The sequence below is a fragment of the Lynx canadensis genome, chromosome X (genome assembly GCF_007474595.2).
Source record: "Lynx canadensis isolate LIC74 chromosome X, mLynCan4.pri.v2, whole genome shotgun sequence".
NCBI classification, from domain to species: domain Eukaryota; kingdom Metazoa; phylum Chordata; class Mammalia; order Carnivora; family Felidae; genus Lynx; species Lynx canadensis.
This window is the reverse complement of record NC_044321.2, coordinates 41,863,947-41,926,240: the sequence shown is the minus strand read 5'-3', so window position 1 is coordinate 41,926,240 and position 62,294 is coordinate 41,863,947. Positions and strand designations below refer to the sequence as shown.

Sequence of the window (62,294 nt, the reverse complement as noted above, 5' to 3'; positions counted from 1 at the left end):
GGCTTTGGCCTGAAGGCTATAGTTTTCTGGTCCTACTGTAGAGTGTCAGTCTTTGATTTCCTTTATCTGGCTGGGATTCTTTTACAGGAGGAGTGCAGAGTTTCCATGCATCCTGAGGAGAGGTACTCCTTTTGTGTGAGGACTGGGATTCATGGACAGGATCAGGTCCCTTCTGGTGTTCTACTGGGTCAGCCTGGACATAGTGTTCCTGGACATAGTGAAGACAGGGATTCCTGTAGTTTCTATAGTTTTGTTCCTCTACTGAACCAAGGAGGGGTTTCTCTTTTTCATTTTTTTTATGTTTATTTTTGAGAGAGAGAGAGAGAGGGAGAGTGCAATCAGGGGAGTGGCAGACAGAGAGGGAGACACAGAATCTGAAGCAGGCTGCAGGCTCTGAGCTGTCAGCACAGAGCCTGATGTGAGGCTTGAACCTACGAACTGTGAGATCATGACTGAGCCGAAGTTGGATGCTTAACTGAGCCACCCAGGCGCCCCCAAGCAGGGGTTTCTACAGGACAAGACAGTTGTTTCTGGAGAGCTCCAGACTGGAGGATCCCGTACAAGTTCAGGATGGTACTCCTTAAACTGCATTATGACAGTGTGCTACAAAGAGACCAGGTGGTCCAGATCAGGGTCAGCACAGGTGTTTCTGTACAGGTTCAGAGCTGTGTTAATGTAGACCATAGGAACAGGTGTTCGTGTCTAGATTCAATCAAGAAATTGTTATCAATAGTGCTAAATTATGCTAGCTCCTGTAACAAACCCAGAATTTTAGAGGATTAACAAATAAATGTTTATTTTTTGCTCGTACAAAGTCCAATGTGAATATTTGTTACTGGTCATTCAGGGACTCAGGTAGCTTCCATTTTGTGGCTCTGCTCTCCTCTGAGTCCTTGGGGTTCTCACTATTCAACTGGTATATGGGGAAGGAGAGAGAGTGGGGGATTCCATGAGAGGTTTTTATGGGCCAGGCCTGGAAGAGGTGTATATCATTGCCCATATGCCATTGATCAGAACTCTGTCACATGTCCACATCTAACCATAAAGGAGGTCAGAAAAGTGAATGAGGTTAGGAAAACAGGTTTGATGAGCCAATAGCAGTGCCTGCTACAGGATTCTATAAACCCCAAAGAGCTGCAATGTCCAGTGTAGTAGACAGTCAGAGTAGTGGTTCCTGTATTGGGTGAGGGTGGGACTTCCAGGGCAAGGCCAGGGCCAAGGCTGTCAGGGTCACATCAGGGCTTCCTGTTCGGGGTCAAGAGAGTATTTCCAGAAAGCAAGGTTAGAGGTTCCTGTGAGTCGAGTTATGGGTTTCTATTGATAGGAAAAGGTTTTCTATAGAGTCCAGTCAGAGGGTTCCAGTATAGTTGTAGGCAAGGCTTCCTGTAGAGGGTCAGGGCTGTGGAGCTAACACATGGTAAGGATAGGAAGCCCTGTACGGTGTGTGTGTGTGTTGGGGGGGGGGGGGGTCCTGTGCCAGGTGAGGCTATAGGTACCTGTAGAAGATGAGGTCTGGGCTTGAAGTAGAGGGTCAGGAAAGGATTTTTTTTTTTTAAGGAAGGGGATTTCTATGTAAGTTCAAGACTAAAGTTCATGTTAAGAGTAGGAACATGGGTTCTTGTGAGATCAGGAATTGTGTAGAGTGACATGGGGGTGGGGGCGCTCATTGTCAACAATGGAAGCAAGAGATCGTATATTCAGTCAGTTCCTGGAGAGGTTGAAGATGGAATTTCTGCAAAGAGAGCCAGGTAGGGGTTCAGAACCAGATTTTATTGGGGCGCCTTTTATTACTAAGCCTAGGTGGCTTAGTCGGTGAAGTGTCCAACTTTGGCTCGGGTCATGATCTCATGGTTTGTGAGTTTGAGCCCGGCATCGGGCTCTCTGCTGTCAGTACAGAGCCTGCTTTGGATCCTCTGTCCCCCTCTCTCTGTTCCCCTTTCCTACTCATCCTCTTTCTCTCTCAAGAATAAAAATTAAAAAAAAAAAACCTTTTCAGAACTAGATTTTATTGTGATTGAAGCGTTTCTAAAATGTTATCTGGAGGGCTAGGCTCCAATACAGTGTGAAGACAGAGGTGTCCTGTGCAAGGTCAAGGCAGGATTCCTATAGAGAGGTCGAGGCTAGTGAAGAGGGTCAGGACAGGTGTTTCTAAAGAGATGGTAAAAGGGCTTCCTTACAGTAGGAGTTCACAGATTCTTAACTAGGGTTAAGTCAGAGGTTCCTGTGCCATGGGAGGACGGGGTTTCCTCCTATTCAAGGTGAGGGCTGATATTCCTATCCAGGGTCAGGATGGGTTTCCTGTTGCTAAATAGAGAAAGTTCCTTTAGAGTATCAGACTAGGGCAGCCATTCTTCTAGGAGGTGAGGACTGGGGCTCCTGAACAAGGTGGGAGCAGGCACATTTCCAGCACAGGTTCTGAAAGGGGTTTCCGTTCAAGACGAGGACAGGGGCTCCTACAAGCTGACAGGGCTGAGGTTCTATGGGGTGACCAGGCAGGCAGGAGGCTTTTATAAGGCCAGGGCAGTTCGGACAGCCCCTGTAATGAGCATAGCCTGCTGTGATTCCGCAGTGGGCTGGCATGGTGACTAGCTAAATAAGTGCTGTTCTAAGGACAACTGCTTACTCCCTACTGTGTTTAGGACATGTGCCCCCCCCCCCGCCCCCGCTCCTTGCAGCCCTTTTCTCTGGGGCTCTAGGAGAAAGCCATAAAGAGAAGCAGCCCAAAAGCAAATTCAGCTGAGTATATTGAGGAGTGAGTGATGAGAGGGAGAGAGAAGCCAGTTAAGTGTGAGCAAGACTCACATCAGGGGAAGCGGCCCCATCCAAAATCCACTCCTTAAACTCAGTGTGGTCAGGGGGAGTTACTCCAGTTCTGAGCCTTACTTTTTCATTAGTAAAATGAAAATGTAAAATAAGTATCCTTTCTTTGGAGCATTTTTTTGCAGGCGTTCATGAACTAAAGCAACTGAAGCCTCCCAGCCATTGCCCGACCCACACAAACACTCAGCAAGTGGTGCTGCTTGCTGTCAGGAGCTGCTGGGGAGTATGGACACTAAGGCTCAGAGCCTGGCTTTGGCCCCGTGTCACCAGTTGTGTGGCCTCAAACGAGCCACTTAACCTCTCTGGCTTAGGATGCCACCCAACTCAGCGCATGTTCCCATGTAAGGGTTTCCTTTTTGGAAGAACAGATCCCACTCTGGGCAGAGCCATTCACCCAGGTGAGTAGGTGTGTTAGAGAGGGAGTTGGCACTACGGGGAGCTCCCCCACCTATGGGGTCTAAATATTCACCCCCAGATGCTATTTTGTTCTCCTAATCTTCCCTTCTCCTTCTCTTCCATTTCCCACAGAGCTGCAGGCCGAGCTGGGCCGAGAGAGATAAGAGATGAATGACAGGGAAGGCCCACGGACAACCCCATGGTCCTGCACTGGCCATCTGACCTTCTTGCCAGCTACCATTCCAGCCCCAGCCCTCCCCCTTTCCTGTCCTGCACATGCCTTTTGTTCTCTGGAAGGGGGTCCATCATTTAGACCAACTGAAACCATACATGCCGATACTTCCGTGAACAAGTATACACAGAGCTGCTTACATCGTCAGGCACTCAGAGACACTGTGACATGGCACATACCACATGATATATGCTCACACACACAGAGACTTGCATAGGAATACTTACCAGCCCCACAGAGATACCCTGCCCTGTGGACCTTCATCATCACATTGTTATGCCACCACACCCCACCACACAGTCTTTGTTCAACATTCCAAAAGTGTTTATCAATCAAGTTCTCTTTTTTAAGTTTATTTATTTATTTTTGAGAGAGAGAGAGAGAGAACAAGCTTTGGAGGGGCAGAGAGAGAAGGAGAAAGAGAATCCCTTACTGTCAGCGCAGAGCCTGATTCTGCTGGAACTCACGAACTGTGAGATCATGACCCGAGCCAAAATCAGGAGTCAGACACTTAACTGACTGAGCCACCCAGGCGCCTCTCAATCACGTTCTATGCCCCCTACGTGTGCCATCACACTGTCTCAAAGATCACAGCGGTGCACAGTCACACCAGCACAACACCACATGTTTCTTCTACATTTGCCATCACACATGCACTTCCACATCCTCTCATGCAGTCACCTGTGCCCTGCCTCTCTCTGTCACCTGGTGTCATGCACACCATATTGCAAAGCCTCACCCCCTTGGTCACACACTGCATCTCATGCCGTGGTGTGTGACCGTCTCACAACCCAGAAGCTGTCACATAAAGTTTCCTATACACTATTTACAACTGCACATCATAACGCACCGTCATGAAGTGTCACATATGTTGCCTCAGCCTCACATGGCCATACATTGTAGCCCTACACTGTCATCAAAGACTCCCAGACAGTGCCATGCACCCTATCTACCATTGCCCTTTATTCAGTCCCACACAGACTCACATCTCCAGTTTTAGGACTCCAGTGGTTTTATTTTACAAAAGCTTTGAAGGTCCAGGCTGGGGGATGTCTTGGGGCCCAGAGGGTTGGGTTGTACAGACTGCTGGCTACATAGGAGAGGGACACCACCTCTGCCCCAAGCCCATGATCTGTGTCCTCATGAGCTGAGTGGGGCCACCACAGTGGTGGTGGTGGTAGGAGGGACAGGGCCTGTGGGGAAGGAGCCTGTGGGCGAACCCAGCAGTGGTCCCGGGAAAGGCATGAGGTGGCTGACAGGCCCTGACAGCACCACGGGGCCCAGGCCCTGGTAGAGATGGGCAGTACTGGGTGGGCCCAGTGTCAAGCCTGAGGCCACCTCCCCACAATTCCCACTACCGCTGCCCCCAGCCACCACCATGAAGCCACCAGCTGGTCCTTCAGCTGCTCCAGTACCTCCCAGACTTGACCCTCGTTTCTTTTTCCCTTTTCCAGATGCCTTGCGGTTTCGAGTCTGAATACCATCCTTCCGCATGGTCAGTGGTCGGTTCACCTGCCAAAAGGGAGGCCATGGATGTTTCCCAACTCCACATCTTTGCCTCTGTGTCTTGACAAGGGAGGCCATCTCTACCGCACTTCTTTAAGGATAGAGAATTGGTTCAAGGACTAGGGAAGCATGACCCTGGTGTGGTGCAGGTATTGTCCTAAGAAACCCCAAGGTTGTGAAGCCCTGGGCTTGGGGAAGCCTCTGGGGTTGATGGAGCTACAAGGCAGGGGAGTGGCAGCTGATGGCTGGGGAGGAGGAAGAGGGAGATAGAGGAGGGACAGGAGGGAGTGGAAGGGAGTGAGGAGATGAAGAAATGGAGCAGGGAGGGATGAGGACCAAGGAGGAGGGGAATAGAGAAGGAAGGAGGGGGGAGAAAAGAAAAGAGAGAAGGTTATGAGGGGAAGCAAAGGTGGGGGCGGAACAGGAGCAGGGAGGAGGGAGGCTCTGAGGGGCAGGGCAGGGCAGGGCAAACCTGGTGTAGCTTGTAGTAGAGGCCGCAAGCATTGCACACAGGGTCCCCACTGGCATTTCTTCGCCACAGTGTTGTGGTGGTTGTCTGGCAGTTGGTGCACTGGGTACCTGCCCGTTTGCTGACAATCTAGGGGAGAGAGAATATGAGGATCAACCCACTGCGGGGTGGAGGACCCAAGAGGTAAGGGTCAGGTTGAAGGCCGGGCTTCCTGTGCAGGGCGAGAACAGATGTACTTGCAGGGTGATGACTGTGGGTTCTGAATGGGGCAAGAGCGGGGCCTCCCGACCAGAATAGGGGATTTTGGTATTGGGGGTGAGACTCCATCAGTGATGGCCAACTTTGGCCATACATTGGAATCACTCGGGGAGTTGAAAACCTGATGCCCAGGCAGCACCCCTGACCAATGAAATAGATACGTCTAGGGGAGTGCCCAGGCCCCTGTGGTTCAGAGCATCCTAAGGTGATTCCAGTGTGAAGCCAAGGATGAAAACACTGCCGTGCAGGGAGAGGAGAGGGTTCCTGCTTGTAGCCTATGAAGGTAGGTTGAGGATAGGCATTCCTATGCAAAGCTGGGTTCCTGTATGGATGGGGAAGGGATGGGGGCTATGGATTCTCATAGAGCATGAGGACAGGGATCCCTGCACAGGGTGAGAACAACAGTTCCTAGGTGGAGGCAGACAGGCCTGGGGTCTTACCAGGCGCTTCTTGGGCCGGATGAGGGGCCTGTTCTGTCCATTCATCTTGTGATAGAGGCCACAGGCATTGCATAGGTAGTGGCCCGTCCTGTCCCGCCGCCACAGTGGAGTGGCTGTTGCTCCGCAGTTCACACACTCCCTGGCCTCTGATGGGGTGAACAAAGGGGATGGGGGATCCCAGGCTCAGCCCAACTTTGCTTTGCATGCCGCCCTACCTCATCCTCCCTCTCCCTTTTTGGAGATCTCACCACAGGGGGGCAAGGGCAGCGTTCCGCGAAGCTTGGGAGAGGAATAGGCCGCTGAATTGAGGGGGCTCCCGGTGGGAGAGAAGAAGGTACTGGAAAAGTCAGGACCCCCATAGGCACTGCTGGGGACAGGGATTGATGAAGGCAGTGCAGGCCCCAGCGTCAAGAGGTCTGGACTTAGCCGCTCTGTCTTTAAGGTCTCCAGGAAGCTGCTGCCACCTTTGCCTTCTGGGTCTTCTGTGGCCTGGGGAGGGGAGTCCTCGCGGGTGGGGCACACAGTTGAGGCAGGGTAGAGCCCAGTCTTGCCATAGGTCCAGCCAGCATATGGTGAGCCGCCTGGGATCCCCTCCATACAGTTGAGCAGTGGGTACACCTGAAAGACTGTCGTGGAAGGTGGGTATGGGAAGGAAGGAGGGATCAGTCTGAAGCCATCCTGCTGTCAGGATGCCGTGGTGCCCAAGAACCCCAACATAGTGGCCAAGTTTCCAATCTTCCCACAGGCAACCAGAACAGCTGCTGGCCATTGGGTAACTCCTGGGTCCTGAGCCCCCCTGGTCACTTTGACAGCTGCAGTAGCCTCCACCTATTTCCAAATGGGCTTTGAGGGTGACTGTTGGGATTTGGAGCCCCGGGGATCACTTGACAACTAGGGCTACCACAGCCTGCTTCTAGCATTGCTTTCCAACATGGCTACCCCAAGACAGGAGATGGGGAGCATTGGCATTCCCTGGCCTGGACCTAGCTGGGGGAAGTGGTTAGCTCATCCATGTGAAGGTTTCCAGCTATTTTCAAGATGACCTCCTAGTGGGATTCTGCCCCAGCTAAGGGTCACCATGGCAGCCCAGACAGCATGGAGCCAGTGCTAAGACAGCCACCCAAAGGAGTTACCTGGGGAGTGCCGGTAGGCCTCAGCATCCCTGTAGTAGGCCAGTGCTGCAGCCGCAGGGGTGGCGGTGCTGGGGGCAGTGGAGGAGGCCGCTGCATCCAAGCCCTCAGGCCCAGAGGGGAAGAAGACCCCCGACTCTGGTGGCGAGGATACCAAGGCAGGGTCCACAAATTGGGGCAGGGACTCGGAGGTCCCCAGGGCCCCTAGGCCAGGGAACTCCATGGGGCCTCGGGTTTGTCCTGTGAGAACAGGAGGGGCTCTTCAGACTGCAAAATTCTCCCTCCCTTCCCACTCCTCCTTACCTCCTTTCTCCCCTTCCTGTTCGATTCCCTCAATCTTCATAGCCCTCCTGTCTTCCTCTCTGGCCCACATCTGTCTCCGTCCTTCCCTCCATCATCTCCTCCTTCCTTCTTCCCTTCTGTCTTCCCTCCTTCCTCTTCCCTTTCTTCTCTCTCCTTCGTCCCATCTCTTCTTTTCCCTTTTCCCACAATTTCCCTTCTTTCTCCTCTCCTCTTCCCCCTCTTCCTTCTTTTCCCACTCCTGCCTCCCCCTCCTTTCCCTTCCCCTCACCCCCTCTCCCTGGTCCCACTTCTCTTCTCTACTTCTGTCTCTTCCCCCTCCTCCTCTCCTTCCTCCTTCCTCCTTCCTCAGCCCCCACCTCCTCCTCTTCCCCTTTCTACCTCTCCACCCCTCCTTATTTTCTCTTTCCCTCCTGCCTCTCTCCTTCCTCCTCTCTCTTTTCCTCCTTTTCCTTCATCCTTCTTCTCTTCCTCTCTGTTCCTCTCTTTCTCCTTGCCTCATTTTCTCCCCTCCTACTCCTCTTTCCCCCCTGCCGCCATCCTCTCTGTCTCCTTCCCCTCTAGAAGAGTCTGGGTGGGGTGGACTGGGTTGCAGGACCAGAGTCCCTTGAACAGCTTGTCACCCCTAGGACCTTGGGGTTCACCCTTCTGTGCTCCCCAACTTCATCCCTATCTGTTGCATCTTCTGACTTTCTCAGAAACCCATGGTTTCCGGCTTGACTCCTCCCTCCCTAACCTCCGTTGGGTCTGCAGACAGAGGGCCCCCTCAGTTCCTCCCTGCCATGGGGGGGGTCAGTACCCCCCACTGCTTATCTCTGCCATCCCCGCCCAACTTTTGAAATCACCCCAAGGCCACTGGCTTCCTCTGAGGAGGGGGACAGGTGGGAGGTGTTCCCCCTACTCGTACCCTCTGCCCTGGGGAGGTCTGCCATAGTTCTGCTTTCGGGTTCTTTCAGTCCCCACCAGCCCCAGTGCTCAGTTTCCCCATCTGCCAGATAGGAGGTGGTGACAGGGGCCCAGCTAAGACCTGTGAGATGGCGGCTTGGTCTCTGTCCTTCCCTGTGTGCATATCTATGTCCCTGTGTCTCTTTCCTGGTGACGCTCTCTCTTGTCCAGCCTGGCCCTCTAGATTTCTCTCCCATCTTTCTATGCTACCATGATGTATCTTGCCCTCTCTCTTTCTGTGCTTTTGTAAACATATGATGTTTTCCTTCCCTCTCTCTCTATTTCCATGTCTCTGTTTCTGGTTGCTTCTCTCCATCTTTATCTCTGTGTCTTTTATCTTCTTCTGTTTCTCTTTTCCTTCCCTCTCTAGTCAGTCTCTGAATGTCTCTGCTTCTCTCCCACTCTGTCTCTTTCTGCTTGTCTCCTTCCTCTTTCCCTTTCTTGATCTCACTCTTGCTTTCACTCTCTCAGCCCTCTGGCCTTATTTCCACGTCTGTCTTACTAGTCCCACATCTTTGCCCATACCCCACTCCACACAGCCCAGGTGAGGAGCCAGAAAACCTACCCCTGCCCCTGACTTGCCCCCATGGTTCTGAAAGCCTCAGTTTCCCTGTCCTTGGGGTGGAATGACGGAGATAGAGTAGAAGGCCATCTTCAGACACCCAGCCTATGTAACCTGCTGTGTGAACATGCTAAAGGTTGGGCTCAGCAGTGGGGGTTGTGCTGGCAAATAGATTAGCCTGTAGTTCTGTCTACCACTAACTAGGCGCCAGGATTCCCGCTGACTGTGCCTGAAGAAGGTATCTTGCCTCTTCTTCTCAGTTGCCATCTCTTTCCTCTCTGACTCTCTGTGGTTCTTTCTGTCTGTGAGTATCTTTCCTTCTCCGTTCCTGTCTTGCTCTTTTTCTTCCCCTGGGTCTCCTTTGTTTTCCTTCCATCTCTGTCTCTTCCTTTGAGTATCTCTTTCTCTGTTTCTCCTTTCTTTTTCTTCATGTCTGTCTCTTGCTCTTTTTCTTTGTCTCTTTTTATCCCCATGTCTCTCTCTTTCTCCCTTCCTTCTCTGTCTACCTGTCTCTTGCTCTTTTCACCTCTGTCACCACTGTTCCTTTATCCCCCCTCATCCTCACCTCACCCCCCAGCCCTATGACCTCCTCCCAGCCCCACTGTGCCACATCACTGCACCTAGCACCTTGGCGGGTCCAGGGCTGCCCACCCCTCCTGTGGCAGGGGCCCAGCCCGCCCTCCCCCCCCCCCCCAGTTATCACTCTCCGGACAGAGATAAAGTTTATCTCGAGGCTGGGGGATATGAAAGCTCCTTATCAGCTGCCCCACTAGAGTAAGTGCTGCCCCAACGGGCAGCAGGCAGCAGGCTGGCACCCTCACCTCTCCCTTGGCCCAGCCCCTCACCCCAGGTAACATCCCTATCCGAGCCCTCAAAGGAGGGTCTTTTGGGACTGAAGGGAACAGAGATGGGGTCTGGGGGCAGATGAGTCTTGGGAGGCTTTCCGGTAGAATTTGAGAGTCAGATAGGGGGTTGAGTCAGGGAGAGGTTGGGGGTATAGCTATAGAGTTTGGGGAAAGCAGATATGGGGTTTGAGGAGGAGAGACAAATTGGAAAGGTCACATTGTGGGATCAGAAATTGGTTAGAAAAGCAGAGACAAGATTGGGAATCTGAGGTGAAGCTTGAGAGTCAGATAAAGTTGAGAAGTTAGGATGTAGTTTGGGGGTCAAAGATGGATTCTGAGGGTCATGGACAAGTTTGGGAATTCTGTGGGTTTCGCTGGAGCAGAGATGGAGTTTAGTGGTCAGAGATGGGCTTGGACAGGCAGAATATGTCTGATAGAGATGGGTTATGGAAGCAGAGGAGGAGTTTAAGAGCCAGGATGGAATTGTAGTGAAGAAACATTTGGGGCCAGAGGAGATCTGGGAGGGCCAGAGACATATTTTGGGGTTGGGATTGGGGTTTAGGGAAGCTAGGCATGAGGATTCATCTGGCAGAAAAGACTTAGGGGAGTAGACTTGGTGTTTGGAGTGACAGACATTTTGGTGTGCAGGCCAGGGGTTGGCGGAGAGTAGTGGTTTGGGGGAATCAGAGAAGTCACACAGAACAAATACGGGGTTTGAGAGGCACAGATGGGGATAAGAGGATGGAGTTAGGGTTCAGGGGACTGGAGAATTTGGAGCAGAAAACAGGATGGGGAGTGGACAAGGGCATGGGGAGCAGAGACAGACATGGGGGAGCACAAGTGAGCTTTGGGGGAGAACTCAGAGATAGAAACAACCCCAGATGAGTGAAAAGCAGATTCAGGGCAGAGATAGGATTTGGGGGATAAGAGATGGGGTATGGGGAGCAGAATTAAGGCATCAGGGGAACAGATATCTTGGAAGGAGAGGATGGGAGTCAGGGCAGAAGGAGGTGGGTGTTGGGGAGTGGGTTCAGGGTAGAGATGGGGGGTTGGAAAGACAGAGGTGGTTTAAGGAGCTGTGAAGGGTTTCAGGGGTGGTAGACACTTTGGGGACCAGCGGTAGATTGGGGAGCCTAGAGTAGGCTGGAGGAATAGCCTTGAGGTGAGGGATAGCAGGCCTGGGGTTTGCCTTGCTGGGGGCTCTTGGGGGGGTTGCTGAGACTGACCTGGGCTGGTTGGTGCAGAGGGTTCAGCCGCTTTGGGGATGTGGCGAGTTCAGTGTGATCCCGGGGGGTGTCCTGGCTAGCCTTGGCCTTTGAGGCTCCCTTCCTCCTTCCCTCCCTCCCTCCCTCCCTCCCCTCTCCCTCCTCCCTCCTCCCCAGGGAGTGGCTGGTGCCCCAGTGGGTGGAGCGGACGAGGGGAGGGGGCGGGTTCCTTGCTGGTGGGGCACCTCTTGGGCAGTGGGGCCATCTTGTGCCCCATCTGCCCACCCTGTGGATTCTTGGACCCTGTTCAACTTGGGCTCCCATGGACTACAGTGTCCAGCCAAACAAAGGCGGGCTGAAGCCAAGATAAAGTGACAATAGCAGATACAGTTTTATGACTGTACTAAGCCTATGACTGTACAGTTTTATGACTGTACAAACTTCCTACTGTGTGCTAGGTCAGGTTCAGGTTTGGCCCTTATGTATGTGAATCTTCCTGGCCACAGGGAGAGGAGGGATGTGATTGTACCCATTTTGCAGGCAAGAAGAATGAGGCTCAGAGATGTTCGGTGGGGTTTGAACCAGAGGCCATGGGACATCTTGACAACCCAGGCTCAGCCTGGGGGCCAGCTCAGGCCAGGACTGGCAGGAGGCAGGGGCACACTCAGTGCCCCACTGGGGCTTACGCCAGCTCCGGCCTGCCCTGGGGCAGCAGATAAGTCTTATCAGATGGAGGAGACTGTGGCTGTTGGCTCCGCGGTAACAGGCTGTCTTGGGATGGGGGGTTGGGCTCAGGGGGCCACCCAGGGACAGTGGCCTCAACTTATTGCCCGCCATGCTGCTTTGGAGGTGGGAAACAAGTGGGACCCAGGGTTGGTTTCTCTGCAGGTTCTTGAGGAGTGGGATAGGGTGGGGGAAGGGAAGAACTGAAGGGATAGAGAAGGGAGAGGGGCAGAGAGCAAGAGACAGAGAGAGACAGAAAGAGATGGAAATGGGAAGACACAGAAAAAGTGACAGAGCTGGAAGGAGGCAGAGAGGGGCACAGAAAGAAAGGCAAGAGAGAGAGGAGAGAGAGAGACACCAAGAGAGCCAAAACAGTGAGGGAGACGCAAAGAGAAGGAGACATAGAGAAGGACAGAAGGCAAAAGATATGGCCTGAAAGCAACAGAGGCCAAGGACACAGGTGGAGAAACTGAGAAGGGAGACAAAGATGATATTGTAGAGAGGGAGACAGAGACAGGTATGCACAGAGTCTGAGAGGAAGTCCATGAGACCAGGTGTCAGGCTGGGGTATGCCCTGGGCAGGTGGTGCTGGTGTGGGTGGGACAGGGTTGACGTGATCCCTGTGATCTGTGGCTCTACCCTCAACTTGCTGAGAGGGACCTCCGGAACTTCCGCACCTCAGTCCCTACCTTTCTGCCCTTCCTCCCTCCCCCAAATAGTAACAACAGTGACAACAACCAGTGTCTCATGCTGACATAGACCCCAGGCCAGTCCTGTTCTGAGCACTTTCTCCATGTAAAATCAATGGATGCACGTGCACACAGTAGGTGTCCAACTTGGGACCCACAGCTTGGGTAAGTTGTGTCCAACTTACCCCATAGAGCAGGGGTGAGACTACCCAGTTGTGGCCCCAGGACTCCACAGGACAGAGCACTCTCCTGACCATCCATTCTACAGATGGGGAGACTGAGACCTGCCAAGGGCACAGGGCAGTGATGCATCCCTGGGCCCGTGGGGCCTGCTCACCCGCTGGCTACCCCACAAGGAGCTTGCCATCCCCATCCTGCCTCCACGGGCTTCATTGTCCTTATAAGCAAAATTGGAGGTTAGAGGAGGAAAGAGAGCAGGGCTATGACTTTGCATTTATTGAGCTCCCACTGTGTGCCACGTCCTGTGCTGAGCCTTCATGAGTAAGAAGGGGTATGAAGACCCCTGGGACTTAAGTGGCAATGCTTTCAGGACTTCCACTCTGGAGCCAACTTGCCCTCATTTATAGACTGCCCTAACCACCGACTGGCCATGTGGCCTTGGACGAGTTACTGGCCCCTCTGGACCTCAGTTCCTCATCTGTAGAGATGGGGTAATAATAGTGGCTACTCCATATGGTGATTGGGAGAGCTACATGAGATTTAATCCGTTAAGTGATTTTAACTCACTTGAATCTGAAATCTCAATAAATGTTAGGTATTCTTATTTACTGAGTGCCTACTGTATACAAGGGATAGTACTTGAACCTTTTTTACTAGCACTACTAATTCTAGTAATAATGCTGATAATATGCAACACCAATATCAATTTTAATTGATTGATATTTAATCCTAATTCTGATATTGATGTTAGCACTAATGCTAATCTTAATAGTGGTAGTAATACTAATTTTAAATCTAATAATTATTCCGATTCTAGCCACAGCCATACGAATACTAATTCTGATACAAATACTTCTCTTAGCACTAATACAGTAATAACAACAGCAGTATTGTTGGCTGAGCCTCCCCAGGCACTGTGCGAAATGCTCTCCATGCCTAATTTTATCCCATTCTCACCAGGTCCTGGTGGTATAAGTGCATATAATTGCCTGCATCTTCCAGATTAGGAGTAGGCTCAGAGAATGAAGATGTTTGTCCGAGGCCCTGTGTTCTTGTCTCAACTCTGACACTGATTTGCTGTGTGATTCCTGGGCTGACCACCCTCTGAGCCTCAGTTTCTTTGCCTGGATAATGGGTACAATCATAGAACCCACAGCGAATGTTGTCGAAGGGCCACTCAACACAGGTCCTGCCTGGCACACCATAAGTGACAAACTCTGTAATGGTAGTTCTTCTCATTGTTATTTTCATTAGAAACAGCAGTTGCAGTATTGGGAGCAAGGTAGGGAAATCTGTCCTCCTCAGGAAGGACAGGCTGGAGGCACATCTCAGACAAGAGTTTGGCCACTGGACGCAGCCTATTTCTTCATAACTGGAGCAGAGAAAGGGCTTAGGAAGGGAAGTAAAGGGTGGGGAGTGGGGGCCTCAGAGCCCTGCCTCCATCAAGAGCCAGAAACCCTGAGGCTCTGAGGCCAACCTTCACCCCATTCCCTCCCCCATCCCCGTGGAGGGGGCACAGGCCCAGAAGTCTGTGGGCGACAGTTCAGCCAGCAGGGAGGCAGCTGGGAGTGGGCAGATAAGGGAATCGGCAGGGCCAGGCCAGGCTTTGGGAGAGACCCACAAGGGTGGGGGTGGGGGTGGGGTGTCCAGGCCAAGCGTCCTCTCTGTCAGGCCTCCACTTAAGACTCAGCTCCAACATCCTCTCTTCCTAAAAGGCTTCCTTGACTGATTCCCTTCTTCCTGGCATCTTCTAGAGCTTTCTCTGTGCCCATAGCATGTGGACTATTTGTGCCTCTTCCAGACTGGAATCCACCAAGGCAGGGGCAGAACCTAAGTCTCCTTGGTGTCAGTAGTGCAGAGAGGAAACATCAAAGCCTGGCTGAGGAGTCAAATGTTTGTCTCAGAACCGAACTGTTGGTTTTTCTTTTTCATTTTTCAAAAATGTTTGTTTTTTTTTTTTATTTTTTTTTTATTTAAAAAATTTTTTTTTCAACATTTTTATTTATTTTTGGGACAGAGAGAGACAGAGCATGAACAAGGGAGGGGCAGAGAGAGAGGGAGACACAGAATCGGAAACAGGCTCCAGGCTCTGAGCCATCAGCCCAGAGCCCGACGCGGGGCTCGAACTCACGGACCGCGAGATCGTGACCTGGCTGAAGTCGGACGCTTAACCAACTGCACCACCCAGGCGCCCCAAAAATGTTTGTTTTTTGAGAGAGCACATGCAAGCTGGGGAGAGACAGAGAGAGAGACAAAAGGTCCGAAGCGGGCTCTGCGCTGATAGTAGAGAGCCTAACATGGGGCTCAAACTTATGAACATGCGAGATCATGACCTGAGCCAAAGTCAGGCACTCAACCAACTAAGCAACCCAGATGCCCGTTTCATTTTTTTAAGAGAAAAGTATAAAGGATACTTTAACAACCATTCACCCTTGTCAGACATTAGTATTCTGCTTCATTTGTTTCAGATACTTTTAAAAGAAATATGTTATTACAGATACAGTTAAAGTTCTTACACAAATTCTATTTTCCTTTCTCCTTCCACTACCTTGAGTTTGGTGTTTATCTTCCTCATGTATATTTTTATTCTATTACTCCATACGTATGTATCCATAAACAGCATACAATAGTGGGGTTTTCGGCTTGCTTTTGAACTTCATATAAATGGAACCATATAGTTATGTTTCTTTTGTTCTACTTAATGTTTGTGACATTCATCCACATTGTTGTATGTATTAATAGTTAATTCTTTTTTATTGAGATGTAATTCACATACCACAAAATTCACCCTTTTACTTATTTATGTACTTATTTTTAAGTATTTATTTTGAGAGAGAGAGTGCATGTGCACGTGTGAGCAGGGGAGGGGCAGAGAGAAGGAGAGAGAGAAATCTCAAGCAGACTCTGTGCTGTCAGCATGGAGCCTGACGTGGGGCTTGATGCCATGAACCATGAGATCATGACCTGAGCTGAAATCAAGAGTTGGACGCTCAACCAACTGAGCCACCCAGGTACCCCAAAAGTCACCCTTTTAAAGGGTGCATTTCAGTGGTTAGTACAGTCACAAGGTTATACAACTACTACCACTGTCTAATTCCAGAACATTTTCATCATCCCAAAAAGAATCCTGTACCTATCAGCAGGCATTCCTCATAATATTTTCTGTCTCCCCTCAATCCCTGGAAACCGCTAATCTACTTTCTGTCTCATAGATTTGCCTGTAATGGACTTTTCATATGAATGGAATCATATAATATGTGGCTTTTTGTGACTGACTTCTTTCACTTTGCATAAAGTGTCCAAGGTTCATTCATGTTGTAGCATAGATCAAAACTTCATTCCTTTTTATGGCTGAATAATATTTCATTGTATGAACATTCTACATTTTGCTTGTCCATTCGTCTAATAAGTTGACAATTTTGGGGATCATGAGTAATGCTGCTATAAACATTCATGTTAAAGTTTTTACGTGGGCGTATATTTTCAGTTCTCTTGGGTATATATCTAGGAATGGAGTTGTGGGGCCATACGGCAGTTCTGTGTTTAACTTTTTGAGAAATTGCAGAAGGATTCTCCACAGCAGTTGTATGAGGATTCTAATTTATCGACATCTTCTCCAACACTTGGTATTGTTTCTCTTTTTTTACATTTTTAATTTTTTTTTGGAGAGAGGGTGCAAATGATCGAGGAGCAGAGAGAGAGAGAGAGAAAATCCCACGAGGGGCAGAGAGTGGGAAAGAGAGAGAAGTGAGGCTCACCTGAAGTGGGGCTCAAGCTCACCCAAAGCAGGGCTCATTCTCACCCAAATCAGGGCATGAGCTCACCTGAAGCAGAGAACAAGCTCACCCAAAGGGGGGCTCAAGCTCCCCTGATGCAGGACTTGAACTCACGAACCATGAGATCATGACCTGAGCCAAAGCCAGATGCTTATCTGACCAGGTGCCCCCTCTTTTTTTTTTAAGTTTATTTATCCTGAGAGAAAGAGAAAGAGAGAGCAGGGGGAGGAACAGAGAGAGAGGGAGAGAGAATTCCAAGTGGGCTCTGCGCTATGGGGCTCAAACTTACCAACTGCAAGATCATGACTTGAGCCCAAATCAAGAGTTTGACACTTAACCAACTGAGCCACCCAAGCGCCCCACATATTGTTTCTCTTTTTGATTCTGGTCATCCCAGTTGGTGTGATGTGACATCTCATTGTGTTTTTGGTTTGATGTCCCTAATGACTAATGATGTTGAGCATCTTCTCATGTACTTGAACATCTGTAGGTCTTCCATAGAGAAATATCTATTTAGATCCTTTGCCCATTTTTAATTGGGTTATCTTTTTGTCGAGTAGTATGAGTTCTTTATATATTCTAGATGCTAGTCCCTTATCAGATATGTGATTTGAAAATATTTTCTCCAATTGTTGGGTTGCTCTTTTACTTTCTTTTGCCCCTTGAAGTGCAAAAGCTTTTAGTTTTTATGAAGTCCAATTTATCTAGTTTTTCTTTGGTTGCTTATGTGTTAGGTGTCATATCTAAGAAACCATTGCCTAGTCCAAGGTCACAAAGATTTATGCATGTTTTCTTCTAAAAGTTTTATAGTTTTAGCTCTTACATTCATGTCTTCTCTTTATTTTGGTTAATTTTTATATATGGTGTGAAATAGAGGTCCAGTTTCATTCTTTTGCATGTGGATATCCAGTTGTCCCAACACCATTTGTGGAAAAGATTGTTCTTTCCCCATTGAATTGTCTAGGCACGCTTGTCAGAAATCAGTTGCCCATAATGTATGAGTTTATTTCTGGACTCTCAATTCTATTCCATTGACTTATATATCTTTTTGTTTTTAAGATTATTTATTTTGAGAGAGACTGAGACAGCATGAGTAGGGGAGGGACAGAGAGAGAAGGAGAGAGAGAATCCCAAGCAGACTCCACGCTGCCAGCACAGAGCCTGACACGGGGCTGAAGCCCATGAAACCATGAGATCATGACCTGAGCCAAAACCAAGAGTTGGATGCTCAACCAACTGAGCAACCCAGGTGCCCCATTTATTTATCTGTTTTTATGCCAGTACCACATCACTTTGATCACTACAGCCGTGTAGTACATTTTTAAATCGGAAAGTGTGAGTCCTCCAAATGTGTTTTTCTTTTATGAGATTGTTGTAGCCATTCTCGGTCCATGCCATTTTCATATGAATTTTAGGATCAGTTTGTCACAAGCTTGGATTCTGATATGAATGGCACTAAACCTGTAGATCAGTTTGGTGAGTATCGCCATATTAATGCTATAAAGTCTACAATCCATGAATTTATGATATCTTTTCATTTATTTAAGTCTTATTTAATTTTTTAATGTTTATTTGTTTTTGAGAGAGAGAGAGAGCAAGCAGGGGAGGGGCAGAGAGAGAGGATCTGAAGCAGGCTCCGCACTGACAGCAGAGAGTCCAATGTAGGGGTCGAATCCACAAACTGTGAGATCATGACCTGAGCCAAAGCTGGTCACTTAACTGATTGAACCACCCAGGCACCTCAGTGTTATTTAATTTCTTTCAACAGTGTTTTATGGTTTTTAAGTATACAAGTCTTACCCATCTTTTGTTAAATTTATTACTAAGTAGTTTATTCTTTTTTATGCTATTGTAAATGGAATTGTTTTCTTCATTTTTGGATTGTTCGTTGCAAGTATATAGAAATATGATTAAATCTTGTATGATCTAGTATCCTGCAACCTTGCTGGGCTCATATATACATAAAACGTGGTCTCACATATATATGTAATGGTTTTGTTGTGGGTTCCTTAAGATTTTCTCTGTATAAGATCATGTCACCTGCAAATACTGATAGTTTTACTTCTTTTTTTTCCCCAATCTGGATGCTTTTTATTTCTTTTTCTTGCCTAATTGCCCTGACTAGGACCTCCAGTATGTTGTTGAATAGAAGTGGTGAGAAGGGACATCTTTGTCTTGTTCCTGATCTCTAAGAGAAAGTTTTTAGTCTTTCATCATGAAGTATGATATTAGCTATAGGTTTTTTGTAGATGCACTTTTTAAAAATTTCAGTGTAGTTTTTTTTTTTTTAAGTAATCTCTATATCCAACATGGGGCTTGAACTCACAACCCTGAGATCAAGAGTTGCATGCTCTACTGAGCCAGCCAGGCACCCCATTTTGTATATTCACTTTATCAGGTTGAGGAAGTTCTCATTTGTTCCTAGTTTGTTGAGTACTTTTATAAATGAAACGGTATTGAATTTTGTCAGATGCTTTTTCTGTATCTGTTGAGAAGATCATGTGGTTTTTGTCCTTTATTAATATGGTATGTTACATTGGTTTTCTTATGTTGAGCAAACCTTGCATTTCTTGGATCAATCCCACTTGGTTATGGTGTATAATCCTTCTTATATATTGCTGAATTCTATTTACTAGTATTTTGTTGAAGATTTTTGCATCTATATTCATAAGAGATACAGGTCTATAGTCTTCTTGTTGTGTTTGTGTCTGGTTTTGGTATTAGGTTAGTGCTGACCTCATAAGTTTATTCCCTTTTATGGCTGAGTAGTATTCCATGGAATGGATGTATCATGGTTTGTTTAACCATTCATCTGTTGATGGACATTTGGGTTGTTTCCAGACTTTTCTATGTTACAGCACACCTGCAATTTACAAACTCATACTTCTCTGTCTGTGCACACACATGTGAAAGAGTTTCTCCGGGGGCAGAGGATATTAGTCCATCTTTCCATTCATTCACCCACCCACCCATCTATCCATCCATTCATCTATGTACATATTCATTCATTTACCCACCTGCTGCCCACTCTCCCTCCCTTCCTCCCTCCTTTTCTCCTTCTTTCCCTCATTTCTATTTCCTTTCTTCCTTTCATAAATCATCTATCTCCAGGCATATGACATCTGGGTCCAAGGCAAGCTGTCTTTTTTTTTTTAAGTTTATTTATTTATTTTAAGAGAGAGAGCAAGAGAGCACGCAAGTGAGAGCAGGGGAGGGAGAGAGAGAGAATCCCAAGCAGACTCCTCTCTGTCAGTGCGGAGCCTTATGTGGGGCTCAAAACCACAAAATGAGATCATGACCTGAGCCAAAACCAAGAGCTGGACGCTTAACCAACTGAGCCACCCAGGCACCCCTCCCCCCGCTTTTAAGTTTATTTATGCAAGCTGTCTTTTAAAAATAGGAAGCGTGGCCCAGGTGGCCCTGGGTGCCTAGCTGCTGGGTAGCCTCTGGGTCTGGGTGGCCTCTGTAGCCTGGGGGTGGTAGTGCTGGAGGTGGCAACCAGCAGTGCCCCAGGGACCCTGTACCCTTGCCAGGCACCACAGCAGTAGGAGGGCCACTAGTTTCTGTACTACAGAGCAGCAGGTACAGTAGCCATGCCCTGCTCTCCTATGATGGGATCAACCATTAGAAGGTGCTAATCCCCTGCAAGAGATTATTTGAAAAATTTTGTTCTATAAGGACGGAGTGATGTTTCAGATTGAATAAGCCACCAAGCAGTGCGCCAGGATCACCCTGATGGACCCCTGGGACCCTCTAGACATTCCTCAGAATGCCACCTTTGAGGACTAGTTGACGACTAGTTCTCCATAGGGGGCCCCAGGAGCAGATCAAGGTCCAGAAGTGGTCTGACAAAAAGTCAGCTAGATCATATGAAATCTGGGTTGGCATTTATACAGTTAAAAATGGTTATCCTGTCCAGAAAGCCTTCACCAAAACTGTGACACTGTGCATGCAGTTTTTCAACATGCAGCTGGGCATTAAAGACCCCTGGGTGTTTACCCCGCTAAGCACCTGCCAGGTGGCCCAGCCAGAGAGGATGAGTGTGAACTGCACCTGGTAAGCCCATGAATGCAGAAGTGGCAGCATTGGGCATCATCCCCAGCTCAAGAGGGATTTGAGACTTGAGAAATGAGAAACGTCATTGGCGATAAATATCATAATTGAAGGAAGATAAACATTGATGTGGGTTTTTTTTTGTATGTATGATTTTGACTACTCAAGCTACGTATACAGAATGGGGTGGAATGGAGAATGTGTAGTAATATGAACAGAAGAGATAGCTAAGATGGAGATTGCAGACGTTTGTATAGTTTGTGTGGGTGCTGTGCTTTCTGCATATGCAGGTGTATCTAAGTGTGGTGGCACACGTGGGGTGAGCATCAGCACGAGCAGTTTGCCTTGGCAGGGAGGAGGGTCTCATTACTGACATTGCTGAGAATTGCTGAATTGCTGCCCTGTGGTGATGATAAAATGCAGAATGATTTTAATCAGTTTTATTAATTTTTGAGTTCTCTGCAGATAATGGCCCCTTTATTGCCTGTGCCAGGGTGGTGACTGTTTCCCCTGCCCTGTCTCCTGCTCCCTTGGCCACCGACAAAGTGATTCCTCAAAAATCTCTTCCAGACTTAAGAGCTTTGTGACATGATCTGATTGATGTAAGTTTGGGGACGAAATGAAAGGCTATAATACAGAGTAATTATTCCTCAAATAGAAACTTAAAAGTGTTTATTTATTTTGAGAGTGAGAGAGTGCATGTGGGAGGGACAGAGAGAGGGAGAGAGAGAATCCCAAGCAGGCTCTGTCTGTGCTGTCAGTAGAGAACTCCATGCAGGGCTCCATCCCATGAACTGTGACATCATGACCTGAGCCGAAATCAAGAGTCAGATGCTTAATCAACAGAGCCACCCAGGTGCCCCTCAAAGAGACATTTTATTTTATTAAATTTTTTTAATGTTTATTTATTTAAATTTTTTATGTTTTTATTTTATTTTTGAGAGAGAGGAGAGAACATGAGCAGGGGAGGGGCAGAGAGAGAGGGAGACACAGGATCTGAAGCAGGCTCCAGGATCTGAGCTGTTGGCACAGAGCCCAATGCAGGGCTTGAACCCACGGATTGTGACATCATGACCTGAGCCAAAGTCAGACATTTAACAGACTGAGCCACCCAGGCGCCCCTCACAGAGACATCTTAAACAAGAGGGTTTGAAAATCTTAATGTCTCTACGTAGGTAAGCATGAGCCACGTATGCTTCCTTTTTTCTATGCAAGAATGTTGATATATGTACTTAATCATCACAGACTTGTCAGGAGACCTAGAAAGGCAGATAGTATTCTAAAAATAGCATTGAACTGGGAGTCAGTAGACTGTTGTCTCCAAAGTCCACGACTGGAATTCCCTTGTACTTGAACTCCTTTGATTAACTAAATGCACTATGCTTTCCCTCACCAGGGCCATCCTGGAACATTGTTTCACTGCCTCTTTATCTATGTAACTCCTGTGCATCCTTCCTAGGTCAGCTCACGCTTGACCTTTGCAGAGCTGCTCCCGAACCTGGATTGGGTGCATCTTGTAGCTTGAGCATGGTGTTCTCACAATACTGATTAGACTGTGTGTTAATTTCTTTCTTATTGGACACCATTGCCCACTAGCCTGGCTATGAGCTCCTTGAGTACAGTTACCACGTTCTGTTTACTTTTACATGACCCGCACCAAGTAAGTGCCTGGCACATGGTCAGTGCCCTAAACATTTGTAGAGAATGCCAGCTTCTCTGGTCATTAGTTTACTCATCTGTGAGTGGGTTAGGTTTGCTGACTTCTAGGAAGACTCCTACTAACAAAATTTATTGTTCTAGATTCTTCTACTGTTGTGATTCATCTGGCTATCATCTGTTACTAGGAGAAATGTGTGATATCTATATTATGCTGAAAATCTGTATTAGAGTTTATGTTATCTTAATACGTATTTAATTGCCAAAATAAATAGTAAAAAATTAAAAACAGGCAGGAAGCCTGCTACAGCTTTTGGCAAAGCCTTTCACATGCTGAAACTCACATCCTTACACATCCTCTCTTTCGTTTGGGGGGGCTCTTTGGGGGTTCACTCATAGGGTCTGGCTGAACCACCAGCTGGGGACTGTTTAGAGACTAGAGTCCACAAGACTAGAGGCTTGCTCACATCAAAAGACTGTCATACATGCTCCTTTATCCATCACTCATTCATTCAGGATGCTATACTCTTTCCTTTTCCTCACTGCCTGCCTCATTTGCTGGTTAATCCTTGTTTCAGAACTCTAAATGTCTTTGGACCTCTTCTCTAGTTGACAGTTTCTCTTTTGGTGAACTTATCCAGTCTCTGTCTTCAGAGTATCTCCATAATCTAACCACCTTTTATCACCTCCCCTGCCGGCACGGCATCACTTGCCTGGACCACTATAGTAGCCTCCCCCTCACAGTCCTCTGTTCCTGCCCTCACACCTACAGCCTATTTTCTTCACAGCAGCCAGAGGCAGCCTGTTAAATCCCGTCAGACCATGGCCCTCCTCTGCTCATGACCCTTCCGTGGCTCCCCTGTCACTCAGAGTAAAAGCCAGAGTTCTCTCCGTGGCCCATGATACCCTACACAATCAGTCTCCCAACCCGTGTCTGACCTCACCTCCTGCTGCTCCCCCCTCCACTCACTGCTCACTTTACACTGGCCTCACTGTTCCTCATGCACCAGGCACGTTCATGCTTCAGGGCCTTTGCACTGCCTGTTCTTTCTGCTTGTTATGCTCTTCTTCCAGCTATTGGTGCACCTCCTTCCCTCATCTTGGATCTGCATGCAAATGGCTTCTCAGTGAAGTTTCCCCCCACCATCCTATTACACGTTAGAAACTGCCCCAGCAATTTTTATCTGCATTCCCTCTTTTCCATGTTGTCTTTTGCTCCAAAGTATTTATCATCCTCTAATATAATTCATATTTCCCTTACTGTTTTTTTTAAGTAGGCTTCATGCCCAGCATGGAGCCCAACGTGGGGCTTGAAATCACAACCCTGAGATCAAGACCTGAGCTGAGATCAAGAGTCTCAGAGGCTTAACCAACTGAACCACCCAGGCAGCCCTTCTTTACTTTTTTTTAAGTTTATTTACTTTGAGAGAGAGAGAGAATGCACACGAGTGGTGGGAGGGGCAGAGAGAGGGGGAGAGAGAATCTCAACAGGGTCTGTGCTGTCAGCATGAGCCCGTTGTGGGGCTCAATCTCCTGAGCCCTGAGATCATGACCTAAGCCAAAATCAAGAGTTGGACACTTAACCAACTGAGCCACCCAGGTGCTCCATATTTTCCTTACTTAATTTTATTTATTTTGTCTCTTCTACTAGAATGACAACTCCCCAAACCTAGGTATGCTTATCCTTTTTGTTCAACACTGTCTCCCCAATGTCTGGAACAGGGCCAAGCACAGAGTGGGTGCTTAATATGTGTTTATTAGTTGATTGAATGGATGGTGTTGGGAGGGGGAGGCAGAAACAGATGAAATTTGTCCCAGTCCTGTCTACTCTGTCAGGAGCTGAGCCTCAGTTAAGATGAATCTGGACCTACCAGATCCAAAGGTAGACAGCACCACATACCCTGGGGGTGAGATCAGGTAAGGCATTCCAGGAGGAGGTAGTATCACTTGGGGTGGTCCTTGAAGGTTCCGTGGGACTCACAGAGATCTTGAGGTTCAGTGAAGCCTATGGGGTGGAGGACACAGGAAGCAGCACTTGGAAGGGATGAGGTGAATTCCAAAAGGATGAGAAAGGATGGGCTCACTAACAAGGACAATCTGTCAGGGGCCCTGAATCCCAAGGGGATGACCCTGGATTTGGTCCTCAGAGATGTCATACCCTGGTCACTGACCCCCAAACAGCTCAGAGACCTCACACCCTGGACAAACATTCATACATAGCACTGAGACAATAATAATGAAGAGCTCATATTAATTGACAGGTTGTTAATTTATTAGGGGAGCCTTGGATGGAGGACATTCAGACATGTAATTTTGGTCCCAAACCCAACTCAGGTCCCCCCAGTAGGAAGAATGAAGTGCTGAAGTCCTCAGTCCTTGGAGATCTCTGGGCTTGGGTGAGAGTTTGCAGGCAGAAAGGGAGAGGGAGACATCACAGGGAACAGAATGGCAGAGGGCCAGCCTCAATCATGAGGAGATATAGTTGGACACCTCAATCAGGTTTCTGTCAGGGTCTCGGAAGTAGATGGACATAATGGGTCCTTTGGCCCCTGTTCTGGGGACTGGACCCTCCTCAATGGGGACATCACAAACCTGAAGTGGGAGGAGAACACAAAAGTCATTCATCACAGTCCATGTATGAGACCAAAATTCAATTCTTAGAAGACCCCTGATATCTTTCTGACTTCATCTCCTTCCATTCTCCCCTCCCTCACTCTGGCCATTTAGCGGCTGTGTGGCCTCGATCATGGTACCTAACTGCTCTGTACCTCAATTTCCTAATCTGTAAAATGGGGATGATAAAATGGTGCCTAGAATTATCTAGTAAGTGGCAGAGCCAGAATTCAAACCCAGGTAGTCTGGGCCAAAGCCCATATTCTTAGCCCCTATGCTTTCCCCCACTTTACTTCCAAACCAGACTTTTTCACTGATACTTTCCAAAGAAAGAAATATATGCAAGACCTTATTCTGTGTTCCCCAAAAGGGGAACCAATGCTTCCTTTACATTAAACCATTTTAAGTGTTAGAAATACACCAAATTAAATAGTCCCTCTTCAATCCTATTTCAATCCTCTTTTTCCTTTTTTTAAGTGTTTATTTTTGAGAGAGAGAGAGAATGAGTGGGGGAAGGGCAGAGAGAGCGGGAAACACAGAAGCAGGTTCCAGGCTCTGAGCTGTCAGCACAGAGCCCAACACGGGGCTTGAACTCACAAACTGTGAGGTCATGATCTGAGCTGAAGTTGGATGCTTAACCAACTGAGCCATCCAAGCGCCCTGTTTGTTTGTTAAGTAATCTCTACACCCAATGTGCGACTTGAACTCAGGACCCCAAGGTCAAGAGTTGCATACTCTTCCTACCGAGCCAGCCAGGTAGGTGCCCCCTATTTCAATCCTGATTCTATCAAGAAGAAAGTCTCTGGTGGATGCTACCAAGTCCTTAGCACCTCCCCAACCATTTGCTAAATCTCCCTTTGTAACATCAAGCCCAGAGGGTTCAGAGAAAGGAAGTGGATAGAATCTAATGACTGGTGTTTTTATAGCTGTTTGTTTTTACAGTTAACTTCCCTTTGTGTCAAGATATAATGGTCTGTTCATGTACTTGGTTGAACATTTGCTTTTTACATAAATGCATTTATGTAAAAAGAATTTAGGTTTGTATTCTTTACAAGAGTGATATAAATGTATTTGTTTACATGAAAAAATGATGTCAGGAAAAAGAACGAGCAAATGGTTGTATACAGGCATGATCTGGATATGACAAAACCTGTTATGTCTGAAGTTTGAGGAACACCCAGCTGGGTCATGCATTCTGTTTTCACCATACCAGCAGCAGCTTCTCAAAAAGAATGGATGTCCAACTCACCTTGAGGTGCTGGACCATTTCCTCCAAAGGTACCTCTGTGATCAGACATATGTCCAGGGAGCCAGGAACTGGGTGAGCAGCTTTGGGTTCAAATTCCTTTCCCACCTCATGGAGGTTAAATTTCTGGTCTCCAAAACACAATGCTTTCCGGTCGCCCTATTTGGGAAGGAAGAACAACTGAGAACAACCTCCAAGGTTAAAAAAAAAAAAAAAGGTAAAATGGGGCTTTTAATTAAAAACAACCTCCCTGGGGCACCTGGGTGGCTCAGTAAGTTAAGCGTCTGATTGTTGATTTTGGCTCAGGTCATGATCTTGCAGTTTGTGAGTTCGAGCCCCACATGGGGCTCTGAGCTGACAACACTCTTGGGATTCTCTGTCTCCCTCTCTCTGCCCCTCCCCTGCTTGCTCTCTATCTCTCTATCTTAAAAATAAAAAAAAATTTGTGCGGTGCCTGGGTGGCTCAGTTGGTTTTAGCATCCACCTTGGGCTCAGGTCATGATCTAGCAGTTTGTGAGTTTGAGCCCCACATCAGGCTCTTTGCTGTCAGTACAGAGCCTGCTTCAGACCCTCTGTCCCCTTCTCTTTCTGCCCCTCCTCTACTTGTTCTCTCTCTCTCTCAAAAATAAATGAGTAAACTTAAAAAATATTTTAAAAATTTTAGGGGCGCCTGGGTGGCTCAGTCAGTTGAGCGTCTGACTTCAGCTCAGGTCGTGATCTCATGGTTTGTGGGTTCCTGCCCTGCATATAGCTCTGTGCTGTCAGCGTGTATCCCACTTCAGATCCTCTGCCCCCCCCAAAAAATGAATAAACATTTTTTTTTAAAAAAAGTAAACTCTCTACATCCAACATGGGGCTCAAACTCACAACCCTGAGATTAAGAGTCTCAAGCTCTACTGACTGAGCCAGCCAGGAGACCCATATATCTAAGAATGTTTTACTCTACACTCACCTTGATTAATCGTTTGGCTGCACATAGAATTCTAAGTTGAAATTTTCCCCTCAGAACCTTGAAATTTGGAGTGCCTAAGTGGCTCAGTTGGTTAAGCATCCAACTCTTGATTTTGGCTCAGGTCATGATCTCACGCCTCGTGAGTTTGAGCCCCAAGTCAGGCTCTGTACTGACAGTGTGGAGCCTGCTTGGGATTCTCTCTCTCTGCCTCTGCCCTGCTCGCACATGATCTCTCTCTCTTTCTCTCAAAATAAAGTTAAAAAAAAAATCTTGAAATTGTTCTATTGTCTTCTGGTCTCTGATGTGACTCATGGGCAATCTGGTATCTGCATATTTCTTTTCCCTTTGTAGTTGAACTACTTTTCTTTTTTTTAATATAGTTTTAATTTTTTAAAATATTTATTGAGAGAGAGAGAGCAAGAGTGAGCACACAAGCAGGGGAGGTGCAGAGAGAAGGAGAGAGAATCCCAAGTAGGCTCCACACAATCAGTGCAGAGCCCGATGCACGGCCCGAACTCATGAACTGTGAGATCGTGACTTAAACTGAGATCGATAGTTGGACGCTTAACCGATTGAGCCACCTAGGTGCCCCTAACTACTTTTCTTTTTAACTTCTTTGAAAGCTCTTATGATATTCATTTCCACTTTGATGTTCTGTAACTTCCCAAGAACATATCTAAGTGTCAATGTGCTGGATACTCCTCCACACAAAGACTGGAAAGTTCTCTTGCGTTACTTTTATGACAATTTCCTCCCTACCTTTTTCTCCATTCTGTCTCTGGAAGTTCCACTATTTAGAATTTGGAATCTCCTACATTGATCCTTTGCATTTTTCTCACAGATTTTCTCTGAGGTTGTTGTTTTTTTTTTTTTTTTTGAGGGGAAGGGGGCTGAAAAATATTATAACCAAATTCTACTTCACTTGCAATTTGCATATGGGAAAGTGATTACCTTGAAAGTTGTGACTTCCATGCCCAGGATCTTGGAATAAAACATCGTGGTGTCTTTGATACTCTTTACTGTCATCACAATGTGGTCCAGTCTATGGATAAGACATGGGGAAGGAGTCTGACTGCTGTTCCTCCATGACTTAAAAAAAAATTCAAAAGAGATCACATTGCCACTGGTCACACCCAAATTTCCTGTTTCCTTCTCAGCTCCCCTCATCTCCACAATGACTATACTTCCTCCTCAACCCCATTTCCAGGGAAAAGTCCTGGGAAAAAACTTGAGGAGAGTCTTATCACCCATGTGTAGATTCACAAGAGTCTGCCATGATCATTCTCTACTGTTTTCTTATTCTCTTTCCCCCTCTAGAGGGCTAGAGATGAAGTTTAGGGAAGTGGAGACCAAGAAAAAACCCTCTCTTGTCCCCAAGCTGGAATTCATATCTTTTGCAAGGAATGACAGGACACAGAGGAGCCCCAACCCCTAAAAGTACAAGCCCTCTGTTGGCCAATTTTACTCAGTACCCTTTTTTCTCCTCAGCTATGCCAGGACTGGAAGGGAGCATCTCAGATAAAATAAATGTTTCTAGGCATGTGTATTTCCAGACTCACCTTGATACCTAGAGGGAGGGCACACCTCCCCCCTTCTTACTTCCTGCCCTCAGCACACTTCCCACCTGACCTTTCTCTTGATTTGCATTCTTTAGTAATTTGTACATTTACACTACATGTGCTACAGGATTATAAGGTGCCTGTGGTCTGGCACTATAGCACAATATAGTGGTTAATAGAACAGATTTGGGGAGCCAGACTGATGTCTGATGTTTAATTAATCTTGCTGTGCCTTGGTTTCCTTCTGTAAAATGTGCATGGTTATATATATATATATATATATATATATATATATATATATATATATATATGATTATTGTGAACATTAAAAAAAATTGTATTTTTAAGGGCTTAGAACAATGCCTGACACATAGCAAGTGCTATAAGAGTCAACGATGATGATGATGTTGTCATGGTCATCTTGTTAAATTTCAGATTCCCTTCCATGGCCCTTAGTCTCTACAGCCCCATCCATTTCTTTTGAACTCCAAGCTACATTGTCTTTTGCCTGTTCTCATACGGGCAATCTTTGTATCTTTGGCCTCAGGGCCTTATGCATATCTAATGCATATGCTATTATCTGTCTCTAGGACTAGAATATAAGTTACATAAGGGTAGAGATTTATCTCTGTTTTGTTCCCCACTGTGTCCCAAACAACTAGCAGATGTTCAGTAATATCTGTTAAATTAATGGATATCTACTACAACAATTAGGCCCAGCGCCTAGCACAAAGTCTGACTTCTACTCCACTCTACTCTACTCTATTCCATTCCATTCCATTCCATTCCATTCCATTCCATTCCATTCCATTCCATTTTACCCTATAATATTCATTCCATTCCACTGTGTTCCATTCTATTCAAACCATTACATTTTAAACAATTGATTTCACTGAGCCCCAACTGTAAAAAATGCTGTGCTGTTGTATTTTCATGAGTGGAAGAGGTGTTAGCAATGTTGCTGAGTTTTACTGTCCTGGTGAATACAGAGGATCCACAGGGACACAGAAGCAGTATAATGAGAAAATGACTGGCATTTGGGCTCCATTGAAAATAAAGTAGAATGCTAAAAACCTTTTAATGTCTGTAGGGTCTGTAATAGCACCCCCTTCTCATTTCTGATATTGGTAATTTATATTTTTTTCTGTTAAAAATTTGAGAGAAAACAGACATTACTAATATTTTATTAATCTGTTCAAAGAATGAATTTATGACCTTGTCAATTTTCTCCAATGTATGTTTGCTTTCTATTTTACCAGTTTCTGCTCTTTATAATTCCTTCCTTCCACTTTCACAAACGTAAATTTGCTGTTCCTTTTCTAGCTTCTTGATAAGGAAACTCAGATCATTGGTTTTCAATTTTCCTCATCTCTGCATTTAGAACTATAGATTACCCACTAAGCACAGCTTTAGCCATAACCCCCAATTTTGGTAGTCTATTGGAAATCAACTCAACCCATTCCTCCCATTTTCAGTGCCTGCCAGCTCAGACTCACTCCCCAGATTCTGGTTTGCAGAGAAGGAACTCCATCCTCACAAATTCAAGGATGAGCAGGGCTGGTTCTCTTAAGGACCCAGAAGAAGGCCAGTGTGGTTTAGAATCCAAGAGTGAGTGAGGCATGAGTAGGTGGAGAAGGCAAGGGCCAGATAGTTCAGGGTTGTTGAGGCGAGGTGAAGGAGGCTGGTTTATAAAAAGATCATCAGGACATAGTAATCATATAAGGCTTACTCTTTGCCAAGCCCTGTTCTAAGCACTACATGAAATGTAATCCATCTTATTCCCCACAGCAAATCTCTCTATATAATAGAGTGCCCAGAACACGATGTCCTCCCTCCTGCCTCCTCTTTTTCTACAGAATCCTCTACAAGGTCTCCTTCAGGGTGTCAGGGGCCCCTGGAATTCTCCTGGCAAAGTTCAAGGTCAGTGCCCTGTTTTCTGGCCCCTTCCCACACTGCCCCATCTTGATGTTCCTGGCCAAACTGGCTCCCTGGAGCCACCCTGAGGGAGCAAAGCAGTCATCCCTCAGCTCAGGGCCACTCCTGCAGACGTGTTGCAGTCTGACTGAGTTAGAACAGGCCCTTTCCATGTCCCTCTGCTGCCCTCTGCTTGTCTTTGAAAGAGGAAGAGAGAGGAGGACCGGGAAAATGGATGTCCGCACTTCAGGATAGCCCACAGAGAAAGGAAACTGGTTACCAGGCCTGGGCTAGGCAATCCCCAGCCTTGGGGCAAACGCCTATGCCCCAGGCCCCTGGGATCACCCCACTCACCTGCTTCTCCAAAGTCCTGCCCCACATCCTGGCTGGCAGCCTGGAGGGCAGACGGCACAGCATGGCAGGCTAGGTGTCTTTGCCCTGGAGCCTCCAGACAACCCTTTGGCTCAGTGCCTAGAGATCAAGGGGCAGAAATGGGAGGGCCCCAGGCTGAGGACTGCTGGTAGTAACAGAAGTCGGCAGTATAAGAACTCTGATATAAAACTCAGGGCCGTGAAAGTAAAAGTTTAAGGTGTGACTTGGTCAGCTCAGGCCACCATAACAAAGCACCACAGACTGGGGGGCTTAAACAACAGAAATTAGTTTTCTCACAGTTCTGGAGGCCCAAAGTCTGAGATCAGGTGCTAGCAGGATCACATTATGGTAACATCTCTCTTTCTGGCTTGAAGAGGACCACCTTCTCTCTGTGTCCTCACATGGTGGAGAGAAAGAGCAGGCTCTGGTTTCTTATAAGGGCATCAATCCCATCATGAGGACCCCACCCTCATGACCTCATCTAACCCTAAACACCCCCCCCAAAGGCTTCACCTCTGAATACCATGACACTGGGGGTTAGGGCTTCAACATAAGGATTTGGGGGGACACAAACATTCGGTCCATAACAAGGTGTATGTGTAAGGGATTGCTTTGTAATAACACAGAAAAATCACCCATCCCAAGTATGGTGGGGAGATCTTTATTCTAGGGTGCGAGACCTCTGGTCTCCTTAGGCTTGTGTCCCCAGAATATGAGACCCCTGATCTATTTGGGAGTCAGAGTTTGTGTCCAGGGTGTGAAGTTAAAAGCTATCTGGGTTAAGATATGATCACTCTGGCTTATGGGTCTGTTTCTGAGCCGAGATCTCTAAGCTGTTAAGTGCTCTGTGTCCCAGGGTGCAATGTTTCTGAATTCTTTCAGGGTGTGAACTCTCAGGTTTTCCCCATCCCCAGTCATCCCTTTACCATGCCCTCTCCCAACACTGCTGAGAGGGAACATTCATCAGTCCCACTATTGTTTACCTTACCCTGAACTGAGTTCCCTGTGTGTGGTGGTGGTGGTGGTGGTGGTGGTGGTGGTGGTGGTGGTTTATTTGTCTAGCTCCTGGGGCATGGGGCATGTGAGTTTGAAATTTTCCTAGGCACACCCCAGATATACCCCACACACACACACAAGTTCTCTGTGCTATGCTTATTGACTTTAGCATATGATTTTCCCCTTATAATACATGAATATAGGTTTGCATAAAAAGTTTCAACAGTACATCAGTATATGGACTACAAGGACATCCTCCAGTCTCCAAAAATTACCACTGAGGACAGTTGCTGGTGTTTCCTTACACTCGCGCACACGTGTCACCATAACCAGCCCCCACCTGCTTTTCTTTGTCAACAGCCTGTCCTGTGGAAGGCACACACAGGTCTCACTCATTCTGTCTCACACCCAGCGGGTGCTCTGTGGTAGAATATGAACCCCCAGCATTCATCTCACTCTGTGAAAGTCATTGGCTATATTATAGGTGGACATTTACAAGGTTGTCCCAATTGTTGGCTCCTACCAGCCTTGTGCACACAGCTCTGAAAATGTACATGCATGTTAGAGTTAGAAGTGGAATTGAGGGGTCAGAGGGTTCATTCATTCACCAAACACCTAATGAATGCGTTCTGTGTACTGACTGCTGTTCTAGGTGCTGCGGTGACATTAAAGAACTAGATGGACAAATGTTCTTGCCCACATGGAGATGACATTCTAGTTGGGGAGGAAGAGGGTGTAAAATGTTGATTTCCATAAATGTTTCACAAGATCCTGGAAGGTTTTACTCCCATTAATGGTGCCTTTACTGGCTTCCTCTCCACTACTCCCTGCAGGCTGGAGTCTGTCGCGGGAGGCTAGCTGTCTTGGTCTTTGTTCTCTACAAAATCTGCAGGGGCTGGGATGGTCTATTTGGGAATGTGGATATATATATGTGTGTGGTTGGGGAGGAGGCTATGGGAATTGAATGGTCCACTGGAGAGAGTGAGGGGAAATAGGAATAGAAGAGGTCACTTGGTGGTGTGGGCCGGAGCTAGGGACACAATGATCTGCTGAATTAGGTATGAACATCCACTCTCAGGTCACATCCACAGAGGGTGTGGGGGAGTAGCAATGCTGAGGAATCCAGTACTGTCAGAATATACCATCGTGTGGACACCCTTCAGGTCACAGAGATAGTGGTGTGCATAATTCTGGAGTCACACAGAGTGGAGTGTGAACAGTCGTGGAGCCACATAGATAGGGGTGTGGCCACCACATGAGGTAGTATACTCTAGGGGGTGGACAGCCTTGGGTTACTCAGATGGGGGTCTGGGCAATCCAGAAGTCACACACCGTAGGGAGTGGTTACTCCTTGAATCATACACACTGAAGTCTGCACACTCTTGAGGTCATGCAGAGTGGGTAGTAGACACTTCTGGGGTCAGATTGACTACCATGTTGACACTATAGTAGTCAAACAAAGTGGGAAGCAGATGGTCCTGGGGTCAAACAGATTTGTATATGGACACTTCTGGGGTCACACATGCTAGGGAGTAGACACTCCTGAGTCACCCAGACTGGCTAATAGACATTCACAGGGTCACACATGCCAGGGTGTGGACATTCCAGGGGTCAGATAGCAGATTGGATTGTGGAGATTTTGGGGTCATTCAGACTGGGATGTGGGCACTCCTGGACTCAGCCTAAGGTGTAGACGACTATGAGGTAAGAATGAATGGGTGTGGACAGACATGATGTCACAAAGATGGGGGTTTGAACATTCCTGGAGTCACTCATGCTGGAGTGTGGACAGACATAGGGTCACTCAGAGGTGTGAACACTCCAAGGGTTCTGTTACACACACTGGAGAGTGGAAATCTCTGGGGTCACACAGGGGGAGTTTGGGACTCTTTAAGTTAAAAACACTGGGAAATGGAGACTCCTAAAAGCACACATATTGTGGATTGGGCATTCTTTGTGTTACATAGACTGGGATGTGAACATCTATGGTGTTATACAGACTGAGGAGTAGACACTCCTGGGATTGTAGTGACTGAGGTAGGGACAGTTACCTGGTCAAATAAATGATGTGTTGGCACCCCTCAGGTCAGAAACTGAGGTGCAGACACTCCTGTGGTCACACAGAGTGATTGATGGATACTCCCTGGTGTAGACTTAGGAGTGGACACTGCTGAGGTCAGACTATAGTGTGGATGGCCATGGGATCACACAAACCAGGAAGTGAATTGTCTTGGGGTCACACAGACTGGGTGTAGACATCCCTGCAGTCACACAAATGGATATTTGGACACTAATGGGGTCACACGGAAAGGAGAACAGACTGTCATGGAATCACACATGCTGGGGACTTAACACTTCTGGAGTCACTCACATGAGGGTTTGAATACTCACTGTCATAGACTAACGTGTGGACACTTTTGGTGTCACACAACTTGGGAGGTGGGCACTCCTGGGATTACACATACTGGTGTATGGACACAACTGTGGTCACACAGATTGAGTTTTGGACACTGCTGGAGTTACACACACTGGGATGGGGACTCCTCTGGCATCACACACACGGGTGTGCACGTTCATGATGTCACACAGAATGAGAGGACGCTCCTGGGATCACACAGATTGGGGAGGGAATGATGCTAGAGGTGTGCATTTGTTGACCCTGATTAAGGGGAGAAAGTTTAGGAGTGCCTGAGTGGCTCAGTTGGTTGAATGTCTGACTTCGGCTCAGGTCAGGATCTCACAGTTCTTGGGTTCAAACCATGCATCAGGCTGTGCTGACAGCTCAGAGCCTGGAGCCTGCTTTGGATTCTGTGTCCCTCTCTCTCTCAGCCCCTCTTCTGCTAGCACTCTGTCTCTAAAACATGAATAAATGTTGGAAAAAAAGTTTTAGGGACAGCTGGGTGGCTCAGTCAGTTAGGCAACCGACTTTGGCTCAGGTCACGATCTCACGGTTCATGAGTTCCAGTCCCGCATCAAGCTCTGTGCTGACAGTTTGCTTCGGATTCTGTCTCCTTCTCTCTCTGCCCCTCCTCTGCTCACACACTGTCTCTCTCTCAAAAACGAATAAACATTTAAAAAATTTGTTTTCAAAAGAAGAGAAAAATTAAGGTGCCTGGGTGGCTCAGTCGGTTGAGCGTCGGACTTCGGCTCGGGTCATGATCTCACGGTTCATGAGTTCGAGCCCCATGTCGGGCTCTGTGCTGACAGCTCAGAGCCTGGAGCTCAGATTCTGTGTCTCCCTCTCTCTCTGCTCCTAACCCACTTGCATTCTGTCTCTGTCTCTCTCAAAAATAAATAAACATTAAAAAAATAATGAAAAGAGGAGAAAGTTTGAATACCACCTGTTAAAAGTACTTAAACAAGGAGGCCATTAGACTGAGGTGGCTCTGATGCCTTCGTAGCCTCAGTAAAGCAAACCAAAACCTAAGCCAGAACTTGTATCCAAGAAATCGAAATTTAAGAACAACCAATTGCAAATAGCCAAGTAGGCTTTCCCCTATAAGAGCAACCGCTTCCGCTATAACCAATCAAATAATCTCCCTTTGCTTCCAGTTTGTCCCATAAAAGACTTGCACCTGGCTCCTGTCCACTTCCTAACCACTTCCGGTTTGGCCCTGCCTAGTTCCAATTGACTTCTGCTCCAATAAAGTCCTGAAAATTTAAATGTGCTTTATCTTATCTTTTAACACACGTGAGCCATGCACAGGACAAGCTCTAGAATGTGGGCCTCACTATTAATTGCCTTGGAAGACCCCAAAGACAGACTCTCTTCAGGGGTGTTGTGGATGCCTGAGGAAGAGAAATATCTATAATCTGTTGCTTGGAAGGTCTGCAGTGCCTATGACCTAGAGTTTCTCATTTCTCTTCAGAGTTGATCTTACTCAGTTTCCTTACCTGTGAAAGGGGGATCATTTGTGTCCCATCTCCTTTGCCAAGACAGTTTTAGGGTGAAGTTCTTAAGCTGAAACTGCTTTTTTTTTTTAACATTTATTTATTTTTGAGAGAGAGAGGCAGATCATGAGCGGGGGAGGGGCATAGAGAGAGATACACACACAGAACCCGAAGCAGGCCCCAAGCTCCGAGCTTTCAGCACAGAGCCCAATGCAGGGCTCAAACCCACGAACTGTGAGATCATGACCCGAGCTGAAGTCGGAAGCTTAACCCACTGAGCCACCCAGGTGCCCTGAAACCACTTTGTAAAATAAAGCACCAGGCCTAGGACTCTTCCTAAAATTCAAGGCAGTGAGCTGGCTGGTCAAGGTGGTATGGGGCAAGGAGCTGGGAGAGTGGACACCTAGTTTGTAATCATGGATCTGTCACCTTGAGCAAGTCACATGCCTGTACTGATCCTCAGGTTTCTTGGAGATAGTGCCCATCTGACAGCGTGTCACAGTGACAGCTGGTTGTCCCCAAATGTTATGCTTCATCTGCCCAAATGTTGAGTTGTTGCAAAGCGCTGCCTAACCAGAAATTACATGACATTTCCCACACACGCACCCCCTTGCACCTGGGTGGGGCTACGCGACCAGTCCTCCCAAATGACTTGAGCTAAAATGATGTGTGTCCTTCAGGAACAGCGGTGCTCTCTCCATTTGCTCTTGGTCCATCTTTTGGAGGTCTACAGCTCCAGCAGAGAGTGAAACCACTGACATTGTGGCATTGGTCCATTATTCAAGAATGAATTCCTGCATACACACGTAGTGTCGTGTGGATCAAATCCTCTGCAGAAATGGGCTCTGTAAGCTGAGGACCTCATGGGCAGGGGAATACTCTCCCAGGAGGGCCTCCTGGCTTCTAGGAGCTGGTCTTCCTTCTTTTACAGCAGGCAGAGCTCTGGCCAGGGTGAAGGGGCTGGGAGGACATCACCTGCACCTCCAAGCTGCACTGGCTCCACTGCAGGGGGCCCTGGATGCAGAGCCCTGTTCTTCAGAGATCTACAGGAGAATGAGGCTCTGTCGCTCTGTGGCTTGGTGTGGCTTTATTTTTTTTTTTAATTTAGTTTTTATTTTTTCAAAATGTTTATTTATTTATTTTGAGAGACTGAGAGAGGACATGAGCAGGGGAGGGGCAGCGAGAATCCCAACGTGGGCTCCATCCCCATGAACCATGAAATCGTGACCTGAACTGAAATCAAGAGTTGGACGCTTAACCGACTGAACCACCCAAGTGCCCCATTGGCGTGGCTTTAATAAGGGGCTTCAGGGTACATCAAGGGTTGGTATAATTCACCTACTCCTTTCCGTAGATGGATTAAAGATAGCTCTGATTTCACTAAATGTCTCCAATAGAGGATTTCTTTTTCTCCTTAGGTTGTGGCACCTGCTGCTGAGTGACTGAGACCCAACATGCTTCCTGCTCACCACTGGTCCAAGCACTTCTCCCAGGACAAAGCCCCAGAAGAACCAGTGGGGCAGCAGCCAGGGCTTCCCAACCATGGCCACGTTCAGGGCCATTTGATGTTCCTACAAACATAGGCCCGTGCAATGTGCTGCGGCAGTGTTTGCTTAGGAAGTATACTTTTACCCCCAAGGAAAATGCCTGCCTTTCCACCAGGTCCAGTTTGTGAGGACTTCAGGGAAGACATTTAAACCACATAGGCTCTGTGGCTCAGTTTCCTTGTTCGTAAAAATGGTGTGCTATGACCTAACCTGGCTGTCCCAAAAGGTAGTTAAGAGATTATGTGAAAAGGGTCTTTCTCAGGCATTCTTCCCCCTGTAATGAACAGAAAGCTCTGCCAGAGTGCCTTCCAGTGAGAGGGGTTTATTTTTTCCCATTACCAGGAAATTTGAAATTGACAGTCTCAGGTTCAATAATATTGTAAGAGGAGTCAAAGTTTCCTTCACTTTTCATCACGACCATCTTTAAGCCTGCTGACCTTTTTCTTCATGTTTCTTGCCTCATGGTCCCAAAATGGCTGCTGTACTTCTAGATGTCACATCTGCATCCAATGCAGGAAAAAGAGATCAGAACAAAGGCTTTCTCCTAATGAGGCATTGTCTTTTTATTTGGTGTGGACAGCCCTCCCTATAGAATATCCTTTATATCTCATTAGCCAAAACTGCACCAGATTCCCTCCACAGTTTGTCACTATCCAAAGGAAGCAAAATTGCTATGACTGGTTTAAACCAATCATAATCCACCCCCTTGGTCCAGGGGAGGGACTTATGCTCCTTAAGAACAGGGGCCCTCCACTTACCACCTGAAGAAATTGGGGATGGAGTAGTGGAAAGGGAGGGAATGGGGGTAAGGATTATAGGGAGGCAGTGGAAAACATTGGCTATAGAACCACAGAACTGGAGGCAAGGTGAGTTGAGTTCTAGCCCTTGCTTTGCATTGGAGCTGCTGTGTGGTTTGGGTTCTGTCCCTTGCCCTCTCTGGGCCTGTTGCTTCTTTGGTACAGAAGGAGTTGAGCTCAGTGGTCTCAAAATACACTCTAAATGTTGGTGGCCATGTGGCCTTGACCTGGACATGGGGTCTAGGCTGTGGAACCTAGCAACATGACAGGGAAGGCCCACTGAGTCTTGAAGGGGGGAGGTCCAAAGGCTACTTGACTCAAGTCTCCTACCAATGGCTGGGGGCAAAAATCTCTCTTCCCTCTGTGATCAAGGTCATTTTAGTTGTCTTTGAAGTCACTCTGAGTGTTTACAAGGGACTCCTTGTAAGACAGAGCAGGGGCCCACATCTAGGTCCAGTTTCCAGGCTTAGCTCTGTTGCTGATGTCATGCTGGGTGAATATGAACAGATTCCTGCCCCCCCCATGCCTCAGTTTCCCCCATTTGTTCAATGAGGAGGTTAGATAAAATGGTCCCTGCTGGACTTGATAGTCCTAAACTCCTGAGGCTGAGTGGATTTAAGAAGGACAGAAGGGGGGCGCCTGGGTGGCGCAGTCGGTTAAGCGTCCGACTTCAGCCAGGTCACGATCTCACGGTCCGGGAGTTCGAGCCCCGCGTCAGGCTCTGGGCTGATGGCTCGGAGCCTGGAGCCTGTTTCCCATTCTGTGTCTCCCTCTCTCTCTGCCCCTCCCCCGTTCATGCTCTGTCTCTGTCTGTCCCAAAAATAAATAAAAAAAAACGTTGAAAAAAAAAAATTAAAAAAAAAAAAAGAAGGACAGAAGGGATGGGGCACCTGGGTGGCTCAGTCGGTTAAGCGTCTGACTCTTGATCTTGACCTCGCAGTTTGTGAGTTTGAGTCCGGAGTTGGGCTCTGCACTGAGTGTGCCGAGCCTGCTTAGGATTCTGTCTCTCCTTCTCTCTTCCCCTTCCCTGCTTGTTCTCTCTCTCTCTTTCAAATAAACTTTAAATTTTTTTTTTTAAAAAAAGGACAGAAGGGAAAGGTGAGGTCGCTGCTGGAAGCAGCTGCTGGCGTTCCTTGGCTTATGGCTGCATCACGCCAGTGTCCACCTCTTATAAAGACAGTTGTGGTTATATTTAGGGCCCACCCATACAATCAAAATAATCTCCCCGTCTCCAGACCCTTAACTCCTTTTTCTTTTTCTTTTTCTTTTTCTTTTCTTTTTTTTTTTTTTTTTTTTGCCACCAAGTGAACATTCACAGGTTCCAGGGATTAAGAGCTGGATACCATTATTCAGTGGTGGGTACCAGAAAGGAGTCCTCAGGGAGGTGACATCGCAGTTGAAATCTGAAGGATAAGGAGTTAACTGAGCAGAAGAAAAAGAGACAGCATATGCCAGCAGGAGGAACAGCATGTGTAAAGCACTTGGAGATGAGAACTAACAGTAGCATCGTGGGGGAAACTGAGCAGTTTAGGACAGCGAGCCCTACATCGATGGGCAGTTACTGAGGATGCTGAACTGAGGCTTATGGCATACAAGCCTTCTCCACCCTGCTCCTTTCTAGGCCCCCGGGGCCTGGCAAGGTTCTGGGTGGAGCCTGCTCAAACCTCAGCACCACCCCGGCTTCCCGAGGCCCAGGCACTAGTCCAGTCAGGCAGAGGAAAGATAGGGAAAAAGGCAGCCTGACAATGTGCCCGTGGTTCGCAGGCCACACAGCTCCCTAAGTCGTGCCTAATGGACAGGCTGCGGGCTGGCCTGTGCCTGAGAAGTGCAGGCTCTCGCCAGGCCTGAAGACATGGGCAGCCAGCTCCAACTCACTCACTCACTCAGGAAGGCAGGCCTCTGGGCAAGTGTGTCCCCACTGGCACAGGTCAGCGTGGACTGACAATGGCTAAGAGCCTGGTTGGGCAATGTTTGGGCAGGCTGGGCTGGGATTGCAGCTCTGTCGCTCACTGGTGGGATGGCCTTTGGCCTCTCTGGAACAAGGGTTGAGCCCACCTGAAGCCATTTCCTCTTTTGTGAGTTCGTCCATTCTCTTATTGGTCAAGCTGGTTCAAGTTGGTTTCTGTTACTTGCAGACAAAAGCATCTCAACCGATAAAGGTTTTTCATGATTTTTTTTTTTTTTTACTTAGGGAATTATGAAAGATTTAAATGTAGAGGATGTTGTAATGAAACCTGTAGCTGAGGTTCAGCAGTTTGTTACATTTTGCATCTAGTGCCAGGCAGCGTGACTCATCCACCCCAAAGATGCCCACATCCTAATCCCCAGAAGCTGGGATTATGTTAGGTTACACTGCAAAGGAGAATTAAGGTTGATAATCAGATGACTTTAAGATAAGGCAGTTGTCCTAGATTATCCGGTGGAACCAATATATTCACAAGTATCCTTAAAAGTAGAAGAGGGGGGCACCTGGGTGGATCAGTGGGTTAAGCATCCAACTTTAGCTCAGGTCACAATCTGCCAATTTGTGAGTTCAAGCCCCATGTTGGACTCTGTATTGACAGCCCAGAGCCTTAAACCTCCTTCAGATTCTGTGTCCCCCCCCTTCTCTCTGCCCCCTCCCCTGCTCATGCTCTGTCCCTCTCTCTCTCTCTCAAAAATAAATAAAACATTAATTTTTTTAAAGCGGGAGAAGACAGGAGGGATGCGATGTGAGAAGAACCCAACTACAGTTGCTACCTTAGAAGATGGAAGAAGAAGGCCATGATCCAAGGGAGGTGGGGGCCTCTCAAAGCTGGAAAAGGCAAGAAAAATTTCCCCCGGAGCCTCTAGAAGGGAACCCAGACCTGCTAACAACTTGATTGGAGCTCAGTGGGACCCATGCCAGACTTCTGACTTCCAGAACTGGAAGGCAGTAATTGGTGTTGTTTTGAGCCACTATGTTTGTGGCAATTTGTTATAGTGGCAAAAGGAAACTAATACAACAGCCATTTATTTTTCTTCTGTTACTTTATTTTTTAACATTTATTTTTATTTTTGAGAGAGAGAGACAGAGACAGAGCATGAGCAGGGGAGGGGCAGAGAGAGAGGAAGACACAGAATCCGAAGCAGGCTCCAAGCTCCAAGCTGTCAGCACAGAGCCCGATACAAGGATCAAACCCACAAACCATGAGATCATGACCTGAGCCCAAGTCGGATGCTTAACCAACTGAGCCACCCAGGTGCCTCTCTTCTGTTAGTTTAATTGAACAAAAACTCAACACCTTTCACTTAAACCAACATGTGTAGTGCAAGCCCATTAATATAAATTGGTTTTGTTTCTTTCTCTCTTTCTGACTCTCCATGTACCAATCTTGCCTCCTTGTACATGGGCAGAAGGAACATCATAAGAAAAATGGTTATTTCTTGGTATTAGGATTTAGTGATTTTTAATTTTTATTTTTAAAATACTTTATTTATTTATTTATTTATTTATTTAGAGGCAGGGTGAGGGGCAGAGGGAGAGAGAATATCTTAAGTAGGCTCCACACTCAGCGCCCAGCCCAGTGCAGGGCTCAATCCCATGACCCTGGGATCATGACCTGAGCCTAGATCAAGAGTCAGATGCTCAACTGACTGAGCCACCTAGGTGCCCCTTATTTTAAAGTAATCTCTACACCCAGCATGGGGCTTGAACTCACAACCCCAATATCAAGAGTTGTATGCTCTACTGACTGAGCCAGCCAGGCACCCCTAAAGTGATTTTGTTTTAACGTTTTTATGTTTGTGCTTTTCTGCACTCCCCCCCTATTTTTTGTAATTATTGGGCATTACTGTTATTATTTTTAACCAAAACAATAAAGTCATGATGATGCATTTTCATTGAGAAAGCCTGTACCAAGCAATGAGCCGCCATTGAGCAATCTTTCCATCTTGGGTGAGGCTACCATTGAGCGATCTGCCCATCCTAGCTGAGGTCTCCCCAAAGCAAACTAACACATCCCAGACCTAAACTACTCCCTCCTCTTCTTCCCCCACGTCAGACAAATAGTTAAAATTCATCTCTGGCTGTTATGGGCTGAGTTTTGTCCTCCTCAAATTCATATTTTGAAGCCCCCATCCTTAGTATTGCAGAATGTGGCTGTATTTGAAGACAGGGCCTTTAAAGAGGTGATCAAGTTAGAATGAAGTCATTAGGGTGGGTCCTAATCCAGTGTGACTGATGTCCTTATAAGAAGAGCAGATCAGGACACAGAAAACAGAAGACTTGTGAGGACACAGGAGTAGATGGCAATTTGCAAGCCAAAGAGAGAGGCCTGGGGAAAGACCAACTCTACCAGCATCTTGATCTGGCCTCCAGAACTGTGAGAAAATTAATCTCTGATGTTTAAGCCACCTGGTCTGTCGTATTCTGTTATGGCAGCCCAAACCAACTAACACAGGTGTTACTTTGCTCCAAAGAAACAACTTCCGTGTGATAATTTTGAAATGTGTTACGTTCTGAAAGAGCTGATTTAATTCCTTAAAGAAACTTCATTTTCACTGTCTTGTGACCTCTCAACAAACCTGTGAACTTGTGTTTATTTGGCAGAAGGAAAAACTGAGACCCGTGGGGGACATATGACTCGGCCAAAGTGACACAATCAGAATGCAGATCTCAAGATTCCAGTCCAGAACGTGGCATAGAAGCACTAAGATCAGGAATATGTGGAAAGGGGGCCAAGCTTTCCATCTTCCTGTCTAGGGCATAGTCCATCAAATCAGTTTTCTTTTGTAAGAATCACATTTGATCTTGGCTCTGATCTCTAAGACGCCCCCATCCCTATCTTCAGAGAGCCTTTTATAAGTAACAAAAAAACATTTAATCAATTGTTTACAAGTTGCTAATACTACTTTTACAGATATGAAACCAAGCTGAACCCTTGCTGGCTCTTTCCATGAACTGAAATTTATGAAATTTTAATGGATTTTTTAAGACATTTCTATTAATGAAAATAGGGCTCAATTTTTTTAAGTTCATTTTTATTTTGAGAGAGACAGAGAGAGTGAGCAGGGGAGGGGCAGAGATAGAATCCCAAGCAGGCTCTGCACTGTCAGTGCAGAGCTCGATTCGGGGCTGGAACCAATGAACTGTGAGATCATGATCTAAGCCAAAATCAAGAGTCAGATGCTTAACTGACTGAGACACCCAGGTGCCCCAAATAGGGCTCAATTTTTAAACATTAAAAACATTTTTTTCATATTTATTAGAGAGAGAGAGAGAGAGAGAGAGAGAGAGAATGAGTAGGGAGGGGCAGAGAGAGAGGGAGACTCCAGGTTCTGGAGGGGTGGGGGAGAATCTGAAGCAGGCTCCAGGCTCTGAGCTGTCAGCACAAAGCCCAACTCAGCGCTTGAACTCACAAACTGCAAGATCATGACCTGAGCCAAAGTTGGATGTTTAATGACTGAACCACCCAGGCGCCCCTATTTTTATTTTTTATTTATTTTTTAAAATGTTTTTATTTATTTTTGAGACAGAGACAGAATACTAGTGAGGGATGGGCAGAGAGGGAGGGAGACACAGAATCCGAAGCAGGCTCCAGGCTCTGAGCTGTCAGCACAGAGCCCAATGTGGGGCTCGAACTCACGAACTGTGAGATCGTGACCTGAGCTGAGGTCGGATGCTCAACCAACTGGGTAGCCCAGGAACCCCCAGGCGCCCCTGTTTTTAAATGAGGATCCAAGCCACCAATATTCCCGTTAGGACTCTTTCTTAAACTGAAAACATATTCACCAATCACACCCAGGCGGTACAGCTGGAACTCCTTGTGCAATGGTAAGGTCAGGGGGCATGCAGGGCCCTGGGGCATCAAGGGATGTATGAATGTCTGGGTGGGAGCAGGCCATTTGGAGAAAGACTGCAGCACCTGATTGAGAGCCACTGCTCCATGTTGGGCATGAGGAATGTGGGGGTTAGTGCCAACTTCCTATCTAGCTGTCATTTGGGAAACACTTACGTTTCTCCCTGACCCTTCCAGGTTTGCAGAGTCCAATTGGCAGGGGAAGGTGGAGATAAAGTCAGGAGTGGTTTCCCCAGCATGTCCCAAACCCTTTTATGAAGTCATTCTGACAGTGGGTACAGAGGGCATGGGGTCACCAATGTACCATCTAGAGGAGCAGTCACTACCCTGCTCCCACCCATTGCTGCTATATGGGTAGCCAGATCTTCCAATATCCCAACAGTAGCCAGGCACTATAATTTAGTAGAGAACCTTTTACTTTTTAAAGGCTGACCACTAGTTACATATTTTGAAAAATCCTTTGCAGCCAGTAAAAAAGGGGGCAAAGATTTGAACTTGCACACTACAGAAGATGATGCCCAAATGTCCAATAAACATGTAAAGGATGTTCAACCTCATTATTCATCAAGGAAAAGAAAATTAAAACCACAAAAAGGAACATCACAATAATATCATATTGGTAAAACAATTTTTTAATGTAATACTTTTTTAAAAAAGTTTTATTTATCTTGAGAAAGAGAGAGAGCATAAGTGAGGGAGGGGCAGAGAGAGAGAGAGAGAGAATCCCAGGCAGGCTCTGCGCTGTCAGTACAGAGCCCAATGCGGGGCTCAAAATCGCAAACTATGAGATCATGACCTGAGCCAAAATCAAGAGTCAGAAGCTCAACTGACTGAGCCACCCAGGCTCCCTAAATGTAACACTTTATATACTGTTGGTGGGAGTGTAAACTGATGCAACCACTTTGGAAAAGCATTTGGGATTATTTAGGAATGTTTAAAGGTATGTGTCCTCTATGACCCAGAAATGACACTCATTGATATGCACTAAGAGAATGGATAAACACATTGTGATCTATCAATGGAATACAGCAAAGCAATTAAAACGAGCAGATTGCAGCGACACACAACATAGACGCATCTCATAGACATAATGTTGAGGGGAAAAAGCAAGACACAAAATTACATAATGTATTAGTTCATTCATATACTTCTCAAAAGAGGCAAACTAAACTCTGTTGTTCAGGTTCACAGATGTGGGTGGTAAAGAGCAAGAAAATCAAGGTAATCAGGAAAACAAAAACCAGGGGAGTAGTTGCCCCAGGAAGAGAGAATGATATGACAAGGAGGGGGCCCAGTGAGGGTTTCTATAGTTCTGGCCATCAAGGGCCAGCGAACTACAACCCATGAGCCAAATCTAGCCTTTGCTTGTTTCTGCATGGCTTTGGCCTTGAGCTAAGAAAGGTAAGAGCTTTTTACCTTTTAAAATTATTTTAAAAACACAAGAAACAACAAGTGTTGGCGAGGATGTGGAGAAAAAGGAACCCTCGTGCACAGTTGGTGGGAATGCAAACTGGTGCAGCCACTGTAGAGAACAGTGTGGAGGTTCCTCAAAAAATTGAAAATAGAACTACACTACAACCCAGTAACTGCACTACAGTATTTACACAAAGTATATGAAAACACTAATTTGAAGGGATATTTGCACCCCTATGTTTTTGCAGCATTATTTACAACAACCAAATTATGGAAGTAGCCCAAGTGTCAACTGATTGATGAATAGATAAAGAAGATGTGATATATTCTTTATATACCAGTGGAATATTACTCAGCCATAAAAAGAATGAGATCTTGCCATTTACAGTAATGTGGATGGTTGGAGAGAGCATAATGATAAGCAAAATAAGTTAGTGAGAGAACAAGAAATACCATCTGATTTCACTCATATGTGTAATTTAAGAAACAGAATGAAAGAACAAAGGAAAAAGAGCCATGTCAAAAAACAAACTCTTAACTATAGAGAACAAACTGGTGGTGCCAGAGGGAGGCAGGTGGGGGGACGGGTGAAATAGGTGAAGGGGATTCAAAGTATGCTTGTCTTGATGAGCACTAAGTCATGTATAGAATTGTTGAACCACCATATTGTATACCTGAAACTAATATAACACCATATGTTAACTATACTGGAATTAAAAAAATTTAAATAGTAATAGAAGGATGAACCTGGACCACTTTCTTACACCATACACAAAATAAACTCAAAAAGGATGAAAAACCTAAACGTAAGACAGGAAGCCATCAAAATCTAGAGTAGAAACCAGGCAACAACCTCTTTGACCTTGGCCACAGCCACTTCTTACTAGGCATGTCTCTGGAGGCAAGGGAAACAAGAGCAAAAATGAACTATTGGGTCCTCATCAAGATAAAAAGCTTCTGCGCAGCAAAGAAAACAATCAGCAAAACTAAAAGCCAACTGACAGAATGGGAGAAGATATTTGCCAATGACATACCAGATAAAGGGTTACTATCCAAAATCTATAAAGAACTTATCAAACTCAACACCCAAAGAACAAATGATCCAGTGAAGAGATGGGCAAAAGACATGCATAGACATTTCTCCAAAGAAGACATCCAGATGGCTAACAGACACATGAAAAGATGCCCAACATCACTCATTATTAGGAAAATACAAATCAAAACCGCAATGAGATACCACCTCACACCTGTCAGAATGGCTAACATTAACAACTCAGGCAACAACAGATGTTGGCAAGGATGTGGAGAAAGGCTAACCCTTTTGCACTGCTGGTGGGAATGCAAACTGGTGCAACCACTCTGGAAAACAGTGTGCAGATTCCTCAAAAATTAAAAAGAGACCTATCCTACGACCCAGCAATGGCCCTACTAGGTATTTATCCAAAGGATACAGGAGTGCTGATTCAAAGGGGCACATGAACCCCAATGTTTATAGCAGCACTATTGACAATAGCCAAAGTATGGTAAGATCCCAAATGTCCATCAACTGACAAATGGACAAAGAAGATGTAGTATATATATATACACAATGGAATGTTCCTCAGCGATCAAAAAGAATGAAATCTTGCCATTTGCAACAACGCGGATGGAACTTATGCTAACTGAAATAAGTCAGTCAGAGAAGGACAAACATCATATGATTTCACTCATAGGTGGGATTTAAGAGAACAAAACAGATGAACATAGGGGGAGGGAAGGAAAAATAAGATAAAAACAGAGAGGGAGACAAACCATAAGAGACTCTTAAATACAGAGAAAAACTGAGGGTTGCTGGTGGGCTGTTAGATGGGGTGATGGGCTAAATGGGCAATGGGCATTAAGGAAGGTGATTGTTGGGATGAGCACTGGGTATTACATGTAAATGATGAATCACTAAATTCTATTTCTAAAAAAAAATAGTAATAAAATAAATTCTAGGGGCACCTGGGTGGCTCAGTCTGTTAAGCATCCAACTCTTGATTTAGGCTTGGGTTATGATCTCACACTGTGCTGGCCGCTTGGAGCCTACTTGGAATTCTCTCTCTCCCTCTCTCTCTCTCTCTGGCCCTCCCCCACTCGTGCTCTCTCTCTCAAAATAAATAAATAAACTTTTAAACTTTTTATTTTTTATTATTTTTTAATGTTTATTTATTTTTATTTTTTATTTAAAAAAATTTTAATGTTTATTTCTGAGAGAGAGAGACAGAGCATGAGTGGGGGAGGGGCAGAGAGAGAGGGAGACACAGAATCCAAAGCAGGCTCCAGGCTCCGAGCTGTCAGCACAGAGCCCGACGGGGAGCTTGAACCCACAAACCGTGAGATCATGACCTGAGTCAAAGTTGGACACTCAACCGACTAAGCCACCCAGGTGCCCCAATAAATAAACTTAAAAAAAATAAATTCTAAAATAAAATGATTAAAAAGAACAAAAATAGTTTGTTTTTTAAATTTATTTTTTATTATTTAAAAAAAATTTTTAATGTTATTTTCGAGAGAGGGAGAGTATGCACGTGTGCGCAAGGGGCAGAGAGAGAGGGAGACAAAATCCAAAAGTGGTTCTGTATTGACAGCAGAGAGCCATCTGATGTAGGGCTTCAGCTCACAAAGCGTGAGATCATGACTTGAGCTAAACTCGGACGCTTAACATACTGAGCCAGTGAGGCGCCCCAGAACAAAAAAATATTTTGCGACCTGAAAACTATACAAAATTCAAATTTCAGTGTCAGTGAATGAAGTTTTGCTAGAATACAACTGCTGTTGTTCATTTATGTTGTCTATGGCTATTTTCACCACAATGGCAATGGTTGACTAGATGTGACAGAAACCATATGATGGGGGCGCCTGGGTGGCTCAGTTGGTTGAGCATCCGACTTTGGCTCTGGTCATGATCTCATGATCTCATGATCTGTGAGTTCGAGCCCCGTATTGGGCTCTCTGCTGTCAGTGGGGAGCTTGCTTCACATCCTCTGTCCCCCTCCCCTGCTCATGCATGCTCTCTTGAATATAAATAAACATTAAAAAAAAAAAAGAGAGAAAGGGGAACCTGGGTGGCTGGGTCGGTTACGTGTCTGACTCTTGATTTTGGCTCAGGTCATGATCTCACAGTGCGTGAGTCCATGCCCCGTGTCAGGCTCTGCGCTGACAGCGTGGAGCCTGCTTGGGATTCTCTCTCTCCCTTTCTGTCTACCCCTCCCCTCATTCGCTCTCTGTCTCTCTCACAAAATAAATAAATAAACTTAAAAAAATTAAAAAAGAAAAGCAACTTTATAGTGTCTCCCAAAGCCTAAAATATTTACTATCTGGCCCCTTACAGAAAAGGTTTGCTCACATCTTCTGTTCTATTTCTTCACCTGACAGGCAGTTTGGTTGGTGTTCGCTTTATACTATAGTACATCAATTCTATGAAACACATTTGTGTGTGTGGCCTCTGGGACCAAAATAGGATTGCCAGGTGTCCTATATAGAGAGGGCATTTCCTGTGTTTAATTAGTTTGTGCTAGGAAATGCATTACCTTTGTCAGGATGCCCCCAAATCTTGTATTTAGATTTTTCAATGAATTGCAAAAATTTGACAGCTGGAGCTACTTTTTTGCCACGGCAATTGGTCCTTAAATCACTAAAATGGCAACATTACTTAAAATCATACCTCCTTTTGGGGCGCCTGGGTGGCTCAGTCGGTTAAGCGTCCGACGTCGGCTCAGGTCATGATCTCGCGGTTCGTGAGTTCGAGCCCTGCCTCCGGCTCTGTGCTGACAGCTCGGAGCCTGGAGCCTACTTGGGATTCTGTGTCTCCCTCTCTCTCTGGCCCTTCCTATCTCAAGCTCTGTCTCTCTCTCTCTCTCTCTCTCTCTCTCAAAAATAAATAAACATTTAAAAAATCATACCTCCTTTTTTATTAAAAATTGTTTTATAGAGTCGCCTGGGTGGCTTAGTCAGTTAAGGGTCTGACATCGGCTCGGGTCGTGATCTCACAGTTGGTGAGTTCCAGCCCCACGTCAGGCTTTGTGCTGACAGCTTAGAGCCTGGATCCTGCTTTGGATTCTGTGTGTCCCTCTCTTTCTGCCCTTCCCCCATTCACACTCTGTATATGTCTCTCAAAAATGAATAAATGTTAAAAAAAATTTTAAATATTGTTTTATAATGTTTATTTTTGAGAAAGAGAGACAGAGTGTAAGTGGGGGAGGGGCAGAGAGAAGGGGAGATGCAGAATCTGAAGCAGGCTCTAGACTTTGAGCTGTCAGCACAGAGCCCGATGCAGGGCTTGAACCCATAAACCATGAAATCATGACCTGAGCTGAAGTCGGACACTTAACCAACTGAGCCACCCAGGTGTCCCTTAAAATCATACCTCTTTAAACAAAGATATGGAACATCTCTTATGATGTCTCCTGTAAGTTTGGTTGAGAGAAAACCAAAAGGGGTGACTGAGAATTAAAAATACATATTGAAGAAAGGAAAAGTCTGTTTTGTGGCCAAATTCCTAAGTTGTGAACAAGTAATCACGGTTTAGAAATAACTTTGGATCTGTACACGTGCTCGGGAAATCAGCCAATCAGTGATAGCCTCACTGCAGTGACCACACTTCTGAGGGTTTACAAATCAACCACAAGCTGAAGCTTGTGAAATTCCATGGACAAATGGGCAAAAGAGTTGAACAGGCAAGTTACAGATGAGGATAGACAAATGTTCAATAAATGAAAGAGACAGGGCACCTGGCTGGCTTGGTGGGTAGGGCATGAAACTCTTGATCTTGAGGTTGTGAGTTTTAGCTCCACGCTGGGTGTAGAGATTGCTTAAAAACAAAAACAGATGCAAAATAAAATATCTGGGGAGCTTGGGTGACTCAGTCAGTTGAGCATCTTACTCTTGATATCTGCTCAGGTCATGATCCCACAACTCTGCACTGAGCATGGAACCTGCTTAACATTCTCTATCTCTCTCTAAAATAAAAAATAATAATAAAAATAAAAACTAAAATAAAAAAAACTTTAAAAAATGTGAAGACATTCAGCCTCATTTTTCACTGAGGAAAAGCAAATTAAAATCACTATAAAGAACACCACATAATATCAGAATGGTAACAAAAAATATTTTTAAATGTTTATTTTTTTTGAGAGAGAAAGAGAGAGAGATAGGGCAATCAGGGGAGGGGCAGAGAGAGAAGGAGAGAGAGAATCCGAAGCAGACTCCACACTGTCCGCACAGAGCCTGATGCGGGATTGGAACCCATGAAGTATAAGACCATGACCCTAGCGGAAATCAAGAGTTGGTGGCTTAACCGATCAGCCACCCAGGCACCCCATAATGAAAAATATTTTTAAGACATTTCTTCATGCACAGCTGGTCAGAGTGTAAAATGATTCCACCCTTAGGGCCGCCTGGCTGTCTCAGTCAATGGAGCGGGTGACTTTTGATCTTGGGGTCGTGAGTTCCAGCCCCACGTCAGGGGTAGAGATTACTCTTAAAATATATTTTAAAAAAACGATCCAGCCGCTTTGGAAATCATTTGGAATTATTTAAGACAGTTTAAAGATATGCATCTTTTGTAATCCAGAAATTCCACATTCTCTAGGCACAACTAGAGAATGAATAAACACACTGTGGAGTACATCCAATTGTCACTGGGTGATAAATGCCCAGTCCTCAAAGCCAGCCAATCAATGATAAGCCCTCCTGAAAAGTCAGCCAATCAGTGACAATCCCATGCTTCTAGAAGACATCCAATCAGCCTGTGCTCACTCCAGCCGCCAATTCTGAAAGTTGAGGCTTCACAGCAGCCTTACTCCAGCGAGAGTAGGAACACCCTGAAAGTCCTTCAGTTCTTTACACTCCCACTTATCTATATCCATCAATCCTTCCCTGCACATGTGGTTCCCCAAAACCTTCCCAAAGCTCTGGCTTTGTTCTGGAAAAGGTATAAGTACAGTTCACCCTTACAGGTAAACATGAAGTTTACCTTATTTACAGCAGATATCGACTACAATTTATTGTTAGTTCACAAGTTCACAGGCCTTTCACAGTTTGTTATGCATTTGATGTGTAACTGATGTACTGTGAGATGATCAAATCCAATTATAATTGTGGTGGTTACTATTATATATATATTTTTAAATTTTTGTTTTATAAATAAACGTTGAAAAAAAAAATTTAAAAAAAAATTTTTTGTTTAAACTCCCAAATGTTAACATGCAAATTTTGTGGTAAATTTACTAAACAGTAGACATTTATTAAATGAGGAAACGTCTTTTTGAAGTTCTTTGAGCAGTAGCGATCCTTCTTCAATATCAAAAATGGTAGGAAGGGGCGCCTGGGTGGCTCAGTCGGTTGAGCGTCCGACTTCAGCTCAGGTCACAATCTCACGGTTCATGATTTCGAGCCCCGCGTCGGGCTCTGGGCTGATGGCTCAGAGCCTGGAGCCTGCTTCCGATTCTGTGTCTCCCTCTCTCCCTGCCCCTCCCCCATTCATGCTCTGTCTCTCTCTGTCTCAAAAATAAATAAACATTAAAAAAATTTTTTTAAAAATGGTAGGAAGTCAGATATAAACCAGCATAGTACAGCTAAGCATGAGAGATATATGATTTCCTCAACTTGTACCAAAGAAACTGATAAAAGACTAACATTTTTGTTGAGATATTCAGCTGAAGGGGCCTCTGGGTGGCTCAGTCGGTTAAGTATCTGACTCTTGATTTCCGCTCAGGTCCTGATCTCATGGTTCGTGACTTCAACCCTTGAGTCAGGCTCTGCGCTGACAGCTCAGAGCCTGGAGCCTGCTTCAGATTCTTTGTCTCCCTCTCTCTCTGACCCTCCCCTGCTTGCGCTCTGTTTCTCTGTCTCTCAAAAATGAATAAACGTTAAAAGAAAGAAAAAAAGATATTCAGCTAAATAAGATAAATGAATCACAGCAGAAGTTGTAATGGCTTTCCATACTATCATCATTAATTTTCATCTCAAATGACTGCATGAACTTACTACTACCACAATATTTTTTGATTCCAAAATTGCAAGCTAACTTCTTTTTTAAGTTTATGTATTTATTTGAGAGAGATAGAGAGAGCACGTGCATGCACGCACACGACTGGGGGAGGGGGAAACAGGGGTGGAGAGAATCCCAAGCAAGCTCCGCACTGTCAGTGCAGAGCCCAACTTTGGGCTTGATCCCACGAACCCTGAGATCATGACCTGAGCCGAGACTGAGTCAGACGCCCAACCAACTGAGCCACCCAGGTGCCCCCCAAACTGCAAGCTAACTTTTAAGTGCCAGGATGAAATCTACTGCAATAGTAAAAAAATGTAACAGTTCCACTTACTATTACAAATACTATGAAAGATCTAAATGCCTCATCTTTTATGAGTGCAAGTAATCACTGCACTGTGAGTGCAAGTAATCACAATTCAAAGAAAAAAATTCCTTTGCTTATACAATATTTTTTTGCATGAAAAAGGCTTGCTAATTAGGCTGTTTTGAGTAAAATCCCTTTTAGCCAAGACTTCAGAAACAATAGAAAATTGTTACGGAGACTCTCTTATTGATTTAGAAGTTAAGGAAAAAAAATTGTACTGTTTTCAGTGCTAGAGACTTCCAATTTTTTTTTTTTTTTGCTGTTACAATTATTTTTATTTAATTCATTTTTTAATTTACATCCAAGTTAGTTAGCCTATAGTGCAACAATGATTTCAGGAGTAGATTCCTTAATTCCCCTTACCCATTTAGCCCATCCCCCCTCCCACAACCCCTCCAGTAACCCTCTGTTTGTTCTCCATATTTAAGAGTCTCTTATGGCTTGTCCCCCTCCCTGTTTTTATATTATTTTTGCTTCCTTTCCCTTATGTTCATCTGTTCTGTATCTTAAAGTCCTCATATGAGTGAAGTCATATAATATTTATCTTTCTCTGATGGACTAATTTCGCTTAGCATAATACCTTCTAGTTCCACCCATGTAGTTGCAAATGACAAGATTTCATTCTTTTGGATTGCTGAGTAATACTCCATTATACATACATATACCACATCTTCTTTATCCATTCATCCATCGATGGCTTTTTCCATACTTTGGCTATTGTTGATAGTGCTGCTATAAACATGGGGGTGCATGTGCCTCTTCAAAACAGCATACCTGTATCCCTTGGATCAATACCTGGTAGTGCAATTGCTGGGTCGTAGGATAGTTCTATTTTTAGTTTTTTGAGGAACCTCCATATCGTTTTCCAGAGTAGCTGCACCAGCTTGCATTGCCATCAACAATGCAAGAGATCCTCTTTCTCCGCATCCTTGCCAACATCTGTTGTTGCCTGGGTTGTTAATGTTAGCCATTCTGACAGGTGTGAGGTGGTATCTCATTGTGGTTTTGATTTGTATTTCCCTGATGGTGAGCGACATTGAGAGATGCTGGTTGGCCATCTAGATGTCTTCTTTGGAGAAGTGTCTATTCATGTCTTTTGCCCATTTCTTCACTGGAGTATTTGTTTTTTGGGTGTTGAGTTTGATAAGTTCTTTATAGATTTTGGATACTAACCCTTTATCTGATATGTCATTTGCAAATATCTTCTCCTATTCCGTCGGTTGCCTTTTAGTTTTGTTTCCTTCACTGTGCAGAAGCTTTTTATTTTGATGAGGTCCCAGTAGTTCATTTTAGCTTTTGTTTCCCTGCCTCTGGAGATGTGTTGAGTAAGAAGTTGCTGTGGCCAAGGTCAAAGAGGTTTTTGCCTGCTTTCTCCTCGAGGATTTTGGTGGCTTCCTGTCTTACCTTTAGGTCTTTCATCCATTTTGAGTTTATTTTTGTGTATGGTGTAAGAAAGTGGTCCAGGTTCATTTTTCTGCATGTTGCTGTCCAGTTTTCCCAGCACCACTTGCTAAAGAGACTGTCTATTCCATTGGATATTCTTTCCTGCTTTGTCAAAGATTAGTTGGCCGTACGTTCGTGGGTTCATTTCTGGGTTCTCTATTCTGTTCCATTGATCTGAGTGTCTGTTTTTGTGCTGTAGCAACTTTCAATTCTATTGATGTTTTCCAAGAACTTGCATTTGGTTCCATTGATTTTTCTCTATTGTTTTTTTGTTTTCAGTTTTACTGATTTCTGTTTGTATCTTTATTATTTCCTTCTTCAGGATAATTTTTCTAGTTTCCTGCATTGGAAATTTAGATAATTTATTTGATACCTTTCTTCTTTCCTCTTATAGGCATCTTATTGCTATTAATTTCCCTCTTGTCACCACGTTAGCTGCATCCCACCAATTTTAATTTGTTGTATTTTTATTTTTATCCAATTCACAATAATTTCTTATTTCCCTTCAGATTTCCTCTTTGATTCAGTGATTATTTATTTATTTATTTATTTGAGAGAGAGAGCAAGCGGGTGAGTGGCAGAGGGAGGTTGAGAGAGAATCCCAAGCAGCCTCCACACTCAGCATGGAGCCCAACTCAGGGCTCAGTCCCATGACCCTGGAATCATGATCTGAGCCAAAATCAAGAGCTGGACGCTCAACCAATTGACCCACCCAGGTGCCCCTGATTCACAGATTATTTAGAAGTGTGTTATTTAGTTTTCAAATATTTTGAGATTTTATATATATGTATATATACATATTTCAAATATTTTGAGATTTTATATATGTATATATATCTGTTGTTGGTTTTTAGCTTAATTCCATTATGGTCAGAGAACATGTTTTCTGTGATTTCAATTATATTGTTTTTTTTTTTTTTATATTGGGGTTTTTAAAAATCATTTCATGGCACAGAATATGGCCTATTTTGATGAATGTTCCATGTGCATTTGAGAAGAATTCATATTCTGCTCTTGTTGGTTAAAATGCTCCATAAATGTCAGCTAGGTCAAATTGTTTGATAATATTGTTCAAGTCTTCTATATCCTTACTGATTTTCTGCCTACTTCTTATTACTATATTACTAGATGACAAACATTGACATCTCCAACAATAATTGAATTTGCCAGTGGCTGCTGTTAGCTCTGAGCCTGCTTCAGATCTTCTTCCCCACCGCCCCCACCCCCACCCGTCCCCTGCTCACCCTCTCTCCCCCTCAAAAATAAATAAACATTAAGAAATGTATTTTTAAAAAGAATTGTCGTGATTCTCCTTACAGTTCTATCAGTTTTTGCTTCGCATATTTTGAAGACTTGTTGTTAAGTACATGTATATTTAAGATCGTTTTATCTTCTTGGTGAATTGAGCACTTTGTTTTTACATAATTTCCCTCTTTATCCCTGTTAATTTTCTTGTCGTGATGTTTACTTTGTTTGTCTCTCCATCTTTTTTCCATCCTTTTACTTTTCACTTATCTATACCTTTATATTTAAAGTGGGTTTAGTGGTGCCTGGCTGGCTCAGTTGGTTAATTAAGCATCTGACTCTTAATCTCAGCTCAGGTCTGGATCTCACGGTCATGAGTTCAAGCTCCACATTGGGCTCCATGCTATGCGTGAAGCCTACTTTTAAAAGTGGGTTGGGGTGCCTGGGTGGCTCAGTCGGTTAAGCGGCCGACTTTGGCTCAGGTCATGATCTCGCAGTTCGTGAGTTCAAGCCCCGCATCGGGCTCTGTGCTGACAGCTCAGAGCCTGGAGCCTGTTTCAGATTCTGTGTCTCCCTCTCTCTGACCCTCCCCCGTTCATGCTCTGTCTCTCTCTGTCTCAAAAATAAATAAACGTTAAAAAACTTTTAAAAGTGGGTTTATTATAGAAAGTATATAGTTGGATATTGTTTTAAAACATGTATTTATAATCAGACAACCTCTGTCTTTGAATTGATGAGTTCAAGCCAGGAGTCATGAACTATAGCCTGCAATCTGATCAGCTGTTTTTGTAAATAACATTTTATTGGAACACAGAAAACACGTATCCATTTACAATGGTCCACAGTTGCATTTGCACTACAAAAGCAGAGTTGAGTAATTGACAGAGACTATATGGCCCACTGGCCTAAAATGTTTACTTCTCTGGCCCTGTAAGCAAAACTTTGCTGACCCCTGGTGTGGATCATTTACATTTAACGTTATTATTGATACGGCTACATTTAGGATTACCATTTTATTTGTTTTCTGTTTACACCTTTCTCTTTTCAAAAAAATTTTTTAAATGTTTATTTATTTTTGAGAGAGAGAGAGAAACAGAGTGTGAGTGGGAGAGGGGCACAGAGAGACTGAGACACAGAATCTGAAGCAGTCTCCAGGCTCCAGTTGTCAGCAGAGAGCCCGACAAGGGGCTTGAACCCACATACTGAGATCATGACCTCAGCCAAAGTCAGACGTTTAACCAACTGAGCCACCCAGGCACCCCCTCTTTCTCTTTTGTCCCACTGTTCCCCTTTCTTGTTTTCTTCTGGATTGTTTGGATATTCTTTAGTGTTTCGTTTTAATTTAGCTATTTGATTTTTGGGTGTATTTATTTGTAGTAGTTTTTAGTGGTTGCTCTAGGGATTATAAAACATATAATCTTTCACAGTCTTTTTAGAGTTGATATTTTACCACTTCAAGTAAAATGGAGAAGCCTTGCAAACATATAACCCCCTTTGCCCTACCCCCTTTCGTCATGGTTGTTGTATGTATTACATCTTCATACAATTAAAACGTTAACACACAATGATAACATTTTTGCTTAGAGCAGTCATCACATTTTAAAGAATTTAAGAGGAGAAAATTAGTCTTTTATATTTACCCAGATATTTACCATTTCCGTTGCTCTTCCCTCATTCTTGAAGTTCCAAGTTTCCCTCTGTTTTTATAAACATAAACATAAAATATAAAAATAAAATAATAATAACATTATTATTATTATTATTTTATTTTTATTTTTTTTAGAGAGAGCATGAGCAGGGGCAAGGGGCAGTAGGAGAGAAGGAGAGACTCCACGCAGCTCTACGCTCAGCATGGAGCCTGATGTGGGGCCCAATCCCACGACTCCCGGATCATGACCAGAGCCGAAACCAAGAGTTGGACGCTCACCCAACTGAGCCACCAGGCACTCCCCCTCTGGTATTATTTTTCTTTATCATTTCTTGTACAACACATCTGCTGTTGACAAATTCTCTTAATTATCCATTATCTGAGAATGTCTTTAATTTTCATTCATTTCTGAAAGTCATTTTCACTGATTGAAATTCTGGGTTGACAGTTAGTTACTCTCAGCATTTTAAAGATGTTGTTCCCCTGTCTTCCAGCCACTATATTTCTGAAGTGAAATCTGTGTGATATGTATTGTTTTTCTACTATGAATAATATGTTGTGCTTTTTTGGCAATTTGATTATGATATTTCTTGGCATGATTTTCTTTGAGTTTATGCTGCTTGGGGATCACTGCATTTCTTGAGTCTGTTAATTTATGCCTTTCTCTCAAGTTTGGGGGAGGTTTGGTCATTATTTCAGTTTTTTCCCATGGCAATATCATCCTCTCTTTCTGAGACTCCAATAGTATAAATATTAGTCCTTTTTAAAATGGTTATTTATTTTTGAGAGAGAGATGGGGGGAGGGAAGGGGCAGAGATAGAGGGGAACTAAAGCTCTGAAACGGGCTCCGTGCTGACAGCAGACAGCCCCATGTGGGGCTCAAACTCATGAACTGTGAGATCATGACCTGAGCCGAAGTCAAACGCTTAACTGACTGAGCCACACAGGCGCCCCTTAGACTTTTAATATTGTCCCATAGATCCCCTGAAACTCTCCTCACATTTTTCAGTATTTTTTTTGTTCAAGTTAAATAGCTTCTATTGATCTATCTTCCAGCTCACTGATTCTTTCTTCTGTCATTCTGCTATTGAGCCTATCCACACAATTTTTTATTCAAATGTTATGTTATATTTTTGGATCCTAGAATTTCCAATTGGTTCTTAAAAAAAAACAGTATTGGGGCACGTGGATGGCTCAGTCAGTTGAACATCCCACTCTTGGGGTGCGTGGGTGGCTCAGTCAGTGGAGCATCAGACTTTGGCTCAGGTCATGATCTCACAGTTTGTGGGTTCAAGCCCCGCGCCGGGCTCTGTGCTGACTGCTTGCTCAGAGCCTGGAGCCTGCTTCAGATTCTGTGTCTCCTTCTCTCTCTGCCCCTCCCCCACTCACACTTTGTCTCACTCTGTTTCTCAAAAATAAATAAAATGTAAAAAAAAATTTTTTTTTTAAATCCCACTCTTGATTTTGGCTCAGGTCATAATCCCAGGGTCATGAGATTGAGCCCTGCTGTCAGCATGGAACCTGTTCAAGATTTTCTCCCTCTCTCTCTCTCTCTCTCTCAAATACTTTTTAAAAAATTATTTAAAAAAAAACAGTGTTTTAATTTTTAAAAGTAATCTCTCTGCCCAACATGAGGCTTGAACCCACAACCCCGATTCATGAGTTGCATGCTCCACCGGCTGAGCCAGCCAGACACCCCACCAACTGGTTCTTTTTGATAGTTTCTCTATTGTCCTTATATACTGTAAAGAGTATTTAAAACTCTATAGTTTTTAATTATATTTTTCTGCTGAAAACATCTATCTTACTGTTCCTTTCAGTTGCGTTTGCCTTTGTTTCATGAAATATGATTGGCATAGTTTTTTCCAGTCTTCTAAAAAGACGTTGAAAATTCTAACATGGAGTCATTTTATGTTAGTATCTGTTGTCTCCTCCCTTGAGAATTCTCTTGAGAATTCCATTTTCCTGGTTCTTTGTATGTATAGTAACTTTAGGTTTTACCCTGAACACTTTGAATGCTCTGTTCCTTAGACTCTAGCTATTGTTAAGTTTCTGAAAATAATAATTTATTTGTTTTATTAGGCAATCAATTTGTTTAGGTTCAAACCACAAATTTTGCTTCACCTCCTGTGGACAGTAGTTTTGAGGTCCGGTCCATTTTCTTAAAAAATTTTTTTTAATTTTTTTTTATTTTTGAGAGAGAAAGACAGCATGAGCAGGGGAGGGGCAGAGAGAGAGGTAGACAGAACCCAAAACAGGCTGTCAGCACAGAGCCCAATGCGAGGCTCAAACTCAGGAACTGTGAGATCATGACCTGGGCTGAAGTCAGACACTCAATCGACTGAGCCACTCAGGTACCCCAGAGGTCCATTCCCTTTTCAAAGCCACTGCTATCCTTTTGGGTCTGCTCATATATGTACAGCTCAGGAGTGAGCCTCAGACCTGTGTCCGTTTATACACAGAATTAGGGGACTCCTTTCTCCAACTCTCTCCTCTGTGGAATTCCCCTCCGTATTCTCCAGCCTTCAGGGGCCTGTTTTCTCGGGTCCTCTGGCAAGAATATCATTTCTCTTGGAGATTTAGTTGCCTACACTGCTGCCATAATAGTTCTGAACTGGCACCACCATTAGGATGAGGTTAAGAGAGAAAGAAAAAAATCCCCAGGTTCCCCCCATCCCTACACACACTATTCAAAGTATAGTTGGGTATTGTGGTTCTGGGTGGGAGATCCTCTTTTTTTTAAGATTATATTTTTAAGTAATCTCTATACCCAATGTGGGGCTCAGACTTAACAACCTCAAGACCAAGGGTCACATGCTGTACTGACTGAGCCAGCCAAGCAACCTGGGTGTGAGATCCTTATACTGTTTGAAGATCATTCCCCAAGATATGTGGTCTCTCAGCTCTTTGGGGGTTTTATCTGAATTTAGATTTATTTTAAATATTTGGGCACCTGTGACAGAGAATTTGAGAACTCTGAACTCTGTGTGTGTGTCCCGTGGATGAGGTCTCTGAGGACCTTTGATTTCTGTGTCCCATGACATGATGTCTCTAGGTTGTTTTGGGTATATTTCCAGGTGTGAAGCCTCTGTTCCTTTTGGGTATCAGTCCCAAGATATGATGTTTTTGACTTGGTAAGGTATTGTTTCTGTAGTCTCTGAGCCATTTATGAGCCAGGGTCCCAAGGAATGAGATCTCTAAGGTGTTTGTAGGTTAGGTAACTGTGCGTGAAGTCTCCGCGCTGTTTTGGTGTTTGAGTCTTAGGACGTAAATTCTCATAACTGTTTTGGCATCTGTCTTGCATGGTGTGAGTTTCCTGAACTACTTGGGGTATGCTTTTAGGCATGATGTTTCTGTTCTTTTGGGAAAATCTCACTTCCAGGGCTGGTGTCTCTGATTAACTCAGGGCTGTGTGATTAATCAGAGTATTAGTTATCTAGGCTGTTCATCAACTTATGGCACAGGATATGTGGTCTCTGGAAGAATTGGGCTTTGTGCATCAGGTTATAAGGTCTCTGGGGGTATATGTAGATCTGGAGTGTGATGTATCTGAACTATAGAGGTCCGTGTCCAGGGTGTGAAGTCTCTGGGATGCTTTGTGGTTGCTATCCCAGTGAATGAGATAACTTGAAGTGTTCCCAGGGTTGGAGTATGACATTTCGGAGATCGCATGTACCAGGCTGTGAGGGTACACACATTTACTGGCTCTGTGCCTTCTTGTACGTGGCATCTGAGCTCTTTTGGGATGTGCGTCCAGGGTATGTGATCTTGAAATTTGTAAGCAATTTTTTTTTCTCAAGAGTTTGAGGTACTTGAACTGTGTGTAGGATTTTGTCCCAGAGTGTGAGGTCTCTGAGGTGTCAGGGGTGGGGGCTCTGTCCCAACATGTGAGGTCTCAGGGGTTTGGAATTACTATGTCTCTGGCTGTGTTCCACAGTGTGATCTCTTGGAGGTGGTTCCATGTCTATGTCCTAACGTATGAGGTTCCTGAGTTTCTCTGGATTGTGCTTCTCCATCGTACAAAGATTTATATTATTATTTTAGTCTGTGTCCAGGGAGTGAGGTCTCTTAGCCGTTTGGGGACCTGAGCTGTCTGAAGGGTATGAGGTGTCTGAGTTCTTCTGGGCCTGTGTTCCATGCCATGCAATCCCTGTGTCATCTGGGGTGTGTTACAAGGTGTGAGGTCTTTCATATCTTTGGTGGTTCCTGTATGAGTGTGTGATGCCTGTCACCTATTAGTTGTCTGTTCCTAGGGTAGGAGGTCTCAGACATTTATCATGTTTGTGTCTCAAGTAGGAGATTTCTTTTTTTTTTTTTTAGCATTTATTTATTTTTTGAGAGAGAGAGAGAGAAAGAAAGAGTAAGCACAAGCAGGAGAGGGGCAGAGAGAGAGGGCTACAGAGGATCCGAAGCAGCTCCGTGCTGACAGGAGACACCCTGACACGGGGCTCAAACTCGGGAACTGCGAGGTCATGACCTGAGCTGAAGCCGGGACGCTCAACCGACTGAGCCACCCAGGCGCCCTTCAAGTAGGAGGTTTCTTTGCTAATTAGTTTCTATGTAGTTCATGGGCTATTTAGGACCCTGTTCAAAATCTGTTACCAATGTAAGAGTTTCTGAATAATTTTGTGGTCTGTGTCCTGGGTGTGAGGCATCTGAACTCTGCGTAACTGGTGGCTGTTTGCAGGACGCAAGGATTCTTTTTGGTGTCTGTACCCCATAGTTGGATACCTCTGAGGGTTTGTTTTTGTTTTTTCTGGATCTGGGTCCCACCACATGAGACCTATGAGCTCAATGGCGTCTATGTTCATGGCACGGGATTTCTGAACTGTTTTCTGCCGTGTGTCCAGGGTGTTAAGCCTCTATGCTGCTTTGGATTCTGTGCCACCTGATGGGAATGCTGAGCCATTCAGGATATGTTTCCAGGTGCGAGGAACTCTGTTCCTATGGACACTCACTGTCAAGGGTATGCTGTCTCTGACCTCTGTTTCCAGGGAGTGGGGTCTCTGAGCTATGCAGCTGTCTGTGCGACTGTGTGAGCTCGCTGTCTGTTCCTGGATCTGGGCTCCAGAGCATGAGACATCTGAGCTGTCTGGGGGTTTGTGTCCAGAGTGTCACATCTTCTGAGTTGTTTTGGTCAGCTTTCAGGAGATAAGATTACTGAGGTACTCGCTTTTCATGCCCTAGGGTGAATTTTTGAGCCATTTGGAGGTGTGCATTCTAGGATGAGAATTGTCAGAGATATTTTGGGTACGTGTCCGGTTATGAAGGTCTC

The 62,294-nt window shown here is 45.3% G+C and overlaps 2 protein-coding genes, 1 long non-coding RNA gene and 1 pseudogene across 4 annotated transcripts; 2 read left to right on the top strand and 2 right to left on the bottom strand.

Annotated features, from left to right (window-relative positions):
• Positions 1-4,442: 4,442 nt before the first annotated feature.
• Positions 4,443-11,249, bottom strand: GATA1 (GATA binding protein 1). The gene is made up of 6 exons (XM_030305365.1): positions 11,130-11,249; positions 7,255-7,491; positions 6,370-6,747; positions 6,122-6,267; positions 5,427-5,552; positions 4,443-4,960 (listed from the first exon to the last, which is right to left on the bottom strand). Exons 2-6 carry the CDS (start codon positions 7,472-7,474, stop codon positions 4,589-4,591), a joined length of 1,242 nt encoding a protein of 413 aa, XP_030161225.1. The 5' UTR covers positions 7,475-7,491; positions 11,130-11,249; the 3' UTR covers positions 4,443-4,588.
• A 588-nt stretch (positions 11,250-11,837) lies between these two features.
• On the top strand, positions 11,838-20,932 carry LOC115506765 (annotated as a pseudogene).
• A 747-nt stretch (positions 20,933-21,679) lies between these two features.
• LOC115507160 lies at positions 21,680-41,016 on the top strand. The gene is made up of 4 exons (XR_003966572.1): positions 21,680-21,704; positions 30,412-30,475; positions 37,147-38,141; positions 40,759-41,016. It is a non-coding gene; the product is annotated as an uncharacterized LOC115507160 (long non-coding RNA).
• Positions 24,296-30,886, bottom strand: GLOD5 (glyoxalase domain containing 5). Of its 2 annotated transcripts, XM_030305368.1 has the most exons (4): positions 30,824-30,886; positions 27,948-28,085; positions 26,048-26,203; positions 24,297-24,777 (listed from the first exon to the last, which is right to left on the bottom strand). In XM_030305368.1, exons 1-4 carry the CDS (start codon positions 30,884-30,886, stop codon positions 24,652-24,654), a joined length of 483 nt encoding a protein of 160 aa, XP_030161228.1. In that variant the 3' UTR covers positions 24,297-24,651. The 2 variants fall into 2 exon arrangements, with proteins under 2 accessions (XP_030161226.1, XP_030161228.1); XM_030305366.1 differs by lacking the exon at positions 30,824-30,886 and having other exon boundaries at positions 24,296-24,777; positions 27,948-28,178.
• Positions 41,017-62,294: the final 21,278 nt, after the last annotated feature.

What these genes read in the sequence shown, in the direction of transcription:
- GLOD5 (XM_030305366.1), bottom strand. Translation starts at nt 28,163, where the DNA reads ATGAGGGGAGCTGAGAAGGAAACAGGAAATTTGGGTGTGACCAGTGGC. An exon ending in TGGAAGTCACAACTTTCAAG is followed by an intron (nt 26,204 to 27,947) that starts GTAATCACTTTC and finishes CTTCCCAAATAG; the next exon opens with GGCGACCGGAAAGCATTGTG. An exon ending in AAATGGTCCAGCACCTCAAG is followed by an intron (nt 24,778 to 26,047) that starts GTGAGTTGGACA and finishes CTCCCACTTCAG; the next exon opens with GTTTGTGATGTCCCCATTGA.
- GATA1 (XM_030305365.1), bottom strand. Translation starts at nt 7,474, where the DNA reads ATGGAGTTCCCTGGCCTAGGGGCCCTGGGGACCTCCGAGTCCCTGCCC. An exon ending in GGCCTACCGGCACTCCCCAG is followed by an intron (nt 6,748 to 7,254) that starts GTAACTCCTTTG and finishes CTTCCACGACAG; the next exon opens with TCTTTCAGGTGTACCCACTG. An exon ending in TCCGGCCCAAGAAGCGCCTG is followed by an intron (nt 5,553 to 6,121) that starts GTAAGACCCCAG and finishes TCTCTCCCCTAG; the next exon opens with ATTGTCAGCAAACGGGCAGG.